The sequence below is a fragment of the Triticum aestivum genome, chromosome 5B (assembly GCF_018294505.1).
Source record: "Triticum aestivum cultivar Chinese Spring chromosome 5B, IWGSC CS RefSeq v2.1, whole genome shotgun sequence".
NCBI lineage: Eukaryota > Viridiplantae > Streptophyta > Magnoliopsida > Poales > Poaceae > Triticum > Triticum aestivum.
Window position 1 is genome coordinate 615,758,513 of NC_057807.1, and position 72,089 is coordinate 615,830,601.

The 72,089-nt window shown below is 47.0% G+C and overlaps 3 protein-coding genes and 1 non-coding gene across 4 annotated transcripts; 1 reads left to right on the forward strand and 3 right to left on the reverse strand.

Moving 5' to 3' along the window:
* Window positions 1-29,924: 29,924 nt before the first annotated feature.
* Window positions 29,925-30,961, reverse strand: LOC123117189 (transcription initiation factor IIA subunit 1). The gene has a single exon (XM_044538010.1). The coding sequence runs from the start codon at window positions 30,897-30,899 to the stop codon at window positions 30,027-30,029; it is 873 nt and encodes a 290-aa protein (XP_044393945.1). The 5' UTR covers window positions 30,900-30,961; the 3' UTR covers window positions 29,925-30,026.
* A 13,295-nt stretch (window positions 30,962-44,256) lies between these two features.
* Window positions 44,257-46,077, reverse strand: LOC123117190 (uncharacterized). Its single transcript, XM_044538011.1, has 2 exons — window positions 45,784-46,077; window positions 44,257-45,106 (listed from the first exon to the last, which is right to left on the reverse strand). The coding sequence occupies exon 2, from the start codon at window positions 45,048-45,050 to the stop codon at window positions 44,532-44,534; it is 519 nt and encodes a 172-aa protein (XP_044393946.1). The 5' UTR covers window positions 45,051-45,106; window positions 45,784-46,077; the 3' UTR covers window positions 44,257-44,531.
* A 5,884-nt stretch (window positions 46,078-51,961) lies between these two features.
* Window positions 51,962-57,817, forward strand: LOC123113662 (uncharacterized). The gene is made up of 7 exons (XM_044534965.1): window positions 51,962-52,209; window positions 52,402-52,801; window positions 53,233-54,036; window positions 54,609-54,716; window positions 54,804-54,964; window positions 55,051-57,243; window positions 57,343-57,817. Exons 2-6 carry the CDS (start codon window positions 52,403-52,405, stop codon window positions 56,726-56,728), a joined length of 3,150 nt encoding a protein of 1,049 aa, XP_044390900.1. The 5' UTR covers window positions 51,962-52,209; window position 52,402; the 3' UTR covers window positions 56,729-57,243; window positions 57,343-57,817.
* Window positions 57,818-59,876: 2,059 nt separating this feature from the next.
* Window positions 59,877-60,073, reverse strand: LOC123117965 (U2 spliceosomal RNA). The gene has a single exon (XR_006457593.1). It is a non-coding gene; the product is annotated as a U2 spliceosomal RNA (small nuclear RNA).
* Window positions 60,074-72,089: the final 12,016 nt, after the last annotated feature.

Genomic DNA, 72,089 nt, shown 5'->3' on the forward strand with positions numbered 1-72,089 from the left:
CTGGTTTAACACCCTCCCTTAATCACAACTTAGTTAAGTTGAGATTAGTTCTGAAGTTTTCAAAACTCCGTACAGGCAATGCCTTGGTGAATCCATCGGTCAGTTGGTCCTGAGAGTGTATAAACCGAATATCAAGTTCTTTCTGAGCAACTCTTTCTCTGACAAAATGAAAATCAATTTCAATATGCTTTGTTCTGGCATGGAAGACTGGATTTGCAGATAGGTAGGTTGCACCTAGGTTGTCACACCATAAACAAGGAGCTTGTTTGACCTTGACACCTAGCTCCTTTAGCATAGATTGAACCCATATGATTTCTGATGTGGCATTTGCTAATGCCTTGTATTCTGCCTCTGTGCTTGACCTAGAAATAGTAGCCTGCTTTCGTGCACACCATGATATCAAATTAGGTCCAAAGAAAACTGCAAATCCACCAGTTGATCTTCTGTCATCCAGACATCCTGCCCAATCAGAGTCAGAGAAAGCACTGACAAGAGTAGAGGGTGATTTGTTGAAGTTTAACCCAACACTCAAAGTGTTCTTGGCATATCTTACTATACGTTTAGCAGCAGTCAAATGAACAGTAGTAGGTGCATGAAGAAATTGACACACTTTGTTGACAACAAAAGAAATATCAGGCCTAGTGAGAGTGAGATATTGCAAAGCTCCTACTAGGCTCCTGTATTTTATGCTGTCCTCTTGACTTAGTAGTGTTCCTTCTGTAAGAGACAATTTTTCTGAGCTAGATAAAGGAGTGGGTGAGGGTTTACAACCTTGCAAGCCAGCCTTTCTTACTAGATCAGTTGCATACTTTTCCTGAGAGAGATGCAATCCATCTTTGTGTCTCTTCACCTCAATGCCAAGAAAGAAGTGCAAATCTCCAAGATCCTTCAAGGCAAACTCTGCACCCAAGTCTTTCAACAGTCCTTGAATTGCTTCATTAGATGAGCTTGTTACAATAATATCATCAACATAGATGAGAACAAACATGCATGTGTTGGACTTGTTGTAAATGAACAATGAGGTGTCAGATTTGGAAGGAACAAAACCAAGTGCTTGCATTTTATGGCAGAGATGAGAATACCATGCTCTTGGGGCTTGCTTCAACCCATACAATGCTTTGTCAAGTTTGCAGACATAAGTGGGAGCACTTTTATTTTCAAACCCAGGAGGTTGTTTCATATATACCTCCTCTTCCAAAACACCATGAAGAAACGTGTTCTGTACGTCAAGCTGCCTGAGATCCCAACCCCTAGAAACAACAATGGACAAGACAAGACGAATGGTAGAAGCTTTTACTACTGGACTAAAGGTGTCTTCATAATCTATACCATATCGCTGTTTGAAGCCTTTTGCAACCAGCCTAGCCTTGTATCGATCAATGGTTCCATCAGATTTTCTTTTAATCCTGAATACCCATTTACAATCAATTAAATTTGTACCTTGCTTTGGAGGAACCAAGTGCCATGTGTTATTTTTCTTGAGTGCTATGTACTCTTCGGTCATGGCTTTCTTCCACTTTTCATCACCAAGAGCCTCTTGCACTGTCGTGGGTTCACCTGGTTCACCTGTAGAGCAAATCATTCCATACTTGGTTATGTGCTTATAATCAACAGGTTTTGTTACCCCTTTCTGTAGACGTGTTTGCCGAGGCAATGAAGGCAGCAATTCTGTGGCCACAGAAGATCCAGTGGGCAGCACAGGAGTATCAGCCGCAGCAGATCCCGAGGAGAGATTCTCTGCGTCCGCTGCATGAGGATTTGTTGTGGTGAGCCGCCGCGCCTCGGTACCGGCCTGATCCGCAGAAAATCCCGGCCTGTGGATCGGCTCATCATTCGCCAATGATGGCGAATCCGATCGGAGACCCGTGCCTGTCAGACGTGCCGGTGGATCCACACCGGCGTCTGCGCCTGTCGGGCGCACGGGCGGATTGACGCGGAATTCCGCACCTGTATCGTGACCCGAACCACCTGGGCCCCGCCTCCTGTAGCAGACAGGCTGATCGCCGAATCGGGAGTCGCCTGTAGGAGCCACATCACAACGGGCCGCATCACGACGAGTGGGAGGACTCCGCGTGTCAGCCGCGGAATCAGAGGGAGCGGCGCGTCCGCCTGCGCCATCTGCGCCCGGCCCGCCTGGTCCATCTGTGGCAACGGATCCCGAGGGGGCGCGTGCGCCATCTGCGTCTGGCCCACCTGGTTCGTCTGCGGTAACGGGTCCCGAGGGGGATCTGATTCTCTGGCTCGGAACTGATCCCGAGGGGGATCTGCTGCCTATTTCGAGACACATGAAATGAGGCCGAATCTTTGCACTGTTTTCATCATTTTGAGCTGCATTTTCTTCGTTGTTTGCTCCTGTATCACCACAATGCTCATGCACACTATCAGTAGGATTAGTCAGAAGTTGATCATCAATATTGTTCCCCCCTTGATCAAGACCGGTAAGGTGGGAAGGTAAAAGGAGAATTTCTTGGCGAAGGAGTGCACCGGCGTTGGGATGGAGATCCGCAAAGGGAAACTTAGTTTCGTCAAAGACAACGTCACGGGATATGTAGACACGGCCCTTAGAGACATCTAGGAATTTGACTCCTTTGTGTTGAGCACTATATCCAATAAACACGCATTGTGTGGAGCGAAACATAAGTTTGCGAGTATTGTATGGACGGAGATTGGGCCAACAGGCACATCCGAACACACGGAGAGACTTGTAGTCAGGTTTGATGTGGAGAAGGCGTTTGAGGGGTGTTTCATTGTGAATAACACGACTAGGAAGCATATTGATAATATGCACAGCAGTGAGGAACGCTTCGTCCCAAAACTTGAGTGGCATGGAGGCTCCTGCTAAAAGAGCAAGTCCAACCTCGACAATGTGGCGATGCTTGCGCTCGGCCGAGCCATTTTGTTGGTGAGCGTGAGGGCATGAAACATGGTGTGAAATGCCAAGAGTTTGGAAGAAGGAGTTGAGTTTTTCGTACTCCCCACCCCCCAGTCGGATTGAACAGCAATAATTTTACTATTAAGCTTGCGTTCAACAAGAGCTTGAAAATTTTTAAAGACTTGGAAAACATCTGATCTCTTCTTAAGAAGGTAGATCCAAGAAAATTTGCTGTAATCATCGATGAAACTCACATAATATGTGTGTCTACCCACAGAACTAGGGGCAGGACCCCAAACATTTGAAAAAATTAATTGCAAGGGTTGTGTGGAGACACTAGTGGATATAGGGTATGGTAACTTATGACTCTTAGCACGTTGACATGAATCACAAATAGTTTTGATATGCCGCTCACCAACAAACGGGAGCTTATTTTTCCTAAGCAATCTTTCAACTAGAGAAAAAGAAGCATGTCCTAGACGATCGTGCCACCGTGTTGACGAAAGCTTGACAACACCATAGGCTTGTTTATTGAATCTTCTACGCTCCGGAATCAACCGGTAAAGCCCTCGAACACATCTACCTCGATAGAGAATTTTCTTCGTGGCCTGATCCTTTATCAAAAAGAAGTAAGGATGAAACTCGAGGAAGACATGATTATCAATGGCAATTCTATGAACGGAAAGAAGATTTTTGTCGGCACTAGCAACATGTAGAATTTTTCTGAGATGAAGTTTGCGTTTAGGGGTACTAAAAATTGAATGACCAACATGACATATCTGCATACCTTCGCCGCTGGCAGTGTGGATCTGGTCCTTGCCGCGGTACTTTTCTTTCATCGTCACCTTCTCGAGCTCGCTGGTGATGTGATTTGTAGTTCCGCTATCGACGTACCAGTTGGTGTTGATCCCATAGGAGCCATCAGCTGCGTTGGCTACCTTGTCCTCGTCCTGAGAATCACTTCGTCCTCGTCGTAGCGGTACCAGCAATCTTTTGCTGTATGCCCTGGCTTGCCACAGATCTGGCAGCGAGGACTGTCCGCCCGAGCGCGACCAGAGCCACGGCCACAGCGACCCCTAGTGCCCGAGCGCCCGCGGCCGCCACCACCTTGTCCTCCACCTGAGGACCGTGTTGTGCCACGGGAGGAGCGAGGGTAGAGAGAACCACCACCACGACCTATAGAAGCAGCGTTTGCAGACGACTTGAAGCCGCCGCCACCGGAGCCGTGGAACTGAGCCATGCGTTGATCGAAGTTGCTGAGCATGGAGAAGATCTCGTCGAGGGAGGCAGGAGTGACACGGGCATCGAGGGCCGAGACCAGGGGCTGATAGTCCTGATCCAGTCCATGAAGGATATAGGAGATGAGTTCATCATCCTGGATCGGCTTGCCGGCCACGGCGAGTTCGTTCGTGAGGCCGCGCATCGAGGCGAAGTAAGAGGCGACGGACTGGTTGCCCTTCTGGGCGTTGATGAGGCTGGTGCGGATGTTGTTGACGCGGCTGAGCGACTGCGACGAGTACATGGCCGCCAGAGTCGTCCAGAGCGCAGTCGTCGTGGTGACCGTGGTCACCGTGATGAGGACTTCCTTGGAGAGGTTGCTCAGCAGGTAGCCGAGCACCTGTTGGTCCTCCCTGGCCCAGATTGGGTGGAGAGGGTTGGGCTCAAACGTCTCCTTGCCATCCTTGTCCTTGGTGGCGAGGAGCTTGGCCGGTTCCGGCAGGGTGCCATCGACATAGCCGAAGACCCCGGCGCCACGCAGCTGCGGGATGATCTGCGTGCGCCATAGCACATAGTTTGTGCGGGAGAGCTTCTCGGTGACCTGACCACTGAGGGTAGGCTGGGAGATAGCGCCGGATGAGGAAGACGAGGAAGACATGGCTAGGCACAGATTGGAATCGTGGAAAGCTTGGATGGGAAGAGGTTATGCTCTGATACCATGTGCGACTTGCGAAAACGTCTTACCCTAGCTTGGGCGACGTGTTGCGTGTTATATAGCAGGGGCGCAATCTCCCTGACAGCGCATACATCATTCGGTTACAAGGAGATAAGATACATCTTGGAGAGAAAGAAAAGGGAGGAGATAGGTTTAAGTACAACAAGAATATCTAGCCTAAACTACCTCCTGAACTTATCTCATGCGCAAGACATATCTATATGACAGAGTAATGCGCCTGGTTTAACAGCTACATTACCGAAACCCTTGGCCAACCCTTGGGGATACATATTCTACAACAGTACCAAAAAGTGCTACATCAACAAAGAGTTTGATAGCCACGCTCCAGGTCATGGCCCTTGCTGCATGTGGCTACGCCCCAGACGCTAGGCGCAGCAGCCAGCCATGTTGGTACTGTAATGCTAAAAAATATCACATAGTTGTGTTGTATGAAATCTCGTATTGGTGATAGAATTGAGAGATCAAGTTTCTTGACAAATGTTTTAGTTTGTGCCATGCCAAATTTTCTTCCACAAATTACTTTTGTGAACTACGGGTTTACATACGAAATCTTGCCTAGAAAATAAGTATCAAAACTTAGTAGGGTACTTTTTCATGATCATTGAATCATTGATATTAACTATATCTTTGTACTCTATTGACAATGAAGCACACACCATCAAGTTTTTAATAAAAGCGCAGAAATCTGAGAAGTCGAGAATATCAACTACATACCATTGACCATGAATATCCCGGAACATGAAAGCCCCCTTTTGCACCTTGCATTCATAACTCGCACCATCTCTGGCATGTCATATAACGTAACCATAATAACACGCGGGTGCATTAATTCTTACCAATTCCGGTGTACATGACATCTCTCACCAGCCATGAGTGTATGCTTATATATACTCCATTCGCTTCGCTAACTATTTTCCTCGCATGATTCAACAATTGTAGGGATATGAGGGGTAATAACTTGTATGCATATAGTCGAAAATAAGAAAAACTGTTAGGAAGTTGAGTAGCGACGCAATGACAAGCCTTTCCTACCTAGTGGCAGTCAACACACTAAAAAGGACATCACGACATCATGAACTAATTATCTAACTAGGTATAAGAGGCATCAGCACGGCTTCTCCGAGTAGCAGAGTGGCACCACGTGCGTCCTGTGAATATTCGACTACAACATTGTAAATAACATCGTGCAGTGTTGTTTGTCTATTTATTTTGCAATAAGGAGTAATGAGACAACTTTAGGCAGTAAGTTGGGCATCTTTGGTTGTATTTCTCTCCCAACCTAAGAGGCGAAGGCATCATCAAGATAATCAATGCCGGGCCAAGGCTGTTGAATTACGAAGCAAGAATGCATATCAAAATCATTGTGCACTCTAGGCAAAGGTCAACAGCTTAGTTTCCAAAAGTTGGTTATTTCAAAAACTCATGGTCCCGAAAGTTGTGAGCCGACATCACTACGTTGTATCTTCAACGCATAGATAGGACCAAGCTAATAAGCCCAAGTGAGAAGTGTGGAACCTCCCAGCATGTGACGACTTCTTTGATCTGCCAGAACCCATCGGGCGCTAGATCGATAAGGCCGACGACTCATAGAGCCCCTGCGTGTTTGGGCCACGACACTTCAAGAGCTTTTATTACCCGCTACTATATTCACATATAGTTCTTTCCTTCTGTATCTCCAATGATTTTATTATTGCTCCAATAAAGGTGTTTTTATTCTAAATTTGAACAACAATATAGTATGCAAATCATGTTGAGTTAGAAAATGCATATAAACAAATTCATACACCTTATACAAAATGTATTGTAGATTTCTCCCATTTGCATGGGCTAGCACGTAGAGGCAAAAAAATCTGACCGTGTAGCTGACACGTGGAGCCCATGGGGACCTCAAGACTTGATTAAGGCACATGTGCAAGACGCATATGCATGCTCTTCAGGCCTCTTTCAGATTGTACATGATAAGTGAAAGTAACTAAAAACGAAAAGCGGCAGCTAGCCAGTTGACAAAACAAATGTCTGATGCTCACCACAATAAGTGTTGGCATCTTCTGTCAAATTAATCTCTGTAATTGAATCAAGGAGTGGGTGCATGATAAAATGAGTTCAGCGTGTGCTGAATATATTTGTCGCCACAAGAGTAGGTGAAGGCATGAGGGAGTAGCGCATCTCGCCCACCACGATAGACTAGGCAAAGCATTCGCGTTGTGTGCATTAATTCGCCATGTTACTCTCAAACATTTGAACAATGTGTATGTGGTACATACATAGCTAGTATTTAATTTGAGCATACATCATAATGACCGAAAATCATGTTGTGTCTTATAAAAGGTATATGAAGTATGATCATGAAAAAGAAAAGCCATTAGGAAGTTGAGGAGCAAAGTAGTGACAAATGATTTGCTACCTAGTGGCAGTCAACACACTAAGGATTGCATGGTATTTCACAACTATTCAGAATTTTAAGAATGCGAGGCATCAACAAGGCTTCTCCAAGAACAAGACTATCATAATGGTCTCGGTTGAGAATGCTCATTTCAGGGGATCTCACACTGTTAGCCTCGAGATCCAGGTCTTCCAGCTTCTGCTAGCGTTGAAGACATCCAGACCTACTTGTACCAGAAGTTTTGCACGCCACCCAGGCCCAGCCAGTCCTTTGCATCCTCCTTCCTAGTTCCTCTATACTAAACTACAAAATTTGATCCAGTTGCATATCTGAAAAATCACATCAATAGGATCGCGCGGCCATATGTGCTGAAAGCTGAGAACACACAATGTTCCTCGCTTTCCAAATCCCCCAAGTCACAGCTGAAAGTGTAACAGACATAAGATTCGTTTGCCTACCATTCCAGCCTCCAAGACAAGTCCCCATGTTATGCAATCTTCAGCGTTTGTAAAGTGGTAATCGGAACCAAAAGCACGCCTGGCTACATTCCATACATGTCTAGACACGGGACAGGTGAAACAATGTGAGAGATAGATTCATCCCAACTACTCCCTCCGTCCGGAAATACTCGTCAGAGAAATTGATAAAAATGGATGCATCTAGAACTAAAATACGTCTAGATACATTTATTTCTCCGACAAGTATTTCCGGACGGAGGGAGTACAAAACAAGCATTGATTGATACGCTTTCCACCTCTATGGACCAGACCATCTCTAGTTAGTATACTCCTACTAAGCACCAGCCAAATGAATGTTTTGATTCTTAAAGGTATTTTAATCTTCCGCATGAACCTCTATGGAACAACACCGTGGTGTTGCAGGGCATTGTAGTAAGATTTTACAGAGACAGATTCAGAAACTGTTAGTTTCAAAACCAACTTATCTGAATCTTCTGTCAAAACCACCTAGCTACAAATGTCATTCAGCTTAACTAACTGTCCATTCCTAGCACCAACCAGAGCACAATTAAATTGATGGGAATCTAAATCAAGGACAAACGTAGCATGCACTGAAATGTTTAAGTTGAGGAAAATAACATAGTGTGCTCGAAAGGAAGCTGCCGAAAAACAAGTACTAGACGGCCTCCCTACTTTGCTTGTTTGACACATGCCCAAGCTCATCTGCATGAGTCTAGGGGCAGCTGACCTAGCGTGCCAAGACCCTAAAAAACAAAAGGCAATGGCTAGTTTGATCAATTGCCTAAAGTCCACTAGACAAAGTACACAACATGTTGTGATGGTTCATCTTAGTAGTTTTTGTTTTGTTTTGAGAAATTCATCTTAGTAGTTGAGTATAGGTGTGGATGCAATATCAGGTGGAAGTTTAGCAGAATGGCAAGCCACATGGGAAAATCATGCACCACACACCAACACCTTAGGCGAAGTAGCCTCACGCGATTAACGGCGATGACTTCTTACTTTTTTATATGGCTGTGTCGTATGGAGGTTTGAGTCGTATTGGCAGTAGAAAGGAACCATCAAGTTTTCTTGACAATGACTTCTAAATTGTGCGATGCCAATTTTTCTTAGACAAGTGACTTTTGGAAATATCGCCTACAAATAACTACCAAAACTAATTAGGTTACATTTTCCGACCTTCACATTTTTTTAGACAAGTGATTAACTATAGATTGATACTTCATTGACGATGAAGAATGAACCAAAGCGCACAAACATGAGAGGTCAAGAATATCAAATACATACCATTGACCATGTGGTTTGTACACAAGTAAGTGATCTTGACTAAGGACAACTTGGCAAAGCGTAGTTGGGAGGGTAGTAAACAATGTTGCTTTTGTGATCAGTATGAATCAATACAACATCTTTTCCTCAAATGTCTATACTAGCCAAGTTATTGTGGCGTATAATAAATGTGTCGGTTAATGTCAATCCTCCTAACGGTGTTGCCACTTTATTTGAGACATGGCTAAACAGGGTAGAGCTAAGACAGCGGCGCATATTCGAGTTGACGTGTGTGCATTACTTTGGCTATCTGGAATAGTCGGAATCATGTCATTTTTTATATTAAAAACATCACAAAATTTTTGCAGGTTATTTTCGAGGCGACTGGCTGGATCCATGTGTTGTCGTTACTCAGCCATGCGGAAGTGAGTGAGCATATGGCTTATGGGTGTAACCGTTGAGAGACGGTAGCACGGGATATCTACAACCGGTTTGGATGGCGGTCCAACAATAGGACATGTATCTTGTCATCTTGTCCTATTTTTGCTGGTTGTGAGAGCTTACTTTACATTTTTTGTTTTCCTTGCGAACTTGTTTCGGATTACGCACTTTGTGGAGACTTTCTTTAATAATAAGGTTGTGTGCATCAATTGATGCAGAGGCCAGGGGTAATCCTCTTTTTTGAAAAAAAAACATATCATTGACCATGAATATCGTGGAAAATGGAAGGCCCCTTTTCCCACCTTGCATCCATAACTCACACCCTCTCTAGAATGTCAAATGACCTAACCATAGTAATACGTGGCTCCATTAATTCTTATCAACTCCACTATAAATAACATCTCTCACAAGCCATGAGTGTATGCCTATATGTACTCTACTCCTTTCGCTAACTTTCCTCTCATGATTCAACACTTGTTGGGATATGAGTGGTAGGAACTTGTATGCATATAGTAAAAAAATAGGGCATCTATTCACCCGCAAAAAAAAAGGACATCTATTAGGGAGTTGAGAAGCGAAGGAATGCAAGCATTTGCTACCTAGTGGCAGCCAAGACACTCAAAAGGACACCACAACATTCTGAATGAACAATCTAGAGTTTTAGAAATGTGAGACATCAGCAAGGGTTCTCCGAGCAGAAGCCTACCGTGACGTGCATGCTGTGGATATTAAGCTAGAACTTCCAAAATAACTTCTTCACCCAGGCGGAGCAGCCTGACACGTTGGTGGCATGAGGTTCTTTGGTCTTCCTTACATACTTGTGTGGTATATTGGTGGCAGAACATAGACATCAAGTTTTCTTGACAAATGGCTTTTAATTTGTGTCATGCCAAATTTTCATAGACAAGTAACCTCTGGGAACTATGGGGTTCCATATGAAAAATAACTGCCAAAACTAAGTAGTTACATATCCTGATTGCCGAAATCATTGATTAACTATAGATTGAATACAGATTGATACTTTATTGTCGACAAAGAACACACCATCAAGTTTTTAATAGGAGCGCAAAAAATTTAAGAGGTCAAGAAAATAAACCACATACCATTGACCATGAATATCCCGGAACATGAAAGCCCCTTTTCCCACCTTGCATTCATAACTCAGACCCGCTAGCTCTAGCATGTCATATTAATGTGACCTAAACAAGCAACATATGGTATCTGTAACATCTCACACGAGCCATGAGTGCATGCCTATATGTGCTCCATTTCCTTCGCTAACTATTTTCCTCTTGCGATTCAGCACTTGTAGGGATATGATGGCTAAGAACTTGCATGCATATAGTTGAACAATAAAAAATGCTATCAGAAAGCTAAGCAGCGAGATGGCCGTATGCATCGTTCTGATGCAGAGGCCGGGGAGTCCCCTTTTCGAGAAAAAGGAAGCTAAGCAGCGAAGCAGTGACGAGCATTTGCTACCAACTGGCAATCAACACACTCAAAGGAACAGACTGCATTAGAAACTAACTATCTAGATTCAGGAATGCGAGGCATTCGCAAAGCATCTCTGGGCGAGAGCCCTGCAGAATAGAATCTCACGAGGGAACATCGTGCACCAGCCACCGGCACGCTAGATGGAGCAGCCTGACTGCTCGTTTTCTTTGACATAGTCTTTTTTTGCGGGGCTAAAAAATGATTTTAGGTTTGTGCCATGCTAAATTTTCTTACCCCAAAGGACTTCTGTGAACTAATTAAAGGGTTAATTATGAAATCTTGCCTAGAAATAACCACCAAAGCTTCGTTGGTTACATTTATTTGTCTTCCTTCCGGGTAAAACTTGTACTGCTCAATAAAAAAAAAGGTCATTAAAATCGCCAACCACCAACTGGACTGCAATGTGTGTGTGTGTGTGGGGGGGGGGGGGGGGGGGGGGGGGCAATGCCTAGCCAAGTGATGATTCTACCTTTTGCTCGAGGGTAATTATTTAAACAATTGCTAACCTTATTATGACAACATGCTCTTGCTTTCGAGGCTCATGACCTAACACTGGCCACCTCTCCTACCTTCCCACAGCGGCCATCTTCTCTCTTCCTCACAACCCCACCTCCTACCTCTCCTTCCCCCCTTTCCCTTGCTGCTACCAGATACAAGTGGTCGGGCTCTGTCCTGACACTAGTCGATGAAGGCGGCCATGGGGAGATCTCTTCACCGATAGCCTCCACGGCGAGATGCCATCTACAACCGATGACTTGAGGCAGAGGGTATGGTTGTGGAGCCGTGACAGTGGTGTTTCTCGAAGGCGTTGCTACTGAATAATCTTTTTCCACTAGTAGAAAATAGGGCATTTGTCCCGGTTCGTAAGGGCTTTTTGTCCCGGTTCTTAAACTGGGACAAAAAGGTCGGTACTAATGCCCTCCCCCTTTAGTCCCGGTTCTTACACGAACCGGGACAGATGGGCCTCCACGTGGCCACTGCGGGCAGCCCGGGCAAGGGGGCCTTTGGTCCTGGTTGGTGACATAAACCGGGACCAAAAGGGTTCCACGCGTCAGCAGCTGGCTGGAGCTGAGGTTTTTCTTTTTTTTAAAAAGTGGCTGGTTTAGGGGTTTTGGGGGTTAATTTAGGTTGTTATTAGCTAGCTAATAGAGAGAAGTGTCCTCTCTTATATCTTCGTCCTTGGTTTACCAACGCTACTGCTATGTTCATTTCACCCGCTGATATATAATAACTCATGCTTGCATCATGCATCATCATATATAATAACAAGTCCTACTAATCATGCATCATCATACAACTTTTACTCGTTATTAATAACAAGTCATACCATCATCATCCTCATAGTCAATGAACCCAATCCTACATAATTGTTCTTAGCACATGATTATCAGTATCAGGTAGGACCTAAACACCCTTAAGGTAAAATAGCATAAAACAATATAGACCCTGACTCTCCATTATGAAGAATGGAGATCATCCTGTCTCCAATTCTTGTGCTTCGCTTCCTTTTGCTTCCAAGAAGCTCCTTACGACTGTCCATACATTTTCTTCATTCTTTGATTGTCATGTCTCCACTTCTTTCAGAAATCCGGTATGGACAGTTGAGATTCGTAGGACGACCTGGTTGTATGTTCAAAACATCAAGGTGACCGTGCGTATACATCAGATGAGGCACACAATCATTCAGGATTATCTGTTGAAAAACATAGTAATAACTTCATAGTTAGCAATGATGTACTAGTTTTAGAAGTATGCAAAAAGATGCACGGATGTTGTAATAGTAAAAAATCTTACCAGGGTATCTCTATGGTAGTTACCGTAGTTCAACACGTGCACTAGTGGCACGTATTGACCATAATGTTGAGAAGTTCGATTGTAGATATTGTAATTCTCAAGATCATTACAAAATGCGATCAGATGATTTTTCTCCTTATAAGTTAATTCGGAGTCATCGGTGTAGTGGGTTTTTTCTATCATCTTCCGCACATTCTTTGAAGAATGAAAATAAACTGTCAATGAAAATAAGTTGTCAACTATTTTGAAATAAATAATATAAATTACTTAATAACTATGTTTGAGAAGCTCACATGGGGGAAGAATTGGAAGTGTATCCACAAGGACCCAAATGTCCATATTGTCTTGCTCGATTGTAGGATCACCAAGATCCATGGTGACAAGCATACCCTCATCAAAACCATACATCTTGCAAAGTACTTCCCAATTTTTGCAACCAAAATAGGTTACACTCTCAGCATTGTACAGCTTTACTTTAAAATCCACACCATGATGGGACCTTAGGTGAATTTTTTTGGTTTCCATACTTTCATGGTCTTCAAAACCCATCCTCTCCAAGACATAGCGTCTTGCATAGCATGAGATAAGCTAGTCGAATTGAAAAAGATAAAAAATACACGTTAAAATAGTTGAAGTCGTGCTTAATTACGAAAAAAAACTATTGTCGTCATTGCGTACCGTATGAACATCGAAGGTCTCCTCGAGCTTAATGCTGAAGCGCCGATCTTCGTCCAGCTCAAGGAACCTGTCGCACATACCTCGATCGTCGTGGCACCAGTCGCACTCCCCCGGGCGGTGTTCGTCGTCCGAGTACGACATTTCCGGCCTATGTTCATAATTCAAATATTAAACTTGTACAATTAAATATATGTACTACAAAACCTAAATTAGATTATTATTATTAATCACGAGTTGACTATCGGTGATGGTAGCTCCTCCTTTCATTCCGAGTGCATTATTACACCAAATTGTCTAGCACACGGGAATGAAGGAGAAACTACCCCCACGACGGCGTGGATGATGGAAGGGCTCCTAGATTTCTGCATAGAGTGCTCTTCAATTTTAGCATTCAAAGTAGGAGTACTTTTCCAATATGAGCATTCAATAAGCAAAACCGAATCGTAAAATAAAGTAGTATTCAAATTAGCATGCATTCAATTATAAGCAAAAGTACATCATCTCGTGTGTTCGTACATCGTTGAATATTATCACTAATACTCCTCGAATACTATCATACATATAGGGCGTGTTTGGATGCCTGGGTCACATTTGGCTGCATCGCATCTACCATGCTGGCTGAGTGTGGTCTGGCTAGGCTAATGCAATGATACACTGAGATATGTGTTTGGTTGATTGTGTGTTGTAGGACTGGCAGACAGAATATGTGTTTGGTAGGTTGTATGAGATGTCACTGGTTGGGTGAGATGTTGTTTGGTATAATGGTCGTACTATTTGCAGCAAACATGGGAAGCATGTCTCCTTCAGATAAAATTAACAGCCAATATTTGTTTACAAATACAACAACATACGCGGGCAACATCAGCCATGGCAATAGCCCAATGACAAGCCAGCATGGTTGGAGATCATCACAGTAGAAACGAAGTATTGAGACACAACGGATCTGATTGCTGCTGCCATTCCATGGTCTTGCGGCTACTGCTGCCATGAGATCCAAATCGCGTGGCGAACATCATCACACCATCTTCTCGAACTACGGGCTCTTGTGTAGGGCACCTCTCCCCGCCGACCAGCATCCCCCACCGCTACGGGATCGAGACGCAACGAGCCACAGGTCATCGTGGGATCCACTCGCCGGCGCTCAACGTCGAGGGCGCCCATCTCAGGATGGCGGCGGAGTGGAGGAGAAGGAGGCGATGGCGGCGAGGATGAGGAGGAGGCGGCGGTGGCGAGGATGTGGCGACGGCGGCGGCGAATCTGAGGCCGGGCGAGGGGATGGGAGGAGGAGCGTTGGGCGGAAGGGGCGGAAGAAAATGGGGGAGTTATGGCGAAGGGGTCGCGACCCCCCTGCGTGAAACTGCACGCGGGATGCGGGGTGGGTGCAGGCGTTTTGCACAGCCCGTGCATGCATCGAAGGAACGCCCGAATCGGGCGTAGCTCTCAGCCTGGCTGAGAAGGTACTTTTTGCATCGGTTGGGCCAGGCTCAGATGGCCATGCAGTTTACCAAACAAGCTGAAAATTGCATCTGGGATGCCATGCAGGTGCAGCACGGGCATCCAAACACACCCATAGCATCGCTAATACAGCTAGAACCGTAGCGCCCGACGGGTATCGTCGCGGGCGGTGGACACCAAAGGTAAGGAGCCATCACAGGATCATAGCTCCAATGAGATCCCTGAAGAACCTGTCAGGTATTGTCGAACCTGCCCTCCAACGCAACCATGTAGCGACGGACGTGCTCGTCCTCCTCACTGACACGGTGACATACCACCTCCGCGATGTCCAAAACCCTCGGCACCGTCACTGGACCACGCGACCGCCACCAAACAAGGACCGGGTCAACAACGGGCTGGCTCCTCACCAACCTACGTCCCCCGGAAGTTAGCACCTCCCAATACCAGCCCGGCGGAGCCCAGTCCCGGACATGGCCCTGATCAAGCAGGCCTCCACCGCCGAGTCGACGACGAGGATGCGGGATAGGCAGCGTCGACGTCGATGCGGGAACTACTTCTATATATAATAAAATAAAGTAGTTTATTAATTAAATCAACTAGTTCAACTACTAAGCACTTACTATAAATAAATAAAGTAGTACTTATTAAAAATAAACTACTTCTATATATAGTAAAATAAAGTAGTTTATTAAATCAACTAGCTAGTTCAACTATATATTAAGCACTTACTATAAATAAAATAAAGTAGTACTTACTAAAAATAAACTAGTTTAGCTATAGTTCTATTATTTTTCTAACTAATTATATTAAACACTTTCTCTTCTTATTTTTCTTTTTCCTCTCTTCTAAATATGAACATATTCATAAATGTCTTTGATCATACACAATTTTCCTATACATACACAATATGAACATATACATAAATTGACAAAGAAAAATTCTATGAACAAAAAAATCATTAAAATTCTATGAACAAAATTACAACAGAAAAAATCATAAAAATTCTATGAACAGAAAAAAATCATAAAAATTTGACATATTCGATCTTTGCATATATATGAACATACAAACATGCATATTCAACAATAATATCACCCAAAAAAATCTATTAACAGAAAAAAAAATCTAACACAATATGAAAAAAAATCTATGAACTACACATTTAACAAAAAAATCTAACAAAATCTAACTCAATTAACTACACATCTAAATTACTACACATCTAAATTAACTACACATCAAATTAAATTAGCAAAATTCAACCTCGGTTGGTGGCGACGGCGTGAGGGGCGCGGCGAGGGCGACGGGCAGGGGACGGCGACGGCGATAGTGCGTGAGGGGCGGCGCGGCGACGGTCGACGGTGAGGGGCCGCACGGGCGGGGCAGCGAGGGGCAGGGGCTGGCGGCGGCGCGGGGCACGGGGCACGGGGCGGGGGGCGGCGACAGTGTCGGGGCGGCGCGGGACGGTGCGGGGCGACGACGAGGCGGAGACGGGCAGCCTGGCGGCGTTGGGCAGGGAAGAATGAACTGAACGAAATTTTCACGAGTGCTAGTTATATAGCCAGAGCATTGGTCCCGGTTCGTGGCACCAACCGGGACCAATGCCCCCCTTTAGTCCCGGTTGGTGCCACCAACCGGGACCAAAGGCCTCTTTTCAGCAGCCCAAAGGGCGGAAAGCAGAGGCCTTTGGTCCCGGTTGGTGGCACCAACCGGGACTAAAGGGGGGCATTGGTACCGGTTTGTGCCACCAACCGGGACCAATGCACCCCTTTAGTCCCGGTTGGTAGCACCAACCAGGACTAAAGGTCTTGTGTTGCCCGCGTCGCGGCACGAAAGTTTAGTCCCACCTCGCTAGCTGAGGGAGTTCGAGAGTGGTTTATAAGCCCCAGTCCCGCTGCCCTCTCGAGCTCCTCTCAAATGCAGGCTTCCGGGCCTAAACGCACTATATGTGCCTGTGGGCCTATTGGGCCTACTGCGGGGCCTGAATCCTGGCCCATTGTTGGGTTTCTAGTCGTATTCAGGCCGTGGTGGCCCTTTAGGTGGCACTTTTTTTATTTTTTTGTTTTATTTTTTGCTTTGAATTATTTATTTTCTTTTGATTTTTTCTTTATTTTTTTGTTCTTTTTTCTTTTAGCTCAGAATAATTATAATCTTTCTGTTACTCCATTAGTTTCCAAATTTGAATAGTTTAAATTTTAATTCTTTGAAATTTGTGTGAATCACTAGTTTGTGAATAACTTCACTATAAAAATATATTTGGAGTGATTCTTTTTCCTGCTATTTAATATTACTGCGTTTTATCATTATATTGAAAAACAGATTTTGTTATTTTAGTTTCTATCAAAAAAAAATCTTTATGACAATTCTTTTTGCTACTAAAGTTTCTAACAAAAAATTCTTTATGATAATTATTTTTGCTTTTCATGTTTTGAACAGAAAATACTTTGATAGTTTTAGTTGCATAAATTTTATATAATTTTAGTTTAAAAAATACTAGAGGTTTATAAAAGCTTTTTAGTTGATTTTGCTATTAGAGTTTTAGAAAAGCATTTACTGGGTTTTTTTTAGCTATAAGACCTTGAAATTGAAAAGCATTTCAAATGAACTCTGAAAAGGTTGAAAGTTGGCATGGTATCATCATTTCACCCACATAGCATGTGCTAAAAAGTTGAGAGGGTTATGGGAAAAACTGGATACACTTCGTGTACAAAATGGACAATCTCTTTCGAAGTATCAGGGGTTCATACGGAAACTCATCTGTTACACATGGATTTCATTTTTTAAAACTTATTTGAACTCCTGAATTTTTGTGTGTTCAAAATGCACCATTCAAAGCCACATCATCAATTTTCAACCCTTTCTGAATTCATTTGTTATTTTTCATGCATTTACTGATTATTTTGAGCTATAAGACCCTGAAATTGAAAAACATTTCAAATGAACTCTGAAAAAGTTGGAAGTTGGCATGGTATCATCATTTCATCCACATAGCATGTGCAAGAAAGTTGAGTGGGTTACGGCAAAAACTGGATGCACTTCATGTACAAAATGGACAATCTCTTTCGAAGTATCAGGATTTCATACGGAAACTTGTCTGTTACAATAGGCATTTCAAATGAACTACGAAAAGGTTGAAAGTTGGCATGGTATCATCATAATAGTTGTGGACAAAGTCTTCACTTTTTCTTCGCTTGTGTCCTTTCCTTATTGCTCCGTAATCATGGATAATCTTCATCATTTATCAGGATGCTTGGGTCAGCCTTGACTTCGAAGGGAGGAATTTCATGAAACTTTTCATAATCTTCGGACATGTATGTCTTACCCTCCACTCCCACGATGTCCCTTTTTCCTAAAAGAACTATGTGGCGCTTTGGCTCATCGTATGATGTATTCGCTTCCTTATTTTTTCTTTTTCTCGGTTTGGTAGACATGTCCTTCACATAGATAACCTGTGCCACATCATTGGCTAGGACGAACGGTTCGTCAGTGTACCCAAGATTGTTCAGATCCACTATTGTCATTCCGTACTATGGGTCTACCTGTACCCCGCCTCCTGACAGATTGACCCAGTTGCATTTAAACAAAGGGACCTTAAAATCTACTCTGTAGTCAAGTTCCCATATGTCCACTATGTAACCATAATATGTGTCCTTTCCCCTCTCGGTGGCTGCATCAAAGCGGACACCGCTGTTTTGGTTGGTGCTCTTTTGATCTTGGGCGATCGTGTAAAATATATTCCCAATTATCTTGTATCCTTTCCAAATCATTACAGTCGAAGATGGTCCCCTGGACAACGAGTACAACTCCTCACAAACAGTGTTTTCACCTCTGAGACGTGTTTCCAACCAACTGCTGAAAGTCCTGATGTGTTCACATGCAATCCAGTCGTCGCACTGCTCCGGGTGTTTGGAGCACACACTGTTCTTGTGTTCATCGACATAAGGGGTCACCAAGGTAGAGTTCTGTAGAACTGTGTAGTGTGCTTGAGACCAAGAATATCCATCCCTGCAAGCGTGCCTTTTCCAGTCAGTCTCCCCTCATACCGCGATTTAGGGAGACCTAGCTTCTTAAGGACAGGAATGAAGTCAACACAAAACCCAATGACATCCTTTGTTTGATGGCCCATGGAGATGCTTCCTTCTGGCCTAGCGCGGTTACGGACATATTTCTTTAGGACTCCCATGAACCTCTCAAAGGGGTACATATCGTGTAGAAATACGGGGCCCAGAATGACAATCTCGTCAACTAAATAAACTAGAATGTGTGTCATGATATTGAAGAAGGATGGTGGGAATACCAGCTCGAAACTGACAAGACATTGCACCACATCACTCCTTAGCCTTGGTACGATTTTTGGATCGATCACCTTCTGAGAGATTGCATTGAGGAATGCACATAGCTTCACAATGGCTAATCGTACGTTTTCCGGTAGAAGCCCCCTCAATGCAACCGGAAGCAGTTGCATCATAATTACGTGGCAGTCATGAGACTTTAGGTTCTGAAACTTTTTCTCTGCCATATTTATTATTCCCTTTATATTCGACGAGAAGCCAGTCGGGACCTTCATACTAATTAGGCATACAAAGAAGATTTCCTTCTGTTCTTTGGTAAGAGCGTAGCTGGCAGGACCTTCATACTGCTTTGGAGGCATGACGTCTTTTTTGTGCAAATGTTGCAGGTCCTCCCGTGCCTCAGCTATATCTTTTGTCTTCCCATACACGCCCAAGAAGCCTAGCAGGTTCACACAAAGGTTCTTCGTCACGTGCATCACATCGATCGAAGAGCGGACCTCTAGGTCTTTCCAGTAGGGTAGGTCCCAAAATATAGATTTCTTCTTCCACATGGGTGCGTGTCCCTCAGCGTCACTCAGAACAGCTAGTCCGCCGGGACCCTTTCCAAAGATTATGTGTAAATCATTGACCATAGCAAGTACGTAATCACCGGTACGCATGGCGGGCTTCTTCCGGTGATCTGCCTCGCCTTTGAAATGCTTGCCTTTCTTTCGACATTGATGGTTGGTCAGAAGAAATCGACGATGGCCCAGGTACACATTCTTCCTGCAGCTTCCCAGGTATATACTTTCGGTGTCAGCTAAATAGTGCGTGCATGTGTGGTATCCCTTGTTTGTCTGTCCTAAAATGTTACTGAGAGCGGGCCAATCGTTGATGGTTACAAACAACAACGCGTGCAGGTTAAATTCCTCATGTCTGTGCTCATCCCACACACGTACACCGTATCCATTCCACAGCTGTAAAAGTTCTTCAACTAATGGCCTTAGATACACATCAATGTCGTTGCTGGGTTGCTTAGAGCCTTGGATGAGAACTGGCATCATAATGAACTTCCGCTTCATGCACATCCAAGGAGGAAGGTTATACATACATAGAGTCACGGGCCAGGTGCTGTGATTGCTGCTCTGCTCCCTGAAAGGATTAATGCCATCCGCGCTTAAACCAAACCATACGTTCCTTGGGTCATGTGCAAACTCAGCCCAGTACTCTCTCCCGATTTTTCTCCACTGCGACCCGTCTGCTGGTGCTCTTAACTTCCCGTCTTTCTTACGGTCCTCACTGTGCCATCGCATCAACTTGGCATGCTCTTTGTTTCTGAACAGTTATTTCAACCGTGGTATTATAGGAGCATACCACATCACCTTCGCAGGAACTCTCTTCCTACGGGGCTCGCCGTCAACATCACCAGGGTCATCTCGTCTGATCTTATACCGCAATGCACCGCATGCCGGGCATGCTTTCAAATCCTCGTACGCACTGCGGTAGAGGATGCAGTCATTAGGGCATGCATGTATCTTCTGCACCTCCAATCCTAGAGGGCATACGACCTTCTTTGCTGCATACGTGCTGTCGGGCAATTCATTATCCTTTGGAAGCTTCTTCTTCAATATTTTCAGTAGCTTCAAATCCTTTGTCAGGCACAACATTCTCTGCCTTCCACTGCAGCAATTCCAGTACGGTACCCAGCTTTGTGTTGCCATCTTCGCAATTGGGGTACAACCCTTTTTTTGTGATCCTCTAACATGCGATCGAACTTCAGCTTCTCCTTTTGACTTTCGCATTGCGTCCTTGCATCGACAATGACCCGGCGGAGATCATCATCAGGCACATCGTCTGGTTCCTCTTGATCTTCAGCAGCTTCCCCCGTTGCAGCATCATCGGGCACATTGTCTGGTTCCTCTTGATCTTCAGCAGCTCCCCCCATTGCAGCATCACCGTATTCAAGGGGCACATAGTTTTCATCGTCCTCTTCTTCTTCGTCGTCTTCCATCATAACCCCTATTTCTCCGTGCCTCATCCAAACATTATAGTGTGGCATGAAACCCTTGTAAAGTAGGTGGGTGTGAAGGATTTTCCGGTCAGAGTAAAACTTCGTATTCCCACATTTAGTGCATGGACAACACATAAAACCATTCTGCTTGTTTGCCTCAGCCACTTCGAGAAAATTATGCACGCCCTTAATGTACTCAGAGGTGTGTCTGTCACCATACATCCATTGTCGGTTCATCTGCGTGCATTATATATAATTATGTGTGTCAAAAGTAAGAAAATCAGACAAATATCTATCTAAAGTAAGAAAATCAAACAAGTATCAGAAAGAAGATAAGAACAAGAGGCTCACCACGGTGGTGCCAGTGACGAGATCGGCGCGGGCGATCAACGGCGGTGAAAACGGGGACGGGGCATGACGGACCGCTAAATCTAGACAAATCTCGAGAAAAATGGAGCTCCGAGGTCGAGCTTCGAGAGGAGAAAGCTTAACTAGTGTGGCTCGGGCATTTCATCGAACACCTCATGTGCATAGGAGGTGAACTAGAGCACCCAAATGCCCTCTCCTCGCCGGATTGAAAAAAACAAAGCACTGTGGAGTGCTCTGCCGCTGCGGTGGGTATATATAGGCAAGTTATTTGTCCCGGTTCATGGCATGAACCGGGACTAAAGCACCCCCTTATGTCCCGGTTCAAGACACGAACCGGGACCAATGGTTGTGGGCAAGGAGCGAGGACCATTGGTCCCGGTTCGTGGCTTGAACCGGGACAAATGGTTCCACACGAACCGGGACCAATGCCCACGAGGCCCCGGCCGCCCCCCTGGGCTCACGAACCGGGGCTAATACCCCCATGGGTCCCGGTTCTTGAAGAACCGGGACTAATGGGCTGGCCAGGCCCGAACGGCAGCCCTGGTTTCTACTAGTGTTCGTTCTCTTTGTGATGTCAAAACATGGTTGGTGAAGAAATTAAACGAGACAAATCCTCTCGCGACCCCCTTCTCTCTCATGACCGCGTCGCCCCCCCCCCCTCCCCTCCCCCCGACGGGCGACCGGCCGCGCGTCAGGCCTCCTCCCTCCAAGCTCCCCCCTTCCTTCTTCCTTCTCGCCGCCGGCGCCGGCGCCCGCGGCCGGCTTGGCCCTGGGGCTGCTGGTGGCGGCGGCCTCCTGGCCCTTCCCCTCCCGGTCGCTCTCCGGCGCGGGCGGAGCGGCTCCAAGGGGTGCATCTAGGCGGCGGCGGTCTGGCGTTGCGGCGAGGCTCCGTGGCGCATGCAGGCGAGCAACTGGGCGGCAGGGCGGCGCGGCGGCGGGATCTGGCACCGTCCGCTCGGCCCAGATCTGGGCCCTTCGGGCCCCATCTGGGACTGGGCGGGCCGGCGGCGAGGATGGCTCCGGTGTGGCTTCTGGGAGGTGGGGGAGATGCGACGCGTGGCTGGGTGCCGGCGGCGACGACGCCGGCCTGCTGCATCACGGTCGACGGGGCTTAACGGGCCCGCTTTGGGCCTGGCTGGGCCAGGGGTGGCCCGACATGCCCCGCTGCCGCGTCCGGACGGCTACCGCGACGGTGCCGGAGGCACGGGCCTCACGCCCGACGGCGGTGGCGGTGGTTCCCTCCCGCTCGGCGTTGATGTTGCTGCTCCTGTCGTGGTGAGCTTCTCTCCGGTCCTCTTGGCCTCGTGGTGGTGTTCGTAGTGAGGCGGTGTGGGTGGCGGCGCTACTGCATTGGCGCATGGTGATGGGCGGCGGTTTGGCGGTCGGTTCCGTTTGGTTGGGCAGTTGGAGTTGGCCTGCGAGAGAAATCCCTGCCGGCTTCAGCCCCGACGCGGTGACACCTGCGGGTGCCACCGTTCCTCCCTGGAGGGTGTCGGTGGTAGCCACCCCCCACCTCCCTCCGCGTGCCCGGGGAAACCTGAGGACTCATCCGGGCAGCAGCGTCGTCGGCGTCGCATCCCTTCTTGGAGGTGCTGCTTGGTACGCGGCGGATCGGAGCCTCGGTCTGTGGTGTTTTGTTTTCGGTGGGCGCCGCGGTGGTGGGTCATCCTCGCTTTGCCAAGCTGCCGTGGTTGGCATTTGTTTCTTCTTCTTTTTCTCTTGGTGTGTTGTGCTGCTCGCCACAGCGTTATCTGTACTCGGTGTTGGTTGCTTTGAAATACAAAGCGGGGAACCCTTTTTCGGTAAGATGGTTGGTGCAAGGTTGGTCGTTGTTGCTGTTTGTTGATCGTTGTTTTGTAGCTACTCCCTCCGTTCCATATTAGTTGTCGTTGATTGTACTAAATCAGGGACAACTAATACGAAATGGAGGGAGTAGTATTTAATATGAGCGTATATCATAGCGACTGAAAATCATATTGTTTTTTTATAAAAAGGGTATGGAGTATAATCATGAGTAAGAAAATCCATTAGAAAGTTGAGGAGCGAAGCAGAGACAAACGGTTTGTTACCTAGTGGCAATCACGCACACTCAGGACTGCTCAACTACCCAGAGTTTTAAGAATGCGAGGCATCGGCAAAGGCTTCTCCAAGAACAATACTATCTTGATGGGCACGGTTGAGAACGCACATGTCAGGGAATCTCACACAATCAGCCTCAGGATCCAGGACTTCTATCTTCTGCTAGCGCTGAAGACATCAAGAACGACTTGTGCCAGAAGTCTTACAGACCACCGTAGCCAGTCCTCCGTGTCATTCTTCCCCTCTTTTCCCTGCTATAAACTTCAAAATTTAATCCATTAGCATATCTGAAAAATCACATTAATCGGCTCACACGGCCAAATGTGCTGAAAACACGCAAGGTTCCTCGCTTTCCAAATCCCCCAAATGACACCTGAAAGTATAGCAGACATAAGATTCTTCTGCCTACCATTTAATCCCCAAACTAAAAGTCAGTGTGCAATCTTCAGCGTTTTCAAAGTGCTAATCAAAACCAAAGCATAGCTGGGAGCTGGCTACATTCCAGCAAGATCACGCTCGAAATTGAAGGGAATTGTAACCAACAACAAACACGTCATGCATTGAATTGTTTAAGTTGAGAAAAATAGCATTCTTTTGGAAAAAGAGGTTAAAACCCCTGGCCTCTGCGTCAATCGATGCATGCGGCCATCTTTATTTATTATTTCACCAAGGTCAAACAAGAACATACATCAATCCACCCGAAGCCACCACTCACACCTACAAAACTTGATAATGTGGAGTGCTCTCACTCCCCATATCTAAACCGCTGTCGTCGCGGATCCATGATACATAACGCAGCGGAACGAACAGCCGGTGCAGCAAACCTAAAGCGTACATCATATGCACACATTTTAGACGCCGCCATCATCACCATACCACTGACCCATCTTCAAGATAAAAATCCGCATCACCCTTGCTAGTCCGTCCATCCATCGACGCCATCACGGCGCCCAACAGCGCCACCGCCCCGCGCTCGTCCATCCAGACACGAAGATTCTGGAAGCTCTGTCGTGTGTAGCACCTACCGACCAGGCATGACACAGCGTAGCACCTGTCGGCCAGGCATGACTTGACATCTCTACCGAAGCTCTATGCAAGACGAAGCCGCTCCACCTCCTGCCTCTGTCTTCCAGCGTTGCTTCACAAACGATGCTTCCAAGAGAGAAATGGCACCGTAGTACCGCCATCGTCCGATCTGGAAGACCAGATCCTAAGGTTTCCCCCGGAGCAGCACGAGTGGGTCGACAATCGTTGCACGACGATGCCTTCATCAAGTAACAGCGTAGAACGTCGCCATCGCCTACCATCGGCTCGGTTTTCACCGGCAACTATGTGTTCCCGACTCGCAGCCGGAACTAGATGACGGATCTCAAGATCTGATCATCCAACCTCAAGCCGACCACGTCCGACGGAGGAGATGGCCACCACCGCCAGCTTCACCGGCCAGATCAGATCTGACCGGAGGTGCCACCAAGCCGCCCACCAGGCCCTCCATGTCGTCGCCGATCCGAAGCCAGATGACCCGCCGCCCGCAGCATAAGTCGCCGCCGCCCGTGACCGGGCTGCCCGTCGCGCCGGAGTCGCCGTCGCCTGCGACAGGGCCAGCCACCGCCGCCACCAGACCTGACGCGCCTCCGCACACGCAAGGGATCCGCACCACCCGTGAGACGCGGGAGAGAGGAGGATCACGAAATAGGCTTTCGCCTTGCTATATAGATATAACAACCACCTGATACAACAAAGAGTCCAATGCTGGGGCAAACAACACAAGCACACCCAAAAGAAACAAAAGAGAAAGAAGAGAGAGAAAATGTCGACAGCGTCAGATCGACGAAAACGATGATGACCCGCAACCGCTGCGCCCACCGGAGATTTACCACCTCACACCTAGCATCTCGAACCTCCGCATACCAAGCAACACCTTCAGGGAGGGAACGACGACGACGACGCTGCTGCCCGGACAAGTCCTAGGGTTTCCCCAAGTACACGGAGGGGCGAGGGGAAGGGGAATACTCGACGCCCTTCAGGAAGGAATGGTGGCACCCACGAGCGTCGCCGCGTTGGTGCTGACAAGCCGGCAGGGATTTCTCCCCTCCACCAATCACCCACATCCCTGAATGGTCTGATGCACTCCACCACTCATGCCGCCCACCAACATGCGCCACCACGGTCTTGCCATCATCACCGCCACCTCACCATGGTCAACGAAGCGAGAACGACGAGGTCGAAAGGGAGCGGCTAGGAATGAGGAGCGGCAGCGGTAGCGACAGCAGCACGCGGGACGAGACAACCTCCACCGCCGTCGGCGGTCATCGACCGGACACAGCGAGAGGAGAATATCGGGCCCTCGAGGCCCGGCCGAGCCCAAAAGGGGCTCATGAAGCGCCCGTCGCCGTGCTGCAGTAGGCGCACCGCCGTCTCCACAACCCCCCGCACAAGCTGCACCTCCTTTGCCCCTGCCAGAGCCGTCGTAGACGAGATCGAGCCAGGCCCGCCCAGACCTAGATGGGGCCCAACGGGGGCCAGATCTGGGCCGGGAGGGCGTCGCCACCATCCACCGCGCCAGCCCGCCGCCAAGTGGCCGCGTCACCGCCCCCTGGCCACCCGGAGCCACGCCGCCGGAGCAGCCGCCGCCGCCGGAACCTCTGCAGACTAAGGAGCACCGCCGCGGGTCACCCCCACCCGAGTGAGGGCACCGCGCGCAGGGAAGGACGAGGCCGCCGCCGACGACGACACCACGCGGGCAGGGCCCGGTGGCGCAGGCCACCGGTGGCGGGAGGAGCGCTAGGGGAGGGGGCGCTGGGGGCGGCGAGAGGAGCCCCCCGGTCGCCTCGCTCGGGGAGGCGACGCGGGGGGAACGAGAGGGAGGAAAGGGAGGAGCGGCGGGAGGAGAACCCTGATCTGGCCTGCGTGCTAGCGAGGCCCGCCGAAACCGGCCGAGATCGGGCGGGAAAGGTGGCGGCGGCAGCGAGGGTTACGGGGTCGAGAGGGAGCAGGGAAGGGGACTATGCATGTTCCAACTGAAAACTAGGAGAGAGGAGGATCCCCGCCACTGCCGTCGGCGTCCTCCGACGGCGGCGGGGTGAGGGGAAGTGGATTCGGGAGCGGGGCGGCTAAGGTTGGGAACCCGCCCGAGTCGCCCCGGGTATCTATCTAAAAAGCAATTACTAGCCGGATGTGAGAAAAATAGCATATGTGGGAAAGGATGCTGCTAGAAAACAAGTACTAACCGGTCTCACTTCTGCCACTAATCTGACAATAAAGAACACATCATCAAGTTTCTAATAAAAGCACAAAAATCTTAGATGTCAAGAATATCAACTATTACTCCGTCCCATAATGTAAGACGTTTTTGCAAGCTAGTTTAACTTACAAAAACGTCTTACATTATGGGACGGATACATAACATTGACGATGAATATCCCGAAACATGGAAGCCCCTTCTCACACCTTGCATTCATGACCCACATCAGCTCTAGCATGTCATATTAATATGACCTAAACAAGCAACACGTGATATCTGTAACATCTCATACCAGCCATGAGAGCATGCCTATATGTACTCCATTCCCTTCGCTAACTATTTTCCTCTTATGATTCAACACTTCTAGGGATACAAGGGATACTAACTTGTATGTATATAGTTGAAAAAACCACATAACATATGTCGTAAGCAATCCAAACAATTCAAAAAAAAAATATTACAGTTGAAAATAAGAAATGCTAGGAAGCTAATCAGCGAAGCAGTGACAAGCATTGCTGCCTATTGGCAGTCAACACACTAAAAAGTACCGCACCACATTCTAAACTAACTATCTTGATTTTAGTAAATGGCGTGATTTACCTCCTGGCATTGAGATTCATCTGACAACACATAAGATTAAGTTTCTAGTTCTGCGTTTGTTAGTAAATGGTGTGATTCCCACTCATTTTTTTGGTACTGTCATTTGAGTTAGATGTCAAGTATCACAAGATAGGCGTCAAAGTCAGATCATTTTGTCTGAATTCCCATGGTGCTCTGCCTTGTTAACTGAAGAATGCATGCAGAGTTCACTTCTCACACGAGTTAAGTTCAGAGAGTTCAAAGCTGTGCTTAGTTTCAGAAAAAACATTTTAGCCAATGTATATGCAAACATCAAATGAATCCCTGAATGGAAACAATGTATATATATATTTATCAGCCAATATTCAGTCCTTTGGCTGATTTTTCATTTAGTTAGTTGTCACTGTCTATTCCCATGAACCTATCATCAGTACTGAAAGTTTTGGGATGGGTAGTTGGGTACAGTCGGTACCGACTAATTTTATTCATGCCGTTTGAGTGTTTTAACACAATCATTTTTTTACTATGCACGCCCAAGTACGTTAAGCCTGAAGAAATGCTGAAACAAAATATGGTGCAACTTTTCTGTTCGAGTGTGTATTGATTAGAAAAGATGCCCACCAAGAACCATAAACAGACAGCATAAAGATAACTTTGTCAGGATTAGGGTTAAGGTAGTCATATTTCAGACCATTCTTTTTCCTTTCAGTTTTTAGCTAACCACATGCGAAAATACAAGAATGCACTGGAATGATGCCTTCTTTTTTCAGCAGGAGGGTTGTGGATTATGGGGCACATGTCATTTAGTGGTTGTTACGAGCCCAACTACGATCCTGATGACAATCTGTCGAAAAGAGAGAGCTATGAGGAGAGCACCGCATCGAGTGACGAAGTAGTGATCATGATTTTCTCTTTGGTGTCTCTTTTTCTTTTACTTTTTCATTTTATTGTTTTTCAGTCTTAAGAATTCCTACTTTTGTGGTCATTTATCTTCTGGTTTAGTTTTAGTCCTCATTCTTTATTCTTCAGGTTCAGTCATGCATTTTCAGGTTTCAGGTTTCATCCTTGATGTGTTTGTTCAGTTGTAGTTTCAGTAATTTTCATTATTTTTTCATTTTGTTCCTTTGTCATTTATATTTTCACCAACTGAACTTGTTTTTTTTTTCAGTTTTCAGGATTATTTCAGTTATCTTTCTCCAGTTATTTATTGAGGAAGAGTCAATCCTTCTCTTCTCACTTCAAGATTGATCATCTCAAGCCATCCATTGAGGGTGGAAATTTAAGAATAAATAAGTTTTAAGCAAACTTGTTTAGTCGTCTTTTTCAAACTATGTTTCATTCATATGATAGAATTTTAATATGGGTTTAAATAAATTGGATCTTGGCGGAGGCTTCCTGGATAAATATTGCTCCAAAGATAGCAAGTTTAATTTAGGAGTATAAAAAAACTAAACCAATGACTATTCATGATTCCATCCATATTGGATCAATTCTCTATACCACTTTGCTTCAGTCATGTCAGTTGTTTCAGTGATAGTTGTCAGTTCAGTTTTGGGCAATAGTTGCACACTATTGATCTCACTCTGGTAGTCTATTCCTGGGTGTCGTTCTTACTCTTTCCTTCTCCATTTATTTCCTTTCAAGTCATCTTTCTTCAGTCTTTAGTAAATGTTTCTCAACCACCTTTGAGTCTCGTTTATTCAGTCCCCTTCTCTATCTATCTTGAGGTTTCAGTGTTCAGTTCTTGTAAGGTTTTCAGTCATCTTTCTTTCTATCATTGGTCATTCAGCTTTCAGATTCATACAGCATGTTTGGTTGAGGGTAGTTAGAGCTAGGGAATGGGAATTGAAGGGGTACGAGACTTCAAATCTATTGTTTGGTTAGGGGGATTGGAAATTGATAAGGGAATAGTCATGGGACTTGAGACTCTAACTCCCACCGTTTTATTAACAGGGGAGGGGGTGGGAGTTGGAAGGGAATTGTTTTAGTGAGTCAATCTTAGCCCTTCATCATAACTTATGTTAATTTCCCTTGTCTATTTCCTTGTCAATTCCCACGAACCAAACACGGGAATACAATTTCTCATCAAACTCTCACACATAATTTTCATCATACGCCAAACAGAGGATTGGGAATAAAACGACTCATCCCATGTCTAATCTCAATACAACTCCCTACATTAAACTCCCATTCCCTTTCCCATTTTTTGCCAAACACGCTGATAGGACAAAATCAAAAATCAAATCAAGACACGTGGTAGCACATCATAGGACAGAAATTAGACATAAAAAGAAAAATCAGTCGACTTAAGAATAGACAGTGCCTTCTCTTTTTCCCTTTTCTCTGTACAACTCTGCAGCGACTACTTGTTTCTTGATGATTTTTATGAGCTATAAGATCGTCCGACCAGAAGATCGTCCCACCAGCTTTAAGTGACCATCTCAAGAAAATGTCCACAATCGTACCAACTGTGCCATTTTTACAGTGACATGAGTTATGGTCAACAAACCAAGTGGGTGAAGCAAGCCTCAACAGGAAAACACGAGACATGATCATAGTGCCAAACTCGCCACAACTCTTTTGTCACCTTCCCTTCCTTTGTGTTAAAGACAGTTCATACAGCAGGCACCTAAAATATCATCTTTACCATGAAATGAAATTCAAAAATCAAACTCTCCTGAAGCCTTGCTGAACAGAACATCTCTGCCGTTCAAATGCATGATTCCACCCTTCAGAGTGCACTTCCAGCGATTCTTTGTCCTTGTTATCTTGTCGAACTGTGCAAGGACAAGGTGCTGCGTGTCATCAAAGTCATCATCAATGTCGTCATCGTCGTCGTCATCTTCATTGAGAGGAGGTTCATCATCATCACCATCACCCGCAACCTGATCTGCACATCCATCCTGCTGTGGCACAAATGAGGCAGCAGAAGGATATTCATCCCTCTTCCGTTTTCCAGAAGACATCATGAGAAAATCCTTAGTCGTCAGTGGCCGGGGTTGCATCATCATCCGGATCTCCTCATCATGAGCAAAAGCAAGGTTCACATCAAGCCCCAGTGGTCTCTGATTCATCCAGGGCGATGGAGGTTGCATGAAAGGGCTTGGGCGGCCAGTCTCTGGATCAGCCCCATTCATCATCCCCATGCCGTTTCTCATGTCACCGATCGGCGATGGGGCATAGTCCCACGGCCCCGTATCAATCCCCTCTGGTAGTGGCGTCTGGATCGGGGTCGGTGGGAAGAGCATGTCGGCGGTTGGGGTGGCGTACTCCTCGGACGTGGCCTCGTAGGGCACGTTGAGATGGTGCACCGGTGGAGTCGCGCCGCCAGCAGACGCTCCAGCGTGGGGAGCCCTGTTGCGGTCGATGTTCGCTGAGATTGCGCCACAGTGCAGCAACTTCGTCTCCCAGAGAGCCTGGAGCTCGTTGAGGACGGAGTCGCCAACGCCGGAGTTCGTAAAGTCCTTACGAACTTTGGAGACGACGTCCTCGACGACAGAGAGGTAGGCACTGGACGCGTTGCCGCTGGCCATGGCGTTGGCGGTTCTAGCGAAAAAGGAGTTGGCGGTTCTAGGTTTAGGGATTGCGCGGGAGGTGGAGGCGGCGAGTGGCCCTGCAGATCGAGGGGGCGGCCTCTTATATAGCCGAGGCTCTCCGATCCCTTCTCTTCCTCACGCGAGGTGGGACTAAATGAACCACTGATTTGAAGCTCAGCCCCCCGAAGCCCCAGTTTGGGCCGGCCCATGGGTCGCACTGCTGTTTCTTTTCTTTTTTGCTTTTTTGCTTTTTTCCGTTTCTGTTTATTTTACGTTTTTCCTTTTTTATCTTTTCATCATTTTTCCCGTGTATTATACAAATGTCTTTGTGTGTTATACACAAAATGTTCATCGTGTATTTAAGGAAATGTTCATGCTATATACTGAGAAAATGTTTGACATAATTAAAAGAATTTTCATTGTTTATTTTAAAATTGGTCAACATATATATAAAAAAATTCAATGTGTTTTAAATATATTTTTAACATATATCACAGAAGTGTTCAATGTGTATTTAAATATTGTTCAGCCTGTATAACAAAAAAGTTCAGTGTGTATTTTAAAAATTGTTTAGCGTATATTACCAATTTTTTAATATATATTTAAGAAAATTCATCACATATAAAAAATTCAATAAATGTTTGGAATTTCAAAAGTTTGTTCATGTTTCTAAAAAAAATCAATTTTCTCAAAAATTGTTCACGTCTTAAAACTTTGTTCGACTTCAAAGTTTCTTCACAGTTTTCAAGCATTATTCGCAATTTTTAAGAAAAATTGTTCACGTTTTTTCAAGAAATGTTGACAAAATTGAAATAAAACGGCCGTCACCATTGGATAGTTTCATTGATGTTGTAGACATATTCTTTCTCATTGTCACTAGTTTTTCTTTTCTCTTCATGCACTTCACTAACCTGTAATAATTTGGTTGTTTGCATCATCAAGATACAATGACCGGGAGATCATGGGTATTCCTCCTTTCCGAAGAAAAAAAACAGTTAATGGGAGATGATAACCAAATTCTTCGTCTTCCAAGAAAACTAAATATCTACACAAGAAAAAGGAAACAAATACTATTACGTTTGTGTTTTGCTCACGAGTCTTGTATATACTAGAAGAACGCCCGTGCGTTGCAACGGGACCACATTAACTTTAAGAGTCCAATATCAATTATGTTAATATTACATTTAATATTCTCATACATATCAAGTGACATTGGCGACCTTTTTTACCATCAAATTCTCTCACACACACTCTCGCCCTCCCTCTTCCTCACTCTCTCTCCCCCTCTCCCTCTCTCTCTCTCTCTAACACACAAACATATCCATTTTATTGGGTATGGGACTACATTAACTTTAAGAGTTCAATATCAATTATGTTAATATTACATTTAATATTCTCATACATATCAAGTGACATTGGCGGCCTTTTTTACCATCAAATTCTCTCACACACACTCTCGCCCTCCCTCTTCCTCACTCTCTCTCCCCCTCTCCCTCTCTCTCTCTCTCTCTAACACACAAACATATCCATTTTATTGGGTACGGGACTACATTAACTTTAAGAGTTCAATATCAATTATGTTAATATTACATTTAATATTCTCATACATATCAAGTGACATTGGCGGCCTTTTTTACCATCAAATTCTCTCTCACACACACACTCTCCCCCCCCCTCTTCCTCACTTTCGCTCCCCCTCTCTCCCTCTCTCTCTCTCTCTCTAACATACACACATCCATCTTATTGGATACGGGACCATAATCCATCTATTTCACACGCACACGCGCTAGTGCATAACAATATGGATTATGTGTATTATATTTGCCACCACAACTGAGGGAATTAATTTCATGTAAATCGGCTAGCCACAGCTCCATGACAAACAATACATCTAAATTCTCAGCGTTATTTTTATGTAACATTGGCGAGAGGTAAACGACGGTGATTGTTTCCTTTGTTTGGAGATTGATTACCATCCGTGAGTTAAGCTGGGTACTAAAGAAGAATCTGATTGTGATACGTGAATTGATTGTTGCCTTATATGTTTGGTTTTGGTATTTGAAGATTGATTACCATCCGTTAGTTGGGTTACCAAAGAAGAAATCAATCACCATATGTACAAAAAGGAACTACATTGCACATGCTTACACCTCATCTACTCGTGAGAATATATAGAATTGGAGCAAACAAAATAAGTGCAGACGAGAGATAAAACATCAATGAGGATCCCTAATGTCTTGACTAATATGTTGTCCTCCAGCTTGAGAAGCACCTACAAGGAAGGGCTAACATACAGAATCACGAGCCACTCCAATTTATGACTCACACAACTTCATCTTCAACTTGTTAATGATGCGTGAACCTCAACGTACCATGTGGTACTGTTGGAGGCCATGATGACCTGGTGCACCTGTGACTCACCAATGTTCCATCATGCGCAACGCCTCCTGAAACGCCTTTGGCATCGCATGACAGAAGGTAGGAACGCGTTAAGAGCAACTGAGGCAAAACAACAAACAAGTGGCACCCCTCTTGTAAATATGTAACATTAATATCTTTTGTTAATTAAATGCAGTAGAAGCCTCTCCTGTCGTTTCCTCCTAAAAAACAAAAGAATGGCGCAATTGAATGGTGGTATCACACAATCCAACTCTTCACGTCAGCGAACTCCTTAATCTGCCTGGCCCTATTATTATTTAAAGGTTTGTGCAACCAGGACCGGTTACTCCTATAATTTTGCTGTCGAGACACGACTTATGTGATGCAGTAAAGCACATGAAAGAGGTGACGCCGCTGACGAGATCTTGGCGATTACATGTAACATAATCAAGCGGTGCTAGCTCAACTTTAGTGCCAATCAGCATAGCCTATTTAGGCTATATATTACTGTTAAATACCGTAGCATTGCAGAGCTTATTGCATCCTTGTACACACGATCAATATCTAGTTATCTACGGACAAGAAAACATATGTATCTAGACCAGCGGGAACAAAGACAAAAGCCATGTTAAACTTGTCACCTGGCGCACGTGCACTTGCATTCCAGCTCCTAGGCATGCACAAAGAAAAAACCGAAGCACACTGATGAAGTAACTCAGAAACTATGTTCTTGTCTCAAATACAAATAAAACCAACGGCCAAAGATGAACTGGTTAAGCATTCCCAAAAATCACATGTTCAGAACTCCTCAGAACATAACTCCAACTATCAATCTCATAAATTTGAAGTTAATATCTGTCAATCGTAAAAATAACATGCATCGGGTTGTCAATTGATTTTCGGATGCATCCACTATCAATCTCACGAAATGCAAGTATATATCTTGCCAAAAGCATGCGTTTCATAATGTTAGCAAATAAAGTTTTCAGAACACTGTATATACCACCACAAAATCATAAGAGAATGAGCGTATACAATCTACAAGGTAATGTAGCAATTTAGAGGTTGGGTACTTACTTCAGTAATAAAACAGGTTCAAGGTAGTAACAAGGATTCTTCTAATGCATTAATAAACAAATGTTCTGCACTGAAGACAAGATAAACATTTCCCAAAGTGCATCAGAGCATCACAGAACATTACTGGCAAGATAAATGCACGACGATACACCCGACTCATTTAATTAATATAATTAAATAATCAGCAAATTAGTCACCAAACTGCTCAGATGAACCGGAACAGAGCCAACATATATCATCCTAGACAAACGCAGTATCAACCATTTACCTTGGTACTTTAGGGACCGACAGGAGGATGCATGTAGAAGCGCTTCTTGCCCGCGAATCCACAGTCAGATAGAGAAATTGGAACCCATTCCCATCACCAACTGATAAAGAAAGCACATAAAAAAATTGATATCAGGCCAACTTGGATCTTCGGTGATTGTCCCCCGGTATGGAGAAATTAGGAGAGTGGGTGCAGGGAGTGGCCTTGTGGATGATGGATGGAGGCGCGGAGGGATGTGGTCGCCGGAAGGTCGAAAGCGGAGAGGGTCGGGCACGAGCCGGTGGTGCGCGACAACCGGAGGTGGCCCAATCGTGGGCGCGAACCGCCGATAGCCTCGACCCATCTCTCAACGCGGCGAAGATAGAGAGGGCGGCACTGCCAGTGCTCGAGACCGCCGCTCGGCACCATCTACATCGAGGGGAAAGAGAGGCGAGAAAGCGATAGGGTGATGCGGGGCTAGGGATTGCAGAGGAGGGTGGGGGTGTGCGATTTGAATGGATGGTTCTGCCCACCGTTTTCTTGTACGTGGCGGTGGAGACGGCGGCGTCCAGCCATGCAGGCGAGGCATGGGTCGAGACGAGCACACGGCGAGGCGCAGTAGAAGAGGCGGGGGCGATTTTTTGCTACTGAGATGCAGGGTGTGGGATTGATCGTTCATGTTCTCTTTTCCTTTTTAACGGGAGATGGATGCGATTTTTTCACGAGGGGAGAGATGCGACCACGTACAGATTCCATAATAAATTAATTAGGTCCATAACGGGATTTGTTTGCAATGCGTTAAGATTTACGTGTTCTTAATAAAGAAATGCACTGATGTAGGGATCGATTGATTCGGCTAAGGAAAGATAGATTCGTGATTTTTTGTATGTTAGGAAATTACTGGTTTGCAAGGAAAGAGTGGAGAGAAAAAGAACCAATGCGACGACGTACAGATTCCACAATAAATTTATTAGGTCCATAACGGGATTTTTTTACAATGCGTTAAGATTTACGTGTTAGTTTTCATAATAAAGAAATGCACTGATGTAGGGAGCGATTGATTCGGGTAAGGAAAGATAGATTCGTGATCTTTTGTATGTTAGGAAATTACTGGTTTGCAAGGAAAGAGTGGAGAGAAAAAGAACCAGTACGAGGGGGTGGTGGGAGGTGGGACGAAGAAAAACCGGATGAAATTGGGAGGTGGGAGGGGGTGAGTAAAAAACCGACGAAAAAAAACCAACAAAATTGGGAGGTGGGAGGGAGGACGAAAAAAACAGTGAAAAAACCGTGAAGACTATTCACCACCTGCTCCATTAGGAGTAGAGATTGCATGTGATCTCTCATCCACCCATGCTACTTAGAGCATCTCGAGCCGTTGGCCCCCCAGGGGGCGCCTAAAATCGCCGCCTGGGGGTGCCCCGACGCAAAAAATGGGCCTGGGGCGAGTTGGCCCCCAGCCGCCGCCCCTAGGGCCGGCCCCAGGCGCGGGGAAAAAACGTGTAGCAAATTTAGGCTAAGTTCGGCTAAAATACACCAAATTTCGGCAAACTTGGGCTTATATTTGCTGATTTAAGTCGAGTAGTCGCCATTACATGTAAAAACTAATCAAAAAAACTAGCTGAAGGCCGAGAAGTCGCCGTCATCGCCGCCATCGTCGGCCTTCTCCTCCTTGACTCAGGCGCCCCTGCTGGACCCCTCCCCGGCTGGTGGCGGCGGCGCGTCGTCGTCGTCGTCGCTGTCATCGATGATGACGACTCCTCCTTCGTCGCGGCCTCGGCGGCGTTGCGCGAAGCGCCGCAGGGCGGCGCACTGGCGCTCCCTCGCCATCTTCAGGGAGTCCTGGCGTGCCCATTCGAGGGCCGCGTCGTCGTTGAGCTCGACCTCGCCGTGCTCCACCTTCACCGGCGCCAGCCCCGGCTCCGTCTTCACCGACGCAAGACCCGGCTCCGTCTTCGGCTTGACGAAGTGCGGGGGAGGAACCGACGAGGAGGCGCGTCAGCCGCCCTCGCTGATGACGATGCCGGCGCTGCGAGAGCGGAGGTCGAGCGGCGTCTCCGCCGCGGGCTCGGCCTTGACGCCGAGCAGCGTCGGAGTGCCGGAGGATAGAGACGAAGAACATGACGAGGAGGAAGAGGAGGAGGAGCCGAACCTCCTTGGCGCCCATTGCCCGTCCCGTCGGCGGTGCGCCGTGGCGGCCGCCCTCGCCGGGGGGTACGCCAACGGAGGGTTGTTGCCGCCCTCGAGATGCGTCAGCACGCCCTCAAGCGTGCGGCCGGGGACGCCCCACCACAGGTGGCGCCCCTCACTGTTCTTGGTACCGCCGACCACCGGTGCCCCGTTGGTGGACGCCAGCCGCTGCTGCTGGCGGCGCTCGAAGTACGCCTCCCAAGCCGCGTGGTTGTCAGCAGCGTACTGGGGTAGGGAGAGCTCGGCGTCGGTGAGGGACGCGCGCGCGATCTCGACCTCGTTGGCGAAGTAGGATGGCTTGGCAACATCGTTGGGCAACGGGGGAATGGGCACTCCCCTATTGCTGAGCCTCCAGCCCGTCGGCCCGGCGCGCATGTTTGGCGGCACCGGGATGTTCGCCTGGAATAGGAGCCAGGATTCCTGTTCGCGGAGCGAACGGCGGCCGAAGCCGTTGGCCACCGCCTCGTCTCCGGGGAAACGCTCGGCCATCGGGGAGATGGGGTGGCTGGGGAGAAGAGATCGGCGGCGGCGCTCGGGGAGAGGTGGAGAGGTGGCACTCATCACAGGCGAGCGAGGCCATATATAGCCGCGTCGCGCCCGTGTGTACGCGTCCGAGGGAGGGGAGGCGTCGGCGCCGCCCCGTGACGCGCCGCCCGTGAGGAATCAATGGCAAAACTGATCGGCGGCAGCCTTGCCATTGATTCCCCGCAGGAAACCGAGGCGTCGGGAGAAGACGAGGCGGGCTTTCGCGCCAAAAACGATTCGCCCGGCGCCCCCGAGCGCCCCCCAGCGCGCGGGTTTGGGTTGGGTCCGCCGGCGCCAATTTCGGACCGAGCCGGCGAAAAATGGGCCCCTGAGGGCGCGACTGGGTCGATTTGTTGGCGCCGGCGGCCGAAAAGTCGCCTGGGGGGCCTTGTTGGGGGCACGGCTGGAGATGCTCTTAGTCGATACAACTATCCATGCTACTTAGTCGATACAACTATCCATGTATAAATCTCGATACAATCTTAATCTCGGCATATGGGTAGTTGAATGTGTGTGGTATTTAGTTTCTTTTATACAACACGAGACACTTAAGAAAATAGATGATGAGTTATACATGCAAAGACGATTTGAATCTTATTTATGGTTTTGGTAGTTAACAAACATTGTCCTTCAAATCTGAGATTAGAGCGCATCGGCATGTAGTCTCTTACCATACACATCAGATCATAGTTTGGTCGCGTCGCGGGAGACTTCAACAACATGGCTTCTCCCAGCAACGTTTCACTCCAAATGTTCAATGTCTGTACATTATAGCCCTTTGGCTGTCCTCGATGCAACTTACGTCTCCAACTGATTTGAAGCACTCGAAATATGCTATTGCCGATTTATTTTTGTTTCTTTATTAACCTGATGTTGAATATAACTGCTCTACAACTTGTCCTGGTGTTTGGTCTACTGAAGATTACAAATAAATCTACTTATGCTTCAAAACAAAATTACTTTCAAGACATTAAACACATTGTCAAATTTATGCTAACATGTACACATAGACGGCACATCTGAACCTATTTTATTGGGTAAAATTGCCCATATGACCTGCCACGTGGTCACTTGGATGGTCTTTAGTTTGGCGGATGTATGGAAAATGCATTTTGATCAATGTGACAGAATTTGACCATGATGAACCCTAAGCAAAGAACTTTAGTTTACTTGTAGCCTGAAGCATGATCAAGTGGGTAAGTGCCTGCTCAACATGTCTGCTGCGCCAACAGAATAGCTCGCCCTACCCACTGGGCACGCTAGGCAGATCAACCTTACATGCCACCGCTGTTCTTACGGGTTAATTTAAACAAGAACATGACTCTTTATGACTACTAATGTATGCACACGTTGCATTACCTTGCTGTTGAACAATTTGTGATCCATGTGTGTGTTGTAGCCGGTGAGTAACTTGAGCATTTACTAGAATTGATGGAACAAGGTGCTTCCCGCAGAGAAACAATGTGCAAATATAACCATGTTTATGATTAGTGACCTAGCTACCTACCCTATTTCCCTATGAATTGGAATCCAAAGATGTAGTATTCCCAGATCCCATCAGACTAGCTAATAGCTAAGCTAGAAATCATCAATCACCAATTCACCATATAACTAGTCTTACTACAGCTATACGTATGTACGGACATAGTACTACCCCATCATGTGCCCTCATTATGGTCCTCTATCTGTATATATCTTCGACGATCGATTGGTAGAAATAAGTTACGAGAAGGGAGCTATGTGATATGGTAGTGTTCATGTCATGTGGTACTTACTTATAACTAGTAAACAACAAAGAGTTTTGGGAATAGAAGACATCGGGATGAATTAGGTCCTGGTCCATTTCAGATTGAGAGTAATAAAACAACCCAAGATGTAAAAGGCGTGTTTTTAGATGTTAGGTTTGTGTTGCCTCGAGTCATGGTTATAAGTTGGTTAGGCTGCAGCTCGAGGACAAGCTGCATGTTCAGGTGGGGTGTAGTGTTAGAGTATGTAATGGGCCTAATGGGACTGGGCTAGCGGTATAGCCCGCTAGTCTTAGGGTTAATTAGAGATAAGAATCATTTGTTTAGGGGTCAAGTAAGCTTTGCTTGGGAGTCAAGTAAACCTTTCTATATAAAGAGAGGAGATGTATCAATCTAATCAAGCAAGAATTAAGAAGTAAATTCCTTCCTTCTTGCCCGGCCATGGGCAAAAGGCTCCAGGCCGGCTCTCTCGCACCCTCCTTCTAGCAGCGCCATAACAAAAACACTTGTCAAATTTACGCTAACATTTACACATACACGACACATCTGAACCTATTTTATTGGGTAATTAAAATGGTCCACATGAGCTGCCATGTGGTCACTTGGATGGCCTTTAGTTTGACGGATGTATGAAAAATGCATCTTGATCAAAGTGACCAAATTTGATCACCATGATCCCTAAGCAAAGAACTTTAGTTGACCGGTGGCCTGAACCGTGATCAAGTGGCTTAGCGCGTGCTCCATATGTCTGCCGTGACAACGGAGTAGCCCGCGTCGCTAGGCGGAGCAGCCTTAGAGCAACTCAAAAGGGGCGATCCAAACGGACGGCGCATTTGTCCGTTTTTTGTCCGTTTGGGTTGGCCTCCCGCCCGTCGTCCGTCCAGTTTTGCATTTGGGTCGGCAATGCGTCCAACGCGCCGATCCATTTCATGTCCGCATTCAACTTTTAAATAAAAAAGGCCCGCGGCCGATCATGCCATCGTTCATGTCTCATACCGGCACCATGCCAGCGCAGGCATACAATGCCGGCCTCAGAAAGCACCACAGTTCATGCTGGCGCACTCGCCAGCCGGCCGGCGCACATGCCAGCACACAAAAAATGGTGGGACTTGCGTTCGACCACGCCATCGCGGCTCCCGTGGTCATGCCGGCACACCTGCCGGCATACAAAAAAGATGGCCCCTCGACGCCATAGATCACTCGCCGTTGAATTTGAGCATGTTGGCCTGCATCTTCTCGAACCACGGCCTCTTCCTTGGCGACAAGGCGTTGAGCTCCACCTTCATGATCTCCACCCCGGTCATCATGCTTGCAAGAGCCACTTCTTTCTCCTTTGTCTTGGCGTTGGCGGCCTCGATCTCTAGCATCTTGGCTTGCTTCTCCGCCTCAAGCTCGGGATCATAGCCAGCGGCCCGCGTGAACACCCCGCGGCCATCCTGGCTTTGCGTCTCCTCAGGATCGTAGCCAGCGCCCGGCTGTAAGAGCATATGTATCCCTTAAGTGTTTTGGTGATTGATGACAATGCTTTTGCGGATTAATCGTGTGCCTTTAGTTTCTCAGACGCTTCATCTCTAGGCACGAGACGATTCGGTGCCCCTCGAAGACTATTGAAGACGGCGTTGTTCTACGTTTCTCTTTGGTGGATTTGAGTCGTAGGAGAGCCGTACTATTAAGAGGGGGTCCGCGTCGGAAAGGTTCGGGTGGAATCAACACATACACATGTCCTTCCTTTCCCTTGCACTTTGGAGCATCTCTCCGTTATCCTAGTTGTGCTTAATCTGACGGCTACTGTTGTACTTGCGGTAGTACTGCTCTATGGAGCGGTAGTACCGCAAGCACCTGCGGTAGTACCGCTGGGGGTCACGGTAGTACCGCTCCTCTGGAGCCTTAGTATCGTGGCTCCCAGGCCTAGTGCTGCTCCGGTACGGTAGTAGGGGCGGATGTAATTTTTTACATCCGCGCCCTCACGGTAGTACCGCACGTCATGCGCGGTAGTACCGCGGGAGGCCACGGTAGTACCGCTCCTCCCGAGTCGTAGTACTGTGGCCCTCATGCCTAGTACCGCTGAGTCACGGTAGTAGGAGCGGATGTAATTTTTTACATCCGCGTCTCCACGGTAGTACCGCGCCTTGTGTGCGGTAGTACCGCGTCGGATTTTTTGCACTGTTTCAGTTTCAGCGGAAGTAGGCACGGATGTATTTTATTTCATCCGCGCTCTTCGTAGGCTTTGACTTTCCTGCCTTATGGTAGTACCGCAAGGGGGAGCGGTAGTACCGTGCAAGCGGTAGTACTGCACTCAGTCAGGCAAGTCCCGGCCTCTGCTGCTGCCGCGAAAGTACCGTGGCCCTCCATGGTAGTACCACGCTCCTGGAGCGGTAGTACCGCATGTCGCAGGCTGAACATGTGGATAACGGTTGGATCTTTTCCATGACTATAAAAGGGGCGTCTTCTACCTCTAGTTGACTACCTCTTCTATCTCTAAGCTCCATTGTTGCTCCAAGCTCCATTTTGGCCCGATCTCCCTCCTTAGACAATCAAACTTGTTGATTTGCTCGGTATTGGGTGACAAGGGCCCGATCTACACTTCCACCAAGAGATATTCGATTCCCCCCACTAATCCCTAGCGGATCTTGTTACTCTTGGGTGTTTGAGCACCCTAGACGGTTGAGGTCACCTCGAAACCATACTCCATCGTGGTGAAGCTTCGTGGTGTTGTTGGGAGCCTCCAAGTGTTGTGGAGATTGCCCCAACCTTGTTTGTAAAGGTTCGGTCGCCGCCTTCAAGGGCACCAATAGTGGAATCACGGCATCTCGCATTGTGTGAGGGCGTGAGGAGATTACGGTGGCCCTAGTGGCTTCTTGGGGAGCATTGTGCCTCCACACCGCTCTAACGGAGACGTACTTCCCTTTAAAAGGAAGGAACTTCGGTAACACATCCTCGTCTTCACCGGCTCCACTCTTGGTTATTTCGTGCCTTTACTTTTGCAAGCTTACTTGTGTTGTATCTATTGCTTGCTTGTGTGCTAGTTGTCTTTGCATCATATAGGTTGTCCACGTAGTTGCATATCTAGTCAACCTATTTTGTTGCAAGGTTTAAATTGATAAAGAAAAGCTTAAAAATTGTTAGTTGCCTATTCACCCCCCCCCTCTAGTCAACCATATCGATCCTTTCACCGGCGCACCACCCTCGAAGATGAGGTGTTGCATGTAGTCCTCGTCGACGGTGGACGACATTTCCTCGAACAGGTTATGGGCGTCCGGGAGACCGCCGGCCGGCGCCTGTCGCGCGCGTTTCCTCGTGCAGCCGGACGACGAGCCACCAACCACCAGGGTGGCGTTGAGGTCGATGGGCGCGGGCGTGGAAGGCGCGACCGGGTTGCAAGCCGATGCGCGGGGTGAGCACTCCCCGGAGAGGCGGGAGGCCTGCGGGTAGACGTGGAAGCCGGGGACCGGGTTGCAAGCCGATGCGCGGGGTGAGTCGGGCATCACCATCCGAGGAAACGCCGATGAGCCGGTGCTGGCCGCGGTGACGGCGGCTTGGATGAGGCCGTGCTGGCTAGGGTTTACCCCAAGCATGTAGAGCGCCTCCCTGTTGCCGCGGCGACGCGGGCCTTGGTGAACTCCTGCTGCGCGGCGGCGGCGGCGGCGGCCTGCGCAGCGGCCTCATCCCTCGCGTCTGCGGCGTGCCTCCGGCCCTTCCTGTTGGCCGACTCCCTTGCCCGCTGTTCGGGCGTCAGCGCCTTCTTCGGCTTGGCCGCCGCGGCGGTCTTGCGCGGGGCACGAGGCTTGCCTTTCTCGGAAGGGGCGACGACGCCGGACGAGGCGAGGGAGGCGAGGCCGGGGGCGGCGTCGAGGTCGAGGTCGATGGCGTCCTCCATGGCTGGTTGGGGGGCGGGGGCGCGCGGGGGTGGGAGCGTTTTTGGGGAAAATCGGGGGGGGGGGGGGGGGATAGTGGTGGTTCCACCGACAGGCGGGCCCGGGGAGAGGAGTAGGCGTGTGCGTGTCCGTCTCGTGTCCGCGCCGACGTAAATCCGCCTTAAAATTGGGCATGAAATGGGTCGCCCGCGGACGAAAAACGGACGCGCGTCCGTTTGGATCGGCGCGTTGGGCCGTCACTTTTGTCCGCGCTGACCCAAACGGACGCGGACAGACGAAATGGGTCGCTCCATTGAAGTTGCTCTTACATGTCACCATTGTGCTTGCTGGTTTAAACAAGGCCATGACTCTTGATGACTGCTGATGTATCATGTATGCACGCGATTGCAGTGCCTTACTCTGGAACAATTGCTCTGATCCACGTGTGTGGTAGCCGGTGATGAGCGTGAGCGTTTATTGGAATTGATGGAACAAGCTGCTTCCTGCAAAGAAATATTTGCAAATACGGTAATGATTATGATTATTGACCTAGCTACCTACCCTACTTCCTTGCAAATTGGAATTTCCCGGTTCCCATTAGACTAGCTAAGCTAGAGACCAACAACCACCATACATCAAGTCTTAGTATAACTAAACGTGCGTATGGGTATAGTACTGCCCCTTCATGTGTTGTCATTACGTTCATCTTTCTATATATATCTTCGACGATCGATTGGTAGGAACAAGTTATCATAAGGGACTATCTGATCGTAGTGTTCATGGTGTGTACTTGTAAACAACAAAGAGTTTTGAGAATAGCAGACATCGGGATGAATTAGGCGACCCAGGGACAAGCAGCCCTTGCAACCAAACATGACCCCTAATCGGCATGACTACTTCTAACTCGGCCCTATGAGGATGTTAGTACTCCCTCCGTCCTGTGAAAAATGTACATATAGAAATTTTAGGATAAATGATGGAATGGAGTAAAAAAATGCATCGGAAAGGTACAAGCCACCATCTCTCGCCTCCTTAATTACCCAACCCCCAATGAGCTAAGTGCATGTAGAAATTAAAGAGACCATGTGTATAATGTTATTGGTCTTGATTACCGTGTGATAAGAGAGAAACATTCTTTTTTTTATATTAAAGTGCATTGGGAAGATAGAAGTAGACTCTTTTGTGGACAAATTTAAAGCTAAATATATACTCTTCACCGGACGAAGGGAGTAGGCCTCAATTTAGAGTTTGCACATGGATGCCCATTCTAACTTACATGATTGAAAAATCAACCGGCAAGAGAGATCTAACTAGCATACTATCATACTATGTTCTCTTTCTTTTTGTCTAAGCATCACTTTTTGTTTGTCTGTCCATCAACTGAAACAAACCGAATAACAATGTCCATAGCAACAATGTACAATACACTTCACATAACCCTGATCAGTAGACAAACAAGATCAGAGACCTACACATGAAAGAAAATTTTAGGAAATGTGATAAGCATCACTATCTGTTCTACCCGACTACACAGCTGTCCACAAACTGAAACAAGCTCATGAATGTTGAACTGCGAGTCCTAATGATGACATTTTCCCCACATACTGAAACAAGCTCATGATGATGATTGCGGGGGCGGAGGCGACGTCGATGATCTCATCGGCTCATTGCCTTGCTGGTGACCGTTTCCAGCCTTCTCGTCCAACACATCCTTCAGCCCTTCCTGATAGGTCTCCACATAGTTCTTCACTGCACTTGTGTAGGTTGAGGCGCGGGTCATGTATATGCGCCGCAGCGCAGGCTTCAGAGTCTCGGCCCCACCCCTCGCTGCCACCGCGAGGTCCTCAAGCACAGTAGGTTCAGTTTTAGTGTTACCCTCGTCAGTAATGTTGGGATCAGATTCCTTTTTGGCCTTCTTGTAATCATTCGGCCTGAGCTCTGGACCGATGTCCCTGACCCAGGAAGCCCCATACAGCCTAGATGCCTCCTTGAGGATACACCATTTTTCTTTCAGTGTGAGTTTAGGGCGCCTCTTGGTGCCCGGAGGGTCCGGCAGAGAAGACGGGAAGGCGATCTCTTTCAGATCGTACCTCACGTAATCGTACACCTTCCTGCAAACAACTCTAAACTTCATTCCGGCTGCTACCGCAACTGAAACAGCCTCTTTATGCGGTTCTACGATGGATTAACCTGCTCCATGGTAAAGCACAAGACAAGTAAAATAGCAGAGCGAAGTACTGAAATCTATATTTAACTTCAGCATGTATTGTGAGAGTGACAAGAACAAATCATTTCTGATGCTATAAGGGTAAAAAAGAAAACAGAACAATCTACCAACACCAAAAGCACCTGGGTCCTGTTGTTCATCTCAGATGCATTTAATCAAACACCTTGACTGCAGTACTAAACAAGCAAGTAACAGAGTGTTTCGCCCATATTTAGCAAGCATTGATACAAACATACTAAGTTGATGATTGGCTGGGCTGTGATGGAAAATAGGAAGCCACTGTCTGTTTTGCTCATCTTCAGCAAGCAGGCAACAATCATTCAATCAGGCCATGGTGGGAACAATATAAGAAATGGAAGTTCACAGTAATACAAGACATGATATATAGTGGATGGTTGATACAAAAAGGTTGGATGCAGAAGCTGAAATGCATAAAATTCAACGCTGCTTCTCTTGATCCTCTTCTTTTGGCCACTACCACTGTGCTCTACCCAAGTCTCAACACAACAAAATGAACCAGTGGACGAATGCAAACAGCCAACAATGAATTATCAATCGATGAACTTCAAGAATTATCCTCTGTTCTCCTCTCAACCGGGAAAATCACAAATTGTGAAGGATCGGAATTTGGAACACTCACGATGCTGCTGCCGTCGCCGACTTGCCGTGGAGCGTGCTTCGAACGCCGCCGTGCTTGCCGGATGTGGGTGCCTCTGTCGCCCTGAGCCCGTGCTGCCTGACGACCGAAGAGCACCCGAGGAGGCGGGACGGGATCGTACGCCGGTGCTGTAAGGAGGGCTTCAGGTTGGGTGCCGGCCGGCCTGGGGAGGGATGGGGTGTGGCGGCGCGGGGCGCTGGCACTCGGCTTCGCTCCGGCGACCAATAGGGTTAGCGTCGCCGTCACCGCTCTTTTACTTTTTTTTTAAGCGCCCGAGAGTAGATGGCCCAGGTAGCTTGTTCGCTCGGTCATACTAGGAAAAAAACAATTTTAGTTTTTATAGATTAAATTTCAGTATATTCAAACAGTATTTAGAAATCTTGAATTCAAAAAAATACCTTGATTTAAAAGAACACGAATTTGGAAAAAAAATCAAGAATTTAAAAGAAGTTCATGAATTAAAAAAATGTTCGCGGATCCGGAGAAAGTTCATGAATTCAAAAAAAAAACCACTAATGCAAAAACGTTCGTGAATTCAAATAAAATTCACAAAGTTTAAAAGGTGTATTAAAAAATGTACGCGAACCCAAAAAATGTTTGCGAAATCAAAAAAATTCAAACTTTTTTGAAAAGTTCATAATAAGAAAATTGTTCATAAAATTTAAAATACTACAAAAAAGTAAAAAGAAAAAACAAAGAAAACCCCAGCAAAAAAATAAAGAAAAAAGTAACCAGTTGAAGCTTTACAAACCCCCGAGAGAAACTTTACAAAACCGGCTAGCATTTGTGCAAATGGAATATCCTAGATGGGGTTCTATCAGTGACAGTTCCGACTTTCCTAGAGTGGATCAAGTGGCCAATAGCAACTCAAAGTGAACTTCAACCCAGGTGAAAAGGTCCAAGCCCGCACCGCCGGATGTGATCCTCTAGGATGGACGGCGCTATCCGTAGACGGTTCCTTTCTGAAAGCGGGTGGCTTGGCTAGAGTCAGGATAGTGCTACGTGATGATGTTTGTTGCATGGTCTTTGTTGTGTATCATTGTTTGTTCAATTGTTCAGATGCTTATGAAGCCGAGGTACGTATGTGCTACCATGGAAGGGGTACGTTTGGCACTCCAATGGACCGATAAACCCATAGTCCTCCAAAGTGACTGTGTGACTTTGCTCACGGTGCTTGGCAACACTATGGTGGATCGATCACCTATGTGCCAATTACTAAAGAAGATCAGATGATATATACGTCTTCATGAGATAGTGCTCGAGAACCTAGATAGAAATCAAAACATGGTTACTCATGTTTTAGCTAATTGTGGTAGAACCGAGGATCACACCGCATGTTGGTTACCCCGTCCTTTAGATTATATTGCACATACTTTGTTAGCTAAATGTAACCCATTATCAGAGAAATAAATATCTCACGGTCACAAAAAACGTCAATGTGACATACTCAAGCAAAGTAGTCGCACTTGTAATTTCCCCCTCCTAAGTAATGTAAGGATCATATTCCTCTTTAGCCTTCTTGTACTCATTTGGCATGAGCTCGGGACCGATGTCCCATGATAACCCACAAGTGTAGGCTATCTATTATACCATTTTCAATAATTAAGTGTCTCGTGGAGGAGCATAAGGAATTGGTCAATGGATTTCAGCAAGTATTCACTGTAAAATTTGTTAAGATTGTTTGATGGTTTATTTGATCACTGGAATAATTGCAAGAACTTAAATTGTAACAAAAGTGATATTGTGCAGCAAGTGTCCCAATCCTTAATTGTGCTAAGAACAAGTCGGATTTTTAGTTGTAGGAATCAAATTGCTCTCGAGGACACACGGAAATTTCACCAAGTTACTCTCATCTAGTTTCATTGAGTTACATTCATTGCTTTGATATTTCTTTGTGGTGCAGCCTATATAATGTGTTGTTCTTATTTGAACAAATAAAATACTTATGACTATACCCTCCATGCAAGTATCCACAAATATAAAAGAATAATTAAGATCTAATCATAGCATTAAACTTTGGGGTTCCAATAACATCGATTACACGTCCATGTGCCAAAAGTGTAATTAACTCTAGTTCACGTACGCAATTTGCTTGAGAATCAGAATCTAAAGTTGTATTCAATGATCTCACAAGAACTAGGAGTAGCTAGGACACCACCATATCGATTGCCAGCCTTAGTAATACATATAATATAAGATATAACAGTATTACAACAACTGCATCTACATATTGCACTACACATTATTGCTTCGGAATTAGCCATTTGAAACCAAAACATGACAGATTGATGATATTTTTCAGAGGGCATTAGTGGATCTGGCAACATCTGCATGTGCATCCCGTTTCCAGAGGCTTCGCGTTGAATATGAAGATGGTTTTCCAAAGAGCTTCGAACTGTCCGTTAATTGTTGGACTGACCATTGCTATTGGATAGATTCATTGATATTGTAGAAATTTTCTCTCACGATAACTGATATTTTATTGCTTCTTGATGCACTTCAAGATGCAGAGACCAGACGATGATAATTAAATTTTCTTGTTCCAAGAAAAATAAGTATATAGACAGAAGAAAAAAGTGCCACATTAAGTTTTCTTATGTGTGTGCATGTTCTGCTCGTGTCAATCTTGTATTGCACGTGCTTGAGAAAAAAAGGACTTGAGGGGGTCATTGCTTCCTCATACACCCTCCTTGTGTGCCTATACGCTACCCGATCAATTCGGCTACCCATTTATACATCTCCTTACAAACCTTACTCTCAACATATAGGCAGATGAATGTTTGTTCTACGCAAGAAGAGACACCTGGAGAAGAGACGATGAGTTTCAGAAGCAAATACGAGATGTGAGTGGTTTTGATGGTTTTGGTTGATGAAAATATATCGTCATTTGGGTCTGAGAATAGAGGGCATCGGGAGGTAGTCTCTTAGCTAGATCTGTAAGTTGCCACCTTGATCTTAGCATCCTTGTGTCTCAGGAGACTTTCACTATACCGTGAATCTCCCTGTGACGTGCTGCTCCTAATGTTCTCTGCGTGCATTTCATAGCCTTCTTTTTTGCTGATTTCTGGGATTAGGAATGGCCATATCTTCCAAGACCAACACCTCGGTACAAGTTTTGAGGCTATCCAATATGCTACAGCTTCGGCTCAACTAGCTGTTACCAAATACAGTATAAGTTTTATACACCTCAGTGCAGTTGTTTAATACAACATAAATTAGACGATCGCTTGCAATGTGTTGATTGACATAACACGCATATGAGCCTAGCTCTTTGGTAGAATCATCTGTATGATCTGCCACGCAGTCACTTAGATGTTCTTTAGTTTGATGGATGTATGGAAAACACATCTACATTAAAATGACAAGATTTGCCGATCGTGATAATCCCTATGCAAATGCAAATAACCTAAAAAAGAAAGGAGCTAGTTGACTGGTTGCCTGAAGCCCATATCCTAGTGAGAGCCTCATCCTTTTTTGACAATGGGTAATAGATTAATATTAAGATGGTACCAATTATACCCGGGCTCTACAACGACACAATATCAAGGCTGAATCGAGATATCAAGGCTGCACATAGCCAAAAAGGATAAGGAGAAGAAACTAAGAAATCCGACATGGCCAACGACTTGCAAATCTTGGGTTTTCACTGTGAAGTGCACATCTGAACATACTCCAAGCAATGTCTTAAAAAAAGACATATGACACGTAAAACACCGCCATTGCCAGAAGCAACCATCAAAGGCCATACCTAGGGTTTTCACCCCCGTGCTTGAGACTCGGTGCTCAAAGAGCACTACCAAGCTGAAGATATTGTGTTTGCTGCTACCCTTTGGCAAAGAAGACGAAGTTGTATGGAATGGCATCCACATACATAGCATGGTCACGAAAACTGAAATACGAGGATAGGAGGCCAACCTACTTAAATTGTTTTATACAGCTACATGCATATGAGGAGCTATGAGTATGTTCGCTACACGAGTGTACGTGTGTCCAAGCAAATGATCTTGTACGTGTGTCCAATCAAATGATTAGAGATCCCTGTGGTGAATGGAACAGAGCATGTAACATGAGTCTCCACTTGTGTTGCATAGTGTGTGTGTGTCCATGTGAGTGAGCAACCCATTGTCCCAGTCAGATGGCTCCACCTTGTTAACGTGGGTGGTACGTATGCGCACAAGAGAATCCACATGTATGGACAAGTAATGATGTTTTATACTGAACTAATGAAATTGCCAGGTGGGTACCAACCAATATATCATTTATCCATATGATACTTCATACGTACAACTATTATATTATGTCTGGCATCTACCCACAAATATGGGACATTAATTCCCCATCCACACTCTTACTTCTAGACACTCCCTATTCCTTTTTACAACATGTCGGTGTAAAAACCGGCAAACCTTAGGATAGGGGGTCCCGAGTGGTGGATCTCGGACAGATGGTAACAGGAACAGGGAGACGATGCTACCCAGGTTCGGGCCCTCTTAATGGAGGTAAAACCCTATGTCATGCTTGTGTTTATGTTGACGAGAATGTTACAAGTACAGAGTTGATCTACATCGACATCTTCAGATGTGTTCTAATTCTAGCGCTAGGTGAACGAGATTGCGTTGATGTCTATGGATGTATGAATAATTGTCTATCGACTAGTCTGACCTCGGCTTATATGATGTACCGGAGGCCTGAGATAACAAGAATCCTAGTCGAATACGTCGGTGAAGAAGAGTCGTTGTCTTGATCACCAAGTCTTGTGAAATCTTCCTCGTACATGTCATGGGTTGCCCGAAGTGGCCCGTTAGTGAACCGTCATGGGGTCCCCTATACTTGTGATACTCTACCCTCGAAAACATGGGAGTTCTATATAAAGGAACGGAGGGAGTGTATATGTATCTCCACTTTAACATGGCCAAGGAGCTTATTAGTCCCTTATATGGCGCATGAAATAGTCTAATTTTTACACTAGTGTCTAAATCCGAGCAAATAGGTGTCGCCCATTGAATGATACACAAAAGCAGAAATCCGATAAATTAGAAGAGTGAGATTAGTTCCGTGTTGTTAATGAGTACATGTGCTGATGTTCATGTGGTTAATGATGAGTTTGAGAATGGATGGTATCAGGAAAAATTGTCGCAGCAAAATCGGCAAGCCTCGTTGATATCAACTGGGACGCTCGAGGGCATGATTTATATTTCGAAGTCCTACAATGCAAGAGCGTGGAAATTCGATGCTAATTCGAAGCATAGATACTCCAGCTATCTGGACAGCACAGTAACGTAGAGATTCAACAAGTGGCTTCAGGCTTGTGCATCTCCTAACCAAAAGTGCAGCGTTGGCAAGATGTACGTAGTTCCGTGGCCTGCATAAGGGCATGTTTGGTTCCAATAAGTCACCTGACTTATAAGTCAAGTGACTTAAAACCAGTGACTCCACCTGACTTATAAGTCACCTGACACATCTTCCCACACCAATCAACATCATGCAGGTGATGGAACCCACGCAAAAGGGGGTGACTTATAAGTTTTAGGCCTCCTTTGGTTTAGAGGAATTTCATAGGAATTCTAGAGGATAGGATTCTTATAGGATTTTTTTCTTTAGAGCCCTTTGGTTCATAGTAATGGATTCCTATTCCTATATAGGATTGGTTCCTATCCTCCACATTTCATAGGAAAATAAAAAAAGAGCCTAGACTCAATGGAAAAATTCCTTTGGTGTCAATCAAATGACATCTTGTTTCTTATTCCTACCCATAGGATTTGAGATACATGTCATCTCATTTCCTACAAGATTCCTATTCTTATAATAATCCTATCCTATGAACCAAAAAAGGCCTTAAGTTGGGGTGGAGCAACTTATGACTTATAAGTTGGGGTGACTTATAAGTCGGGTCTGTTTGGCAAAATAAGTTATTTTTTTTCCACTTTTCGACTTATAAGTTGGTGACTTATTTGAAACCAAACAGGCCCTAAGCATAAAAGTTCCACATTGTCACACGGCAAAAAAATGAAAAACTAGTAGTCTAGTACTGTACTATGACAATCTTAGCACAAATGTCAAATGACCATGAATAGTAGCTGCTGTGCCGTGCCTGCTGCCTCTGCGTGCAGCTAGCGGGATGGTCAATTAAGGCGGCAACCAATGGGACTAGTAGAGCGCCGCCGCCGAGCTTCCCAAAGCCAAACCAACGGCCTCGCGTGGGGCCCCGGCGTCATCAAGCACGGCAGCACCGCAAGGATTCTTTTCTCTTCTCCCCCCAAAAGTTTCAAACTCCAGCCCTCCGCCCACCACCACCACCACCCAGCAGCTCGCGGTCCGCAGCCGCCGCCGCTAGCTCGCTCCGGCACTCGCCGCCCTCCGGCCCGATCCCGCCGTCGCGTTGGCCTCCATATCCGCCTCCTCGCTCAGGTGCGTCCTCGTCGATTCCCGGGGAAAACCCTAGCCTCCTCCGCCCGTCGCCGGCGCCGTAGCACGGCCGCGATTGCTGGTCGCTCGCTCGAGCTCCTTAGCAACCAACCCACCACTGAATCGGTTGCATTATTGCCTTCTATTTCCTCTTCGGTTCTGACTTCTGACGATTTTCGTGCTGCGCGCGCACAGGATGGCGAGGGAGCTCGGCGGCGCTCTGTGCCGCACCCCGGCGAGGGATCCCGCATCCGCGCTCGGGAGCGACGAGAACGCGCGGCCTGGCGGAGCTTCGACTCCCGCCCCGGCGGAGCCCATCGCGACCTCCCGGCACCCCCTCCGCGCTATCCAGCCGCCGGGGCAGCCCCGGCGGCCGGCGCCGACGCCCAAGAAGGGTAAGGAGGCTAGGACAGCGGGCAAGACGTCGGCGCGGATCGGCGCGGTGAGCACTCCCCTTGGCCCGACCAAGATCCTGGGGAAGCCGAAGCCGGTGCCGAGGCAGGGGTTCTTGACGATGGGGGCCAGTTCTGCGCAGGTCCAACGTTCCAAGGTCCGAAACCCCATCTTGCTCCGGGAGGAGAATCGCAATGTGCAGGTGAAACACATCTACTGCTATCACCCCTGTTCCTTTTTTTGTAAGGTTATATAAACTGAGGCTGGTCACTGTTTTCAATTCATATATGACCCCTTTAACATTCTTTGAAAGATTACATAACATCCTAGAGATTTATACAAAGGATAGTACACCTAGTACTTGGATTTGGTACCTCCCTCGTCCTTCATATTCATCAAGTTGTTATCCTCCTTTTCCATCACTATCCCTGTGTGGTATTGTGCCTCCACTGCCTTCTAAGTTTGATTCTGCACCTAGAGATGCCACATTGCACTGCCAAGTCCCAAAGCACAGCAACCTGATAACTTCTAATATGCGCAATAGCTTCTGAATTTATATGTGCTCGTCCGTTGTGGTGGTGGTGATGGAAATAACAAAAATCTTAACGCTGTGCTATTTGACTTTGTGGACAGAATGTTTCGTCAACATTGCAGCAAGATGACTCTCATGCACCTGCAAAGGAAGAAGACAACTCAGAAGATACATTGAGCCTGCAGCTGGAGTTGGCCATAACCGAAACAATTCTTGCGGACGAGATGAAAGCCCGAGCAGAAGCTGAGGTCAGGGCAACTGCTTTAGGAGATGAGCTGAAAGCAGCAAATTTACGTACCCTTGAAGCTTGCAGGCAGAAGGAAGCCACAGAAAAGGAACTGAAAGACACATTATCTGTTTTGGATGTTGTTGAATCGGAGCAGATTTGTTTGATAAAGGAAGTAGAGGAGCTGAAGAAGAAGAATTTGGAGCAGGTTAGTTTGATAAAGGAACTAGAGGAGCTGAAGAAAAACAATTTCCAAAGCCCAGTATTTCATAAGAAGAGGGATGTGGAAACTCTGATTTTAAACACTGAGCTTGAGCAAGAAATGGATGAAATCCATAGGCAGGCTATGTGTGAAACGTCTGAGGTGATTATATCCTTACAAAAACAGCTGTTGTCACTGCAACAGCAGCTAGATGCCTGTAACAAAAAAGAGTTGTTGGCTGCCAAACGCCTTGTTTTGTTGGATCAGTCCACCGAAATTCTTGTGCAGAAGGAGGTTCTTGAACAATGCTTTGTTTCATTACTGAGAGGGATGGAAGAAGAGACTCGTCAGCTCGAGTCCAAACTAGACCAGTCAAATAGATTCTATGAAGGTAGAATTAAAGAACTGGAGATAAAGATGCAAGAAATGGATTATCAGGCTGGAGCATTACTTATTTCATGGAATAAAGAAAAAGAGGTAACTCTTTGAAAGGCAATTAGGCTTACCTCATTGGAGTTTTTGTCTTTTCATATAGTTTTTTTCTTCTTTGAACAATGAATTATGGCAGTGACATTCTTTGCGAACCACCTATTAGTTAGGATGCAAGCATTTTTGGTTGTTCTGACTTCCAGTCATTCTCATTATCAGATAGTGATGCTTTGCAACATGTTCGTTTCTTCTTATCTAAGGCATATTATTAGTTTGGATAGCTTTGAGGTTGTTAGTTTGTTGATCTCACGCAATTTTCTATGTTGTTTATAAAGGCTCACACACAAAATTATGTATATGTTTTTCTTTATGAGTGCTTTTGCTTTTTATCCTTTTTTGGGTTTATGGTAGATTAAAAATGCCAAATGCCATACTTATATCAATATTATATGTTGCATTATGGGAGTTCTTTAAATTACGCATGAGAATATCTTTACAGCATATCCATAAATACATTCAGATTTTAGTATTTGTCCAAGAAGGCCCTACAAACAGCGCGATTAGGCATGGACGAAATTTATATGATTGTTATAACCCTTCCATTTATAATAATTTTGTAGATATCAGAGGAAAGGAAGGCATATGTCGAAGAGAAAAATAAAGTAATCAAGCTATTGGAGATGTCCAATGAGGATGGCCAGATTACTGTGTGTTCATTGGAAGAAAAGGTAAGTTTGCCACTGCTGGTATGTTAATAGTTTTGATTGGTCACTTACTTTTCTTTCTGAGCACTGATTTTTTTCATTTCTCCTAAGGTGAAATTACTCGAGGAAGAAGCACAACAACACAGAAGGCAACAGGAAAAACTAGAAGTGGAGCTGCAGAATGCCAGGCAACAATTGCTAGTTGTGCCATCCTCTGGGGAAGCAAAGAGCTCCTTGGAAGACAGAATGGTTGATTCACCTGACCCAACCAGGTTTGCTGGTTCTGAATTCTGTTACTAGGCATCTATGTTTACAGCTATAAGGGCAACAACATAACACTCACCTTGATCTCTTGCAGGCACCCGAGTAATATAAACAATGGGGTACTGCGTTCTCAGGAGAGTAGAATAGGTCAAAAGGAGCCTTTTGAATCAGAGGTAATGATGGCATTCTTTGAAGAGCAAATGCAAGGAAGCTATGCAAGCTCATTAGGTGATGTATTCAAGGAAGTTGCAGAAGATTCTCTTCCTGTCTCACATTCTCTTCCACACATTACAAGCCAAACAAAGCCGAATCCAAATGTAGTTGAGGAGGCAGTCGAGCTAGACACTATAGCTGTTGAGTCAACTCCTCTGGTGGAACACCAAGACGAGCCTGGTGAGCCTTCTTCAGATGAGTGCATGCAGGAGTCCGACCCATCAGGTCTAGAGATGGCAAAGCCACATTCATTAGAAAAGGATTTCTGGTCCGAGAACTCGGAGTTTGATTCAGAAGAGCAAGTGCCGCCTCCAGCTGTGGAGTCAGTGATTGAAGTTCTGAAGGAGAATGAGTTGCCTCCAGTTTCTCTAGTGCGTCCCAATGATCCGGTGGACTACACTCGAGCCCCTTTTGAGCTGAAGAGGCTCAGAAGCAGGAACCACTACAAGGGGCATAGGACAGCAACAGACAGGAGATTCTGGTCCATTGAGCAGCAGGACTTGTACAACTTCATATACAGTAGGGCCGGGTTGTTTCCTATGCAGTGGATAGACTGGGACTATATTGATAGCATGGATGAGTTTTCTTGTGTCAGACAGAGATGTGCCCATGTGGGGCTTGAGCAGATGATGAGTTACCATTGTGATTGGGACATCGAACTGATTAGGCAGTTTTACTCTACAGTTTATATCAGCGACGACAATAGCTCTATTACTTGGATGGCAGATGGCAGGAGGGTCACTACCAACAAAAGAGCATGGGAGGAGACATTTGGCATTGCTGGCAGCATTCACACTTCAAGAATTCACTCAGAGTTTTTCTTTGATGATGATGACAAGAGGATCATGTACACAGCTGCAGAATGCACAGTAGACCAAACCAGGGGCCTCTCTCCATTGGCTAGCATAGCCAATAAGATTATTTGGAAAACCATCTATCCCAAGTCTTCTGGAAGTAAAGTCCACGGATACAACTGGAACCTCCTACATCATATTGTGGAGCAGCACCCATTTGACATCATTGCTTTGATCTTCGACGAGATTAAGTTACTTATTTCAGATCACAGTCCTTTTCTAAAAAAAAAGAAGAAAGATCACAGTCGCACTAACCTCTTGTATGCACCATACATCATGGGGATGATCATGCGAGCTTTTGAATATGATGGACCTAGAGAAACCAGGCACCAGCCCTACAAGCCCAGGCCCGACAAGTCAAAGCAGACGAAAAAAGTTGGTCGTCCACTGGCACCTGCAGTAGTTGCACCTTCTGAGCCACCACCTTCAGCATGTCAGCCGGAGGTAGAGGCCAATGTTGAGGCAGATGACCACAGCCAGTTTGAGGAAGCCGGACACCGGCCCCAGGGAGAGGCAGTGCAGCATACCAATGCCTCCTTGTCTTCTCAGATCCTAGCTCCACGCTCCTCCCTGACACCTTCCCTTGAGGCTACCACTCCCTCACCGCCTCTGGCTCCAGCTGCATTTCCTGAGCAGGCCAGCATGATGCACGCCGGCCTCCGGTGCTTCAGCTCAGCCAGCTGTTTTGGGGCCAAGTCCTTTTAGTCACTTTAGTTGGTATCAAAGAGATAAGTGATGGGTTTATGTGCTGTCCTTGATGTCTACCTTGCACTCGTATTCTGGTTATTTTGTCTATATATATCTTGGACTTGTTCACCATGTATATTCTTCTATCAAGAAAGACCTTGAGAAGAGCATATCGAGACTTGAGAAATCAGTACTATGATAGGCATATGTGTGCCCACTCTGTCTTGTGTGCACTTAGTCAGGGTCCTTGGTCTTCTAAATTATATATGTGTATGATTTTGCAGCTTTTGATCTTCTTTCATTGTGGGTTAGGAATTTGGTTAATGTGTTCAGAGTCAGGGAGGAACAAGCTCCTATTCAGCAGCAGCAAGTTGAATTATTGGCTATTGATCTTGGCTCAGGCTTCACTTTTGTAATTGTGCTCCTGTCCTGTACATAAATAATCTTCATGTGTCCATACTCGAGAAAAATGTGTCCAGGAACTTATGATTCTGAATATCGGAGTCTGATTCAGGAAGACCCTTTTTTCGAAGGTAAATTCAAAGTGTGATCTTTTAAATTTTGGTATGGTTCAGGTCCTTGTTCTGAACATTCAGAGCTTCGGCAATTCTCACATCGAACTTGTGATGCAGAAGAATGGTCCAGGATCAGATGGTTAGCCGCTTGGCCAGTGAGGGGTGCTAGCTGTGGGATGGGCCACATGGTGGTTAGCCGCTTGGCCAGTGAGGTGAGCATCAGCTGCTTGCGAAAATGCTTGCGCGGGACAAGAACCGGCTGGCATGGCATATGTTGGTTCAACTTGGGACTTGGCTTCTGGGCTTTAAAATTCTTCGCTGGGTGCCGTCAGGTGGTATTTGGTACCTGATTTGATCTGGTCTTGAGTTTGTGCTGGACATGCAGTTAGGGTAGTTAGTAATAGATACCTCCTCCTCTGGTCTTTGAGTTTCTAACCGGTTGCTGGAATCAGTGGAATATGGCTAAATTTCACCATGATATTTGTTTGTGTCCCTCTCTAGCACATTGAAGTACAGTTTCAGGAAGCTGTTTTTTTTTTTTTTTTTTGCATAGATGGGCATGTCAAGTGTACATTTCGGGGGGCATGTAAGTGCCTCATTTTAGACCTAAGTTTCAGTACTTTTTTTTATCAAACTGGTGGTGCTCAGAGCGTCATATACTCATTCAGATGCAGTATGCATGAGTGATTACATAGTCCTGAATATTTATCTGTGAAATGCGACGAAAGAATTCATTGCGTCCTAATGTGAGCAGAATTCTTGCAACTAAAATATCAAGGTTCTTAGTTTGATCACCTCCTTGGCACTGGAGTGTGCCTCTGTAATGTGCAAGACTGGGGCTTCGATTGATTGAGTTCAGTCACAGAAATCTGCCAGGTGTGCTCTTATTTCCCAGTGTCCAGGACTTTCAGTTGGAGACCTGCCTGCCTGCTGCCTTCGCCATAATGGTACTCCCTCTGTCCCAAAATAAGTGACTAAAGTTTGTACTAACTGTGTACTAAAGCTAGTGTAAACTTAAGTCACTTATTTTGGGACGGAGGGAATATTATCTGTAAGAAATTTGGCATCTTGTAAGCGCATTTGCTTTGCTATGGTACCCGCAAGCTTTTGTGCTTGAACTTCCCCTAGCATTCTGGTCCTAACGCTGAGATCTGCATCTTCTTTTGGTCATCTGTCTTGAATTGCATGCAGATTCCAATCCTTGTGCATTGGTGAGCTTGAGTGTTACCTGAAGATTGTCCCTTCCATGTTGCATCTGTATAGATCTTGTTTCCTACCAATGCAATGCCTGGCTCCCTGTTCGGGTTTATTTTGCTGGTGATCCTTGCGTGACTCCTGTTTCATTTCATCTGCCCCCGTTGTTCAGCCGTATTTTCAAGCAATAAACGAATGCTTTGTAGTAGTAAACCTGCAACAACCAGTCATTCCTTGATTTGCAGCACTAGCTAGCTGCATGAGTATTTCAGTTATTCTGTTTGAGTCATGACTAAAATAATCTGCTCTTAGGCACCAAGGGTTAGCAAAAAAGTTGCAGTACTGAACAGAACAGCGAAGTACAGTATTTCATTTCTGAATAAGCCAGCTCTAGGGCTGGATGGTTCAACATTAGTAGTTTTTTTTTTCTTTGACTTGGTCGGGTGCGCCGGCTATTAGCACGGTTTCTTCCACTGCTATCCTATATGGGGGCTTTGGAATTGCCGTGATGGTATTGTGTGCAATGCATCTGGAGGAAAATGGATGCAATTGTTGTGATGTATCTGCGTCCTGTCTTGCTCCCAGTTTGAAGGTAATTCGAAGTGTGATCTTTCAAAATTTGCTGTGTTTTAGTAGATTTTTAGGTCCTTGTTCTGAACATTCAGAGCTTCAGTAATTTTCCAGAAAGAAGAGGAAACATGACAGCATCTTCAGCTCTCTGCCGGCTATTTGTTTCATGATGATGAAACCAAAAAACACATCACGTACCACACAGCACATTCATTTCTGGCTTCAAGATTCAACCGATGGCCAATCTTAAATGGGTGGTATTTACAATCAACCCTTGTGATTACATATCTCCTGTATGTTGTGATCAACATGCGGCTAGGGTAGTGATATACCTCCCTGTCTGGTCCATGAATTTATTTTATGCTCTGAGGACTGTCCCTTGAGACGGTAACATCTGCGATTGGGTTCGGGTTTATGATTTGAGGAACTTAGATTCAGAAAAGTGTGTGAAGCTCGAGTCAGCCACATACATAGCACGTCGGATTGCACTTTCAGAAAACAAAACTGTTTGGTCTGAAGAACGTGTCAACAAAACTTTCCCTGAAAAAACATTGGATCTCCTCTTCCCTTGCAGTTCGGGTGTGGTGTCAGGTTGTGGCGGAAAGTTCTCTGTTTCCTGAGAGAGAATGGAGGTTGCTGCACAAGGATGCAGGGGTCACTCACTCAAGGTACGGGTTTTCTTTTTTTCTGAAATGGAACTCAAGGTACGTTGGGCTTAAAAGCTGGTGATTCACACAAATTAGGAAGCCTGGAGGAGCATGAATGGTCTGATGTGCTTCCAGTTCAGGGGCTACTCGGATCTGCCCAACGTAGCAGAACAGAACAACCTTCATTTCAGCTCTGAATCACGAGAGAAGAATGGTCAGCGAGATTTTCATTTGATCTGGTTGGGGTGCGCCAGGCCCAGGCAGCAGTGCAACATCTGGGCGACACGTAAGGGCCCCAATAGCAAGCCATAGTGGTGGACCCTTCCCCACAAAAAATGAATTTAATATCATTGTGGGCACATGGCCATAATATCAGATATTAAACTGATAAGAACAGATACTACACTTGATCTTAGCCAAAAGACCGAGAAAGGTATGAGCCACGCCACCCCCTCCGTCTTATCGCCGAGCCCCGCTTCCTCCTTCGGGGGGCGATGTGGGACTAAAAGAGACCACCAGCCCCAGCTCCTCGCACGCACTGGCACTGGCACCGAGTTCGCTGGTATTCCAAGGGCATGTACAATGGTTGATAAGATAGTCTTATCTTAAGTCCTGCATGTAAATTAGAGACGACAAAAGAAAATGTTTACAATGGGTCATATCTTAGCCTTATCTTCAATAACTAACTATTCCACAAAACGTGGTGAGACATATTGTGCTAAGAGATCATCTTCGTCTTTTCTTCAATAAGAGAAGACAAGCCTTTTCTTATAAATTCTCTCTCCTCCACCTCATTATTTATCTTACGTGGCACTCCTAGGATAGCATCATTGTACATGCCCTGAAGCTGATCGTGTGTGGGCTTTTGTTTCTACATATCGACAGGGAGCCCAGGCCCACTGAGAGGTGGAGAGGAGAAAAAAAAGGCCCACAAGTCATCACAAGGCGAGTTCAAGTCCAAGTCGCTATTCCCGAAAAAATAAGGGAAACGATTGTGACCAGTGCGCCGACTGAATTTTCAGCCAGCCGCGAGCCACGCAGGCACCCCGCCCCACCAAAACAGCGCCCCCACATGAGACGCATTTTTCTGGGTTTGCGCACAAACCTGTCGTCTCTTGTCCCCGCTCTGAAGCTTCCGGGAGCCATCCATGGCCACCGACCGCCCCTTCGGCCGGCCGCGAGCGTGCCCGCGTGGCTTTCCCTTAGAGCATCTCCAGCCGTTCGGCCCCTCAGGACGCCGAAAAAGCACCGTCTGGGCCGAATCGGCGTTAACTTCGGCGTGGGGGCGAACGTATTCCCAGCCGCCGCCCCCTGGTCGCCCCAAAATTGGCCAAAAACGACACAAAATTTGTCCAAACTCGGCGATTTCATTCAAATTTGTACAAAAAATGAAAGACATGATTTAAAACTACATTAAAACGACAACTACGCCGAGCACTACTACGCCGCTGCCGCCGCCCGCCTTCTACATGTCGAGGAGCCTGTAGAACCGGGTGTAGTCGCGTCGTCGTCGTCATCGTCGCCACCGCCCTGCGTCCCGCCGCCGCCGCCGCCATCCCTACTGCACCCCTAACAAGGGTCGCCGACGCGCTGGGGGTTGGACGACCCGGGCGCGTCCTCATCGTCGTTGTCGAGGACGACGACGCCGCCCTTCGTGCGTCCAAGGCGCCGAGCTTTGATCTCCTCATAGTCCCGGCGCTGGCGCTCCACCTGCTCGCGGACGTAGTCCGCCTTCGCCCACTTGAGGGCGGTCTGGTCGTCGGCGGCCATGTCCTCGTGCTCCTTCTTCACGGGGAGCAACCTCAACTCCGATAGGCGGTAGGAACGAGGAGAGGGGCGACACGCCCCACCATTCGCACCGCCCGTTGGAGTTGACGCGGCCGCAGGGCAGGATGCCGTTTGTGGAGGCGACCTGGTCGGCGTGGCGGCAGTCGAAGTACATCGTCCACAACATGTGGCCGTCGGCGGCGTACCTCGGCTCATTCTGCTTCTCCTCCGACAGCGACGAGCGGACGCGTGCTATCTCGGCGCGCCGTTCTGCACCTGTTGGCACCGGGGGCATCGGGACACCACCGGCGCTCAGCCTCCACGAGCCCGGCACCCGCATGTCCGGGGGCGCCGGGTAGTCGGCCTCGTAGAGGAGGCGCGCCTCGTCCTCGCGCAGATGGCGTCAGCCGAAGCCGTTCGCCGCCACGGCGGCAGGAAAGAGCGGGGAGAGGGGCTTCGGTGGCGAGAGGGGGCGAGAGGGGCATCGGGGGCAAGAGGGGGTGAGGCATCAATGGGAAGGCTGACCGACGCGGCACCCTTGGCATTGATTCCCGCAGGAACCGAAACAATGAAGACGACGAAGATGGCGAGTCGTGGACTCAACGGGTCCATTCCCGTTAGCGCCAAAATCAGTTTCCCCGGCGCCTCCAGGGGTTGGCATTGATTTGGACGTACATTACACTGTTCAGTCATACGTATATTTTTACACTGTTCCTAGTGTAATCTCTAAAAAGACTTATATTTAGAAACGGAGGGAGTATTTATCTTTTTACAGATTTCAAATGGACTATCATATACGGATGTATATAAACATAATTTAGAGTGTAGATTCATTCATTTTGCTTCATATGTAGTCACTTACTGAAATCTCTAAAAAGACAAATATTTAGGGACGGAGGAAGTATGCAATAGTGATTAATCCGAGTACATTATGATGAATGCGAAGCAGAGTGTTTGGTAAAAAGGGCGGCCCGAGATATAATCATGATCCTGAGCAATGACCTTAATTACCTACGCAACTATGTGAATCAAAAGTTCATTGACTCTTAATTAATTCTCACTGGAACGACTGAACAAGCTAGGTCGTACGTACGTCTTAGTAATACACAGTACTCTAGACGTACGTATAGTACCGCCCAGTTATTGCTAAGCAGTTGGCTCAGTTTGCTTCACTCACTTTTTCGCTCTATATAATCTTCAACGTTGATCGCTTGGTAGAAACAGTCACAAGAAAGGAACTACCCACAACATGGCACGCATAGGCTTAATTATATACCCCAGACCAGAGGCAAAAATGGAATGGAAGGTTTTGAGAATAGAGGGCATCGGGATAAATTTCTCGACCATAATCCAACATAAATCTGGACATCAGGCTCGCGCTTTTGGGCCCGTACCGCACTCGTCGTGCCTTGGTTCGGTTCAAGACACCAATTAGGTGAGCAGAGCTACCTTTTTGGGCTCGTTTGTACCTCGAGCCAAGCTTAGCTCGGCTTGGACTAGCTCACGGGCTAAAAAGCTCACGTCCTAGTAGTCTATTATAGGTCATTCTGTAGACTAGAGGAACATAAGTGGGACGGAAACTTTTCTTCAGTTATTTTTTCTCCGTCGCCAAACAGCGGGTAGAAACAGAAAAGCAGCCCGAGTGCACCCACTGCCTGACTGGGCCCACTTACAGACTACCAAAACTCGCACGGCTCTGCCTAGCACTGTATGTAATGTAAGGCCACTTCCAATGCATAGGTGCTTAGCTAAGGTGCTAAGCATATTAAAAAGTTTAGCAATTAATGTCCACAATGCATAGGTGCTTCACTTGTTGGTGCTAAGCTTCCCTCATTTAATGCTTTAGCAACTAAACTACTTCATGCATTGGTGGTTTTATTTCATTTAATTGCTTTTGACTAGGTTCACGTGCTTGGCATTGGTTCTTTCTGGGCTCATCAAACTCACCTCTCTCTTTTTTATTACCTTGCCACATCAGAATTTTTGCCTACATGGTAGCCTTAGCACCTGTATAAGGTGGAGCATTGGAGAGGCCTAAGTGGGCTAAGTGTAACTCGGATAGGCTGACGTCAGATTGCATCTCTGCCAGATTCGGTTTCCTCCTCCATTTCTGAATGAGTATCATCCGTATGCAGCAGGATTATTACAGTGATTTGATGTGATGATGGAAAAACAGTTTGGTCTTAAGAACGTGTCATATAGTATCCAATTATCTCTGTTTGCTTCATCCATTTTGTCCGAGGTTTGCACTAAAGGAGATAGTACCTTAGTATCATCTCAGCCTGACCTGTATATTTTGGGTTCTTACAAGGATTGCAGCAGGTAAGTAATTTTTTTTTTCAAGTTGATTCACTGCCTACTCTTCATGCTTAACAACATCTTACAATTGTAGCTATCCAGACAAATTTCGCACCCTGCATCCCAGCAAAACTATCAAGGCACCGGTCAAAATAGCTCATGAGACAGACACGCAAACATAAGGGAAATTTGGAAGTTAGAATTGGTTGAGGTGCAGCCTGGGACAGTGATTGATATCTCCTTCTCCGGTCTTGAGTTTCAAACCGGTGGCTGGAGTTTTTTTTTTTAACCGCATAGCAAAAGTTATCCAAATTTCACTAACTCCAGCGATCTCGGTTCATGGGCTGCTGTGATGCGCTGTATCTGGGATGAGAATGAATGTTGTGTTGTGCTCTAGTTTTCTGAGGTACGCTTGCCCTCTCACTTTTCTTATAGCGCTCTGAACTGCCCTCTCAATTGTTGCGTTCCCTCTATTACTTCTTCGGTACAACCCTTCTAAACACAACAACGGTTGAGATCGCTCCGTACCTCTTCATTAAAAAGGGTAGAATCGTCCCAGCACATAAAAAGCCGCCGCCCGCGCGACGGGGCTGTACCCGCCCGCGCGACGGGGCTGTACGCCGACTACCTGTACACGCGTCCGTCCGAGTACGTACGACGACGACCAAAGAAAAAAAAACGACGTGACCTGTCGAGCAACGTACTCGTGGCGACGTGGCGTCGGCTGGACGGAAAAAAAATAACACGACGCGACGTGTGGGGACGGGCGGTTGCGTGCCGTCTAAGCGTCGGTCAAGGGCGGTTCCCGACACGGCCACCGGCCCGATGCGCCATTAATGCCGGCGTTAAGCCGCCATCGGTCACCTACCGGACGGCCTCCCCCACTCACCGACACCTGCCTTTAAAACACCGCTCGTCTCCCCGTCTGCCTCCCCCCACTCCACTCGACGCGCCTCAAACCGCTCACCCCACCCAACGACGCGCTCCACCTACGACGAGCTCCCATTCCCGGCGGCCTCCATGGCTTCCGACGGTGACGGTAGCTCATGGCCGACGAGCCTGGGCACGCCGGAGACAGACGAGCTCATCCGTCTCGGGATGATGGTGCCGCCGGGTTGCCGTCTGCCTCACGCGTTCCACATCACCGCCGACGGGTACCCGATGAGGGGGCCCGGCGTGACGCCGGACGAGCTCCGCCAGCACGAGGGCGGCCGGTGGAACATCGTCGGCCGCACGAGATTTTGGAAGGGCAAGAACTACTGGGTCATCGTCGCGCAAGCTCGTCGGGAGTTGCGGACCCGCGGCTCGTCGTCGGGCCCGGGCGGCTCGTCGTCTGCCGCGCGCGGCTCGTCTTCCGCCCCGCGCCGGCCCCGCCGGCCCCCTCCGGCGGCCGCACCGTCTTCGAGCTCGTCCCGCCGTCCGGTTCCCGCCATCGCCCGGCCCGCCTCCCCTCCCGTGGTCAAGATACCGCCGGAGCAGTTCGCACTACGCGAGGACGGCGACCCCGACGACTGCCCCGACTATCTCATCGCACTGCGGGCGTCGCAGGCAGAAGCGGCGGCCGCGACGGTGGCCGCGGAGGCGAGAGATGCCGCCGAGCTGCAGGCCGCACTCGACGCGGCGGTGGCTATGGCGGCGACAGTAGAGGCTGCCGAGCTGCAGGCCGCACTGGATGCGGCGGCGGCCATCGAAGCGCTGCAGCCGCAGGTGGCTCAGGAGGAGGGCGACGACGGCTACTGGGAGGACAGCGGCAAGAGCAGCGACGACGGCAACGGTGACGTCGGTGCGGGGGAGATCGTGGATCTCGCCGACTCCGACGACGACGAGTAGATTAGGATTAAGTCATTAAGTTTAATTAAGTTTAATTAAGTTTTTTATGTTCTAATGTAAAATGAATCGTCGTTATGTTGAATGAACTATCGTTTATCGTTATGTTGGAATGAAAATTAGTATGAAATATTATGGACAAAAAGTGAATCATTTTATAAAAGAAAAGTGACCCGAAAGAAATTAAAATTAAATAGTTTACCGGTATAATTGAAAGAATAGTAACAATTATATAAAAAAAGATGAAGAGAGGAAAAAAGGAAAAAGGAAAAAACGAAATTAGAAGAAGGAATTTGTAAAAAAATTTAAAAAATTAGTATGAAATTTTTTAAGTTAAAAACAGTGTTTTAGGACTGTCGAAGCCAAAAACCGTAGAAAATGCAAACAGGCCAAAAATGCACATAAAATTGGCACGCATGATTCTCATGTAGATACAATGCGATAAAAAATTTTGGGCATGTTTGTAAGTTACAGAAAGAAAGGTGTTCGGTACACACCTTTTTGCACCGAAACCACCGGGTTGCACAGCAAGTGCCAGTGCGGTTTACCGGAATGCACCCAACTTTTGGCAGCGCGTGCGGGGACCCGCCCGGGGACCGCACGCCAGAGATGAACGAAATCGGACTATGAACGCACGTTGCGTCACGTCCGAACAGTGTTTTAGGTGTTTTCGGTGTGGAAAATAATAGAAAATCCGTACAGCGTCGGAACGCGACAAATTTTGGCGTGCGTGTACTGCATGGTCACTGTGGCCCGTGGAAAAAAAGATGAGCGACTTTGGCGGATGCGACGGAGAGACGTACCACCGGCGGTCCCCTCCACCCATACTGAAACCACCGGGTTGCACAGCAAGTGCCAATGCGGTTTGCCGAAATGCACCCAACTTTTGGCAGCGCGTGTGGGGACCCACCCGGGGACCGCACACCAGAGATGAACAGAATCGGACTACGAACGCACGTTGCGTCACGTCCGGGCAGTGCTTTAGGGGTTTTCGGTGCGGAAAATCATAGAAAATCCATACAGGGTCGAAACGCGACAAATTTTGGCGTGCGTGTCCTGCATGGTCACTGTGGCCCGTGGAAAAAAATGAGCGACTTTGGCGGATGCGACGGAGAGACGTACGACCGAGGGTCCCCTCCACCCATACCGAAACCACCGGGTTGCACAACAAGTGCCAGTGTGATTTGTCGGAATGGACCCAACTTTTGGCAGCGCGTGTGTTGACCCACCCGGGGACCGCACGCTAGAGATGAATGAAATCGGACTACGAACGCACGTTGCGTCACGTCCGGGCAGTGCTTTAGGGATTTTCGGTGCGGAAAATCATAGAAAATCCATACATGGTTGGAACGCGACAAATTTTGGCGTGCGTGCCCTGCATGGTCACTGTGGCCCATGGAAAAAAAATGAGCGACTTTGGCGGATGCGACGGACAGACGTACGACCGAGGGTCCCCTCCACCCATACCGAAACCACCGGGTTGCACAGCAAGTGCCAGTGCGGTTTGCCTGAATGCACCCAACTTTTGGCAGCGCGTGTGGGGACCCGCTCGGGGACCGCATGCCAGAGATGAACGAAATCGGACTACGAACGCACGTTGCGTCACGTCCGGGCAGTGCTTTAGGGGTTTTCGGTGCGGAAAACCATAAAAATCCGTACAGCGTCGGAACACGACAAATTTTGGCGTGCGTGCCCTGCATGGTCACTGTGACCCGTGGAAAAAAATGAGCGACTTTGGCGGATGCGACGGAGTGACGTACGACCGAGGGTCCCCTCCACCCATACCGAAACAACCGGGTTGCACAGCAAGTGCCAGTGTGGTTTGCCGGAATGCACCCAACTTTTGGCAGCGCGTGTGGGGACCCACCCGGGGACCGCACGCCAGGGATGAACGAAATCGGACTACGAACGAATGTTGCGTCACGTCCGGGCAGTGCTTTAGGGGTTTTCGGTGCGGAAAATCATAGAAAATCCATACAGCGTCGGAACGCGACAAATTTTGGCGTGCGTGCCCTGCATGGTCACTGTGGCCCGTGGAAAAAAAAATGAGCGACTCTGGTGGATGTGACGGAGAGACGTACGACCGAGGGTTCCCTCCACCCACACCGAAACCACCGGGTTGCATAGCAAGTGCCAGTGCGGTTTGCCGGAATGCACCCAACTTTTGGCAGCGCGTGTGGGGACCCGCCCGGGGACTGCACGCCAGAGATGAACGAAATCGGACTACAAACGCATGTTGCGTCACGTCTGGGCAGTGCTTTAGGGGTTTTCGGTGCGGAAAATCATAGAAAATCCGTACAGGGTCGGAACACGGCAAATTTTTGCGTGCGTGCCCTGCATGGTCACTGTGGCCCGTGGAAAAAAATGCGCGACTTTGGCGGATGCGACGGAGAGACGTACGACCGACGGTCCCCTCCACCCATACCAAAACCACCGGGTTGCACAGCAAGTGCCAGTGCGGTTTGCCGGAATGCACCCAACTTTTGGCAGCACGTGTGGGGACCCGCCCGGGGACCGCACTCTAGAGATGAACGAAATCGGACTACGAACGCACGTTGCGTCACGTCCGGGCAGTGCTTTAGGGGTTTTCGGTGCGGAAAATCATAGAAAATCCGTACAACGTCGGAATGCGACAAACTTTGGCGTGCATGTCCTGCATGGTCACTGTGGCCCGTGGAAAAAAATGAGCGACTTATGCGGATGACGGAGTAAAATAATGCTACAGACATGTTTGTTTTTCGTGCAAAGTTTTAAAAAAATACACTAAATGAAAAATTCTACAACTAAATAAATACATATTTAATATTGCGATGTGACTTTAACTAACTGCCCAGTCAATACAACCCGGACAGTTGTACTGCCGGGCAGTTATGTAGAGCCATATCACAATATTAATTATGACCATGTATGGGTTAACTGACGCGGCTATATAAGCTGGTCGGGGCGTTGTTCGGCGGCCGAGGTGGGACTAAACTAGCCAACTAGCCATCGCCCACACTGATATAGTAGACGGGCCGTCGCCCACTTAATAATTGCCGCGGGCCCGACGCAGCAAAATATCTGCACAAGCCGTCGCTATCTGAGGGAATATTCCCGACAAACGCGCACGTCGCCCAATCACGTCGCACATGCACTTTTTGCGTCGTACGTGCCGACGACGCGCCCGATCTGATCCCCGTCGCCCGCCGCTGCCCACACCGTCGTTCCCCGCCCGACAGCGTCTCGCCGTTGTCAACGCCCGTCGTCACCCCGCACTAGTCGACGTCACCACCCGCCGTCAGCGCCGGTCGTCAACGCCCGTCGTCACCCCGCACCAGTCGACGTCACCACCCGCCGTCAGCGCCGGTTGTGAACGCCCGCCGTCAGACGCCGCCGTCAGCCGCTGTGATCACCGTCACCCGCTCTAGTCGTCGTCGGGCAGGTATTTCTTTTAATATTTTCAACAGTATATAACACATTAGCTGCATGCAACGTCACATAGATATTATTATATGCATTATAGACATCGATGGTGTGATTGCATGTCCCGTAGAAAAGTGGGTTAATCTTGTTAATAAGTTAACACCAAGTCAGCGATTTACATTTTACGAAACGGAGATGGAGGGCATGTTACGAATACCTTCGGTCAAGATGCGTGATAATTTGCTTGCACTTATGATTCAAGGTTACAATCCTAGTAGTAAAAAATTCATGGTGCAAGAGGCAGCCGGGAAAAGGGTTGATTTCACTGAGGCCTGATGATGTGTTCGCTATATTTGGTTTGAAGAATGAAGGAGTTGATGCTTCTAGTTTTTTGAGTATAGACCAAGGCAAAGCAATAAAAAAATTCCAGCTAGTTTTGTTGACAAGAAGAATGGTAAAATATTGATTGATGATCTTATTGACAAGATTGTGAGAAATAAAAACGCGGACGATGAATTTGTTCGGATGGCGTTTCTCGTCCTGTTAGGGACTATAATTGCACCAATGTCTGATGAGTACATTCCGAAGAATTATTATGCACTAGTGCAAGATGTCAGGCAGATAAAAAAGTTCAATTGGAACGCGTTCACTTTGCGGTTTTGTTTGTCGAAGATTGGTATGGTCTTGCAACCCGGTCGTGTTAGGGAATGGCCACGTGGCAACCTAGCACTTCTGCAGGTATGATTTATTTTTTAAATTGAATAGTTGTATTATGTAATACTACTGTAACACATGCTAAATGGTTGTTTGTTTGTTTTGCAGTATCTATATTGGGAGAAGGTGCAGCCAAGCACCGGTCCACAGTATGATCCTTTAGCGCTGTTGAGCCCCTTGATGAGGAATTGGACAGAAGCGGCAGTGGAGAAAAGAGACAAGTACGACTTTCAATATGGTCGTGGTGTTGGAATGATAATACGTTAAATATATATTTTTTCATTTAAAGTCTGCAATTAATTATTAATTAAATATGATTGTATGATTCTTTATGTTGTAGATCGATGACACCATTACTGAAGAGTACCGCTTAAACAAAATTAGAATGGATCAGGCTGAAAAGAACAAAAAATCCAGTACGAGAAAGTCTAACATTACTGGAAGGAGAACAGGCGTGAGTACATCTGAGGCTTCAGGTACCCAGAACCCTATTATGGATCGGATTTTGACTGAGCTGAAGCACATTCATAAGGATATGCTTCGTATGCCGGAGCTATGCGCACAGGTAAAAGTTTTCTGATTTTGCCGTTCACTATGTTTTTTGATGTGTCACATAACTAATTACAACTAATTTTTAATCACAGAGGGTCATAGAGAAATTGAACAAAAGCGTTGTATTCTACAAAGCCGGTGATATTGAAAAAGAAGAAGAGAATGAGTATGGTGAAAATAGTGAAAGTAGAAACTATGGTGGGAAACCTCGTAAAGAATTTGTATATAATCCTGACGTGGACAATTTCAAAACACCAGGAAAAAAGAATGTGCAAGAGGATGATGAAGATGATATTAATGATTTTGAAGAGAAGACACCTTATTATTGCACACCTGAATATTGGGATAGTTTCAAGGGTGATAAAGAAGATCCTATCGAAGTTCCTGAGGTATCTGACGAGAAATTCGTTACATCTTTAGAAATAGATGAAATCGCATCACGTGGATCCGTAGATTGTATTGGAGAAGATGAGGTACAGGAGGAGGGTGTAGGGAAACGGAAGCGGAGGGTATCAAACCTTATAAAGTCTCCTTATATTCCAGTTATACCTACAAAGCATGCAAAACGTTCAGCAAAAGCAAGTGAGTTTTATCATATTGTTTTCGAGCTGAACTTTCTACTTATCATTGACTTATTAACATATTACCGTCATGTATTGCAGAACTATTCGAGAAAAAGTCTTTCAAGATGAATGCAATGTGATTAAAGCTAGTGTTAAGTTTGTTCGTGCTTATGAGCGGTCAGCAAAACATAGAAAGAAGGAAATATTCAATGATGACATGCACGAAGGTCTCAGTTGTGACGCCCGGATATTTAAGCTACAGTAAACCTCTACTAATGATGCCACGTCACCTCGATTACTGCTGCTAATCTCGCGTTAGTTCGCAACCGGTTCGAATTCAAATTCAAAATCAAGCAAACAATAAAAGTTTTCAAATATTAAAACTAAAATGTTCGGAGTGAACCAAATAATGCATAGGTAATTATGGTGGTGAAACCACACTTTTATAAAATGTTTAAATACTCTAAAATGAATAAAATAGTAGCAAATACAATTATTTAAATGCTTTAAAAATAATAAACATTTTCAAAACTAATTTGTTATAAGTATTAAACTATTGTGGCAGCGGCATAATTTGTAAAATCTATTTAGGTGCCACTTTGGTAATTTACTAAAACTAAAATAAAAGAGAAACTAAAAGTAAAACGGTAAAAGAAAAATTAAGAAAAACAAAATACAAAGAAAAGAGAACAACCCCCCCTCGCTGGGCCACGGCCCAGATGGCCTTGTGGCCAATCGGGCCGGCCCAGCCGCACCCCTCCTGGCCTATATGGCCCCCTCCCTCGTGACCTAACCCCCGAACGCCCCATTCCCCTCACGATCCCCACCTCCCCCTTGTCTCCCTCACCCGCCGCCACCACACAACACACACGCACGCACGCACGCATCGTGCCGGGGAGAGGAGCTCCCTGCGCCCGATCCCCTCGCGTGCATTGGTGCCTCGCCTCCCTCCGTTACCGACGACCACCAGCAGGCCGCCGCCCCGGTCCGCCGCCGCCAACGGCCCCATGTTGGCCGTAGCTTCATCAACGACGCCGCCTAGAGGCCTCCATCGCCCGCTGCCGCCGCTCGGAGCTCGTCTTCCGTCGCCGCCTCCTCCCCACCGTCGCTCGTCCCCATCCTCCTCCTCAACTCGGCTCCTGCGAGCCTCGCCGCCCCAGATCCCCTGCAACGGGGGTGAGCAACGAATCCTCCCCCCCTCTCCTCCTCCTTCCCCTGTCCCCGTGTGTGACGCGCCCGCGCGTCTATCGTCGCGACCGTCCGGCCACCTGATGCATGCTGTTGTCACCGCAGACCGCCGCCCCATCTGCTTCCCGAAGCCACGCCCGTC

What these genes read in the sequence shown, in the direction of transcription:
- LOC123117189 (XM_044538010.1), bottom strand. Translation starts at nt 30,899, where the DNA reads ATGGCCAGCGGCAACGCGTCCAGTGCCTACCTCTCTGTCGTCGAGGAC.
- LOC123113662 (XM_044534965.1), top strand. Translation starts at nt 52,403, where the DNA reads ATGGCGAGGGAGCTCGGCGGCGCTCTGTGCCGCACCCCGGCGAGGGAT. An exon ending in AGGAGAATCGCAATGTGCAG is followed by an intron (nt 52,802 to 53,232) that starts GTGAAACACATC and finishes CTTTGTGGACAG; the next exon opens with AATGTTTCGTCAACATTGCA. An exon ending in CATGGAATAAAGAAAAAGAG is followed by an intron (nt 54,037 to 54,608) that starts GTAACTCTTTGA and finishes ATAATTTTGTAG; the next exon opens with ATATCAGAGGAAAGGAAGGC.
- LOC123117190 (XM_044538011.1), bottom strand. Translation starts at nt 45,050, where the DNA reads ATGAAGTTTAGAGTTGTTTGCAGGAAGGTGTACGATTACGTGAGGTAC.